At 41.1% G+C, this 61728-nt stretch overlaps 1 protein-coding gene and 1 pseudogene across 2 annotated transcripts; both read right to left on the reverse strand.

Moving 5' to 3' along the window:
• Positions 1–29070: 29070 nt before the first annotated feature.
• On the reverse strand, positions 29071–44286 carry RGN (regucalcin). Of its 2 annotated transcripts, none has more exons than XM_006058764.3 (7): positions 44133–44286; positions 43735–43912; positions 40636–40818; positions 32625–32840; positions 30914–31045; positions 30402–30556; positions 29071–29490 (listed from the first exon to the last, which is right to left on the reverse strand). In XM_006058764.3, exons 2-7 carry the CDS (start codon positions 43901–43903, stop codon positions 29440–29442), a joined length of 906 nt encoding a protein of 301 aa, XP_006058826.1. In that variant the 5' UTR covers positions 43904–43912; positions 44133–44286; the 3' UTR covers positions 29071–29439. The 2 variants fall into 2 exon arrangements, with proteins under 2 accessions (XP_006058826.1, XP_006058825.1); XM_006058763.2 differs by having other exon boundaries at positions 43735–43915.
• Positions 44287–51414: 7128 nt separating this feature from the next.
• LOC102416544 lies at positions 51415–52361 on the reverse strand (annotated as a pseudogene).
• Between the last annotated feature and the right edge of the window lie 9367 nt (positions 52362–61728).

Genomic DNA, 61728 nt, shown 5'->3' on the forward strand with positions numbered 1-61728 from the left:
GATATTGGATAGAATTTTTCTTAGATAATAGTTACCCTTTAGATTAAGACCCACCTGCATTTGGTACTTAGCTCTTAAAAGTGAAAGAAAGTGAAAGTGAAAGCCGCTCAGTTGTGTCCAACTCTTTGCAACCCCATGGACTATACAGTCCATGGAATTCTCCAGGCCAGAATACTGGAGTGTGTAGCCTTTCCCTTCTCCAGGGGATCTTCCCAACCCAGGGATCGAACCCAGGTCTCTTGCATTGCAGGCGGATTCTTTACCAGCTGAGCCACAAGGGAAGCTCACTTAGCTCTTAACCACTTACCACCTGTGTAGAAAAATCATCCAGCTCTCTCGCTTCTGTATAGGAAAAATAAAATCCTACTCTCTCCCTTCCCTCTCCGTCCCTTACTAACACTTTACTTCTGGCACGCTGGTCACCAAATGTGTGTGCAGGTTTTTCCCATATCAAGCAAAATTCTCTGCAACATCAGCTGGTATCCTACAATTTAACTCAATTCTAACACTACCTGGAGAGTGCATCAGATCCAAGAGTTTAAGGGATCAATCCCACAAAATTTTCCCATACCCCATTACAGATGCTAATTACAAGTAGTAGGTCCCCAGGTTACCCACAAATTCTGTCTGATTTGGTTGCAAATTGGAGGTTCCCATGACCCGCCTCTTCAAGTTAGATTAATTTGCTAGAGTAACTCACATAACTCAAGGAAATACTTATGTTTACCAGTTTATTAAAGGACATGATAAAGGATACAGATGAACAGTCAGATGAAGACATACATAGCATGAGATCTGGGAGGGTACCAAGTGCAGGAGCTTCTGTCCCTGTGGTGTTGGGGTACATCACCCTCCTGTTATGTGGATGGTCTGCCCATCCTGAAGCTCTTGGGACTCCACACTATTGGGATTTTATGGAGGCTTCCTCACATAGGCATGATCAATTATTAACTTCATTTCCAGCCCTCTCCCCTCTCTGGAGGATGGGGAGATGGGTCTGAAAATTTCAAGCTTCTAACTATGGTGTGGTCTTTCTGGTGACCAGCCTGCATCCAGGAGCCATCCAGACCCACCTAGAGTCACTTCAATGGAATAAAAGATGCTGCCGGTGCTCTTATCACATAGGAAATTACGAGAGTTTTAAGAGCTCTGCCAGGAACCGGGGGCAGAGACCAATGTATTTATTTTCTATTATCTCACACCAGCATAGTTTTACCTTGGTCAAATTCCTTATTCCTTCTGAGCCTCAGTTTCCTGATCTGTGAAATGGAGATAATATATAGTACAAATAGTATGTAAAATGTATAATAGACTATTGTGGAAAATGCTCAGCATGTCCATAGTATAAGACTATACACAATTTGGGGGAATAGGGACAGTAATACACCAGGGTAACTCCTATGGATTCAGGACTTGCAGGATGGGGGGACCTTGTGGATAGGGAGTGACTTACTTTACACTGTAAGATACATTTATTAGGATTTTGTTTTAAATTTTAGCAGTTACTTTTTAGACATCTATTAATTATTACATGTTATTTTCTTGTTTAACTTGATAGTATATTTAAAAATTTCTGATGTTGATCCTTGGATTTATTTTAAATATATTTTATTATAGCATAGTTGATTTACAATGTTCTGCTCATTTCTGCTGTACCTCAAACTGATTCAGTTATATATATATATATATATACACATATATATATATATACATTTTTTCATGTTCTTTTCCATTGTTGTTTATCATGCATATAGTTCCCTGTGCTCTACAATAGGACCTTGTTTATTCATTCTATATATATTAATTTGCATCTGCTAACTGTAAACTCTCAATCCTTGCCTCCCTTACTTCCCCTTGGCAGCCACAAGTCTGTTCTCTGTCTCTTGAGTTTGTTTCTGCTTTGTATATAAGTTCATTTGTGTCATATTTTAGATTTCACATATAAGTGGTATCATATGGCATTTGTCTTTGTCTGATTTACTTCACTTAGTATGATAATCTCTAAGTCCATCCATGTTGCTGCAAAAGGCATCATTTCATTCTTTTATATGGCAGAGTAGTATCCATTGTATATATATATTTATATGTGTGTGTGTGTGTAAGAGTCCCTGAAATCTACCCTTTTATTAATAGCAAATTTCTAGTATACAATACCATATTATTAACTATAATCATGTAGTACATTAGATCTCTAGAACCTATCCTACAAAACTGCAACTTTCTCCACTTTGACCAGCATCTTCCTATTTCCCATGACAATTGTTAACCACTGTATTTTTCTTTTTTCAAGATTGTTTTTGACTATTCAAATTTTAGAATTGTTTTTTCTATTTTTGTGAAAAATGTCATTGGAATTTTGATAGGGATTGTATTGAATCTGAATCTGTATAGCACAATATTGATTCTTCCAGTCAATGAATACAGGATAGCTTTCCATTTGTTTGTGGCTTCTTTAGTTTATTTCATCAGTGTTTTATACTTTTCAGTGTACAACTCTTTTACCTCCTTGGTTAAACTTATTTCTAAGTATTATATTCTTTTTGTTGCTATTATAGATGAGATTGTTTCCTTGATATCCTTTTCAAATAGATCATTGTTGGTGTAAAGAAACACTACTGGTGTTTTTTGTTTGTTTGTTTTTCCATGCCGAGAGGCATGTGGGATCCTACTTCCCTGACCAGGGATTGAACCTAGGCCCCCTAAATTAGGAGCTCGGAGTCTTAGCCACTGGACCACCAGGAAGTCTTCCTCTTTCATTTCTGACTTTGAGTCTTTTCTTTTCCCTAGTCAGTCTAGTTAAGGGTTTGTTGATATCCCACCTCCACAAACGCACTTAGTTTTTTATTTTTTACTGTGTTTCAAGAAAATTAGAGATACCAAGGGAACATTTCATGCAAAGATGGGCTCGATAAAGGACAGAAGTGGTATAGACCTAACAGAAGCAGAAGATATTAAGAAGAGGTGGCACGAATACACAGAAGAACTGTACAAAAAAGATCTTCAGGACCAAGATAATCACAATGGTGTAATCACTCACCTAGAGCCAGACATCCTGGAATGTGAAGTCAAGTGGGCCTTAGAAAGCATCACTATGAACAAAGCTAGTGGAGATGATGGAATTCCAGATGAGCTGTTTCAAATCCTGAAAGATGATGCTGTGAAAGTGCTGAACTCAATATGCCAGCAAATTTAGAAAACTCAGCAGTGGCCACAGGACTGGAAAAGGTCAGTTTTCATTCCAATCCCAAAGAAAGGCAATGCCAAAGAATGCTCAAACTACTGCACAAGTGCACTCATCTCACACACTAGTAAAGTAATGCTCAAAATTCTCCAAGCCAGACTTCAGCAATATGTGAACCATGAACTTCCAGATGTTCAAGCTGGTTTTAGAAAAGGCAGAGGAACCAGAGATCAAATTGCCAATATCCGCTGGATCAAGGAAAAAGCAAGAGAGTTCCAGAAAAACATCTATTTCTGCTTTATTGACTATGCCAAAGCCTTTGATTGTGTGGATCACAATAAACTGTGGAAAATTCTGAAAGAGACCACCTGACCTGCCTCTTGAGATACCTATATGCAGGTCAGGAAGCAACAGTTAGAACCAGACATGGGACAACAGACTGGTTCCAAATAGGAAAAGGAGTACGTCAAGGCTGTATATTGTCACCCTGCTTATTTAACTTATATGGAGAGTACATCATGAGAAATGCTGGGCTGGAAGAAGCACAAGCTGGAATCAAGATTGCCGGGAGAAATATCAATAACCTCAGATATGCAGATGACACCACCCTTATGGCAGAAAGTGAAGAGGAACTAAAGAACCTTTTGATGAAAGTGAAAGTGGAGAGTGAAAAAGTTGGCTTAAACCTCAACATTCAGAAAACGAAGATCATGGCATCTGGTCCCATCACTTCATGGCAAATAGATGGGTAAACAGTGTCAGACTTTATTTTTTGGGCTCCATAATCACTGCGGATGGTGATTGCAGCCATGAAATTAAAAGATGTTTACTCCTTGGAAGGAAAGTTATGACCAACCTAGATAGCATATTCAAAAGCAGAGACATTACTTTGCCAACAAAGGTCCGTCTAGTCAAGGCTATGGTTTTTTCAGTGGTCATGTATGGATGTGAGAATTGGACTGTGAAGAAGGCTGAGCACCGAAGAATTGATGCTTTTGAACTGTGGTGTTGGAGAAGACTCTTGAGAGTCCCTTGGACTGCAAGGAGATCCAACCAGTCCATTCTGAAGGAGATCAGTCCTGGGTGTTCTTTGGAAGTATTGATGCTAAAGCTGAAACTCCAATACTTTGGCCACCTCATGCGAAGAGTTGACTCATTGGAAAAGACTCTGATGCTGGGAGGGATTGGGGGCAGGAGGAGAAGGGGACGACAGAGGATGAGATGGCTGGATGGCATCACTGACTCGATGGACATGAGTCTCAGTGAACTCCGGGAGTTGGTGATGGACAGGGAGGCCTGGTGTGCTGCGATTCATGGGGTTGCAAAGAGTCGGACACGACTGCGTGACTGAACTGAACTGAACTGACTGTGTTTCTATTCTCTATTTGATTTATTTCTACTCTGATCTTTATTATTGTCTTCCTTCTGTAAATTTGAGTTTAGTTTGTTTCCCCTAGTTTCTTGAGATATCAAGTTAGGTCATTTAGTTGAGATCTTGTTTTTAATGTAGGCATTTACACCATAAACGTCCCTCTTAGTCTGATGTTGAGTCCCTCTATTGAATTTTTCAATTCAGTTATTGTATTCTTCAGCCCTATGATTTCTGTCTGGTATTTAAAAAAATATTTTCTCTTTATTGAAATTCCTACTTTGTTCATGCATTCCTCTCCTGACCTCAGTGAGAATCTTTATGACTGTTATTTTGAATTCCCTGTCAGGGGAGTCACTTATCTTCATTTCATTAGGGGGCAGTTTCTGGAGATGTATCTTCCTCTTTTGTTTGGAACTAAAACATTGGTTTCTTCATTTTCCTTGACTCCCTCTGTTGGCTTCTGTGCATTAGATAAAGCAGCTGCTTCTCCCTGTCTTAACAGACTTGCCTTGTGTAGAGATGAACCTCACCCAACTTACGCAGCCAAATATTCGGAGTGCCTCTCAAGCCTTTGTGCTTGTGCAAACCACCATCTTTGTTCTTAGTGGGGCCCCAGGAGACTAGGGTGTACCTAGTCCTTTCAGTGCGGTAGAAGCAAGGCAGATCCTCACATGCCTGTTCAGTCTCCCAAAAGACTACTACTTGCCTGCCCGTTCAGCTCCCAGTGGCAAGCTAATTTGTTTGTTTTGTTTCTTGTCTGTTTGCTGCACTGAGTCTTGTTTGCTGTGTGTGGGCTCTAGCGTGTAGGCTCAGTAATTGTGGCACAGGGCTTAGTTCCCCCATGGCATGTGGAATCTTCCCCAATCAGGAATCAAACCTGTGTCCTCTGCAATCGCAGGTGGATTCTTAACCACTGGACCACCAGGGAAGTCCAAGAAGGTGAATTTGAAGCTTGACATTATATCTACTACTGTGGGCAAGAATCCCTTAGAGGAAATGGAGTAAGCCTCACAGTCAGTGAAAGAGTCTGAAATGCAGTACTTGGATGCAATCTCAAAAACGACAGAATGATGTCTGTTTGTTTCCAAGGCAAACCATTCAATATAAGTCTATGCCCCAACCAGTAAAGCTGAAGAAGCTGAATTTGAATGGTAAGTAATGCTCAAAATTCTCCAAGCCAGGCTTCAGCAATACATGAACCGTGAACTTCCTGATGTTCAAGCTGGTTTTAGAAAAGGCAGAGGAACCAGAGATCAAATTGCCAACATCCGCTGGATCATGGAAAAAGCAAGAGAGTTCCAGAAAAACATCTATTTCTGCTTTATTGATTATGCCAAAGCCTTTGACTGTGTGGATCACAATAAACTGTGGAAAATTCTGAAAGAGATGGGAATACCAGACCACCTGACCTGCCTCTTGAGAAATTTGTACGCAGGTCAGGAAGCAACAGTTAGAACTGGACATGGAACAACAGACTGGTTCCAAATAGGAAAAAGAGTATGTCAAGGCTGTATATTGTCACCCTGTTTATTTAACTTATATGCAGAGTACCTCATGAGAAACACTGGACTGGAAGAAGCACAAGCTGGAATCAAGATTGCCGGGAGAAATATCAATAACCTCAGATATGCAGATGACACCACCCTTATGGCAGAAAGTGAAGAGGAACTAAAAAGCCTCTTGATGAAAGTGAAAGTGGAGAGTGAAAAAGTTGGCTTAAAGCTCAACATTCAAAAAACGAAGATCATGGCATCCGGTCCCATCACTCCATGGGAAACAGATGGGTAAACAGTGGAAACAGTGTCAGACTTTATTTTTCTGGGCTCCAAAATCACTGCAGATGGTGATTGCAGCCATGAAATTAAAAGATGCTTACTCCTTGGAAGGAAAGTTATGACCAACCTAGATAGCATATTCAAAAGCAGAGACATTACTTTGCCAACAAAGGTCCATCTAGTCAAGGCTATGGTTTTTCCAGTGGTCATGTATGGATGTGAGAGTTGGACTGTGAAGAAACCTGAGTGCCGAAGAATTGATGCTTTTGAACTGTGGTGTTGGAGAAGACTCTTGAGAGTCCCTTGGACTGCAAGGAGATCCAACCAGTCCATTCTGAAGGAGATCAGCCCTGGGATTTCTTTGGAAGGAATGATGCTAAAGCTGAAACTCCAGTCCTTTGGCCACCTCATGCGAAGAGTTGACTCATTGGAAAAGACTCTGATGCTGGGAGGGATTGGGGGCAGGAGGAGAAGGGGACCACAGAGGATGAGATGGCTGGATGGCATCACTGACTCGATGGGCATGAGTCTGAGTGAACTCCGGGAGTTGGTGATGGACAGGGAGGCCTGGCGTGCTGCGATTCTGGGGTTGCAAAGAGTCGGACACGACTGAGCGACTGAGCTGATCTGATCTGATGAAGACCTACAAGACCTTCTAAAACTAACACCCATAACAGATGTCTTTTTCATCATAGGGGACTGGAACGCAAAAGTAGGAAGTCAAGAGATATCTGGAGTAACGGGCAAATTTGGCCTTGGAATACAAAACGAAGCAGGGCAAAGGCTAACAGAGTTTTGTCAAGAGAATGCATTGGTCATAGCAAACACCCTCTTCCAACAACACAAGAGAAGACTATACACATGGACATCAACAGATGGTCAATACTGAAATCAGATTGATTATATTCTTTGCAGCCACAGATGGAGAAGCTCTACACAGTCAGCAAAAACAAAACCGGGAGCTGACTATGGGTCAGATGATGAACTCCTTATTGCCAAATTCAGACTTAAATTGAAGAAAGTAGGGAAAACCACTAGACCATTCAGGTACGACCTAAATGAAATGCATTACAATTATACAGTGGAAGTGAGAATTAGATTCAAGGGATTAGATCTGATAGAGTGCCTGAAGAACTATGGATGGAGGTTCATGACATTGTAGAGGAGGCAGTGATCAAACCATCCCCAAGAAAAAGAAAGGCAAAATGGTTGTCTGAAGAGGCCTTACAAATAGCTGAGAAAAAAAGAGAAGTGAAAGGCAAAGGAGAAAAAGAAAGATATAAACATCTGAATGTAGAGTTCCAAAGAATAGGAAGGAGAGATAAAAAAGCCTTCCTAAGTGATCAATGCAAAGAAATAGAGGAAAACAACAGAATGGGAAAGACTAGAGATCTCTTCAAGAAAATTAGAATTGGGGGCAGGAGGAGAAGGGGATGGCTGAAGAGAAAATGAGAGATACCAAGGGAACATTTAATGCAAAGATGGGCACAATAAAGGACAGAAGTGGTATGGACCTAGCAGAAGCAGAAGAGATTAAGAAGAGGTGGAAAGAATACACAGAAGAACTATACAAAACAGATCTTAATGACCCAGATAACAACAATGGTGTGATCACTCACCTAGAGCCAGACATCCTGTAATGTGAAGTCAAGTGGGCCTTAGGAAGCATCACTATGAACAAAGCTAGTGGAGATGATGAAATTCCAGTTGAGCTATTTCAAATCTTAAAGGATGATGTTCTTAAAGTGCTCAATATGCCAGCAAATTTGGAAAACTTAGCAGTGGCCACGGGACTAGAAAAGGTCAGTTTTCATTCCAATCCCCAAAAAGGGCAACGTCAAAGAATGTTCAAACTACTGTACAAGTACACTTTTCTCACACACTAGCAAAGTAATGCTCAAAATTCTCCAGGCCAGGCTTCAACAGTATGTGAAACATAGACTTCCAGATGTTCAAGCTGGATTTAGAAAAGGCAGAGGAACCAGAGATCAAATTGCCAACATCTGTTGGCTCATAGAAAAAGCAAGAGAGTTCCCAAAAAACATTTACTTCTGTTTTATTGACTACACCAAAGCCTTTGACTGTGCGCATCACAACAAACTGTGGAAAATTCTTCAAGAGGTGGGAATACCAGACTACCTTACCTGCCTCCTGAGAAATCTGTATGCAGATCAAAAAGCAACAGTTAGAACTGGACATGGAACAATGGACTGGTTTCAAATTGGGAAAGGAGTACGTCAAGGGTGTATGTTGTCACTCTGCTTATTTAACTTATATGTAGAGTTCATCATGCGAAATGCCGGGCTGGATGAAGCTCAAGCTGAAATCAAGATTGCCAGGAGAAATATCAATAACCTCAGATATGCAGATGACACCACCCTTATGACAGAAAGCAAACCAGAACTAAAGAGCCTCTTGATGAGAGTGAAAGAGGAGAGTGAAAAAGTTAGCTTAAATCTCAACATTCAGAAAACTAAGATCATGGCATCTGGTTCCATCACTTCATGGCAAATAGATGGGGAAACAATGGAAACAGTGAGAGACTTTATTTTTGGGGGGCTGCAAAATCAGTGCAGATGGTGACTGCAGCCATGAGATTAAAAGACACTTGCTCCTTGGAAGAAAAGCTATGACCAACCTAGACAGCATATTAAAAAGCAGAGACATTAGTTTGCCAACAAAGGTCCATCTAGTCAAAGATATTGTTTTTCCAGTAGTCATGTATGGATGTGAGAGTTGGGCTATGAAGAAAGCTGAGGACCGAAGAATTGATGCTTTTGAACTGTGGTGTTGGAGAAGACTCTTGAGAGTCCCGTGGACTGCAAGGAGATCCAATCAGTCCATCCTAAAGGAAATCAGTCCTGAATATTCATTGGAAGGACTGATGCTGAAGCTGAAACTCCAATATTTTGGCCACCTGATGGCAAGGACTGACTCATTGGAAAAGACCCTGATGCTGGGAAAGATTGAAGGCAGGAGGGGAAGGGGATGACAGAAGATGAGATGGTTGGATGGCATCACCAACTTGATGGACATGAGTTTGAGCAAACTCTGGAAGTTGGTGATGGACAGAGAAGCCTAGCGTGCTGCAGTCCATGAGGTCGCAGAGTTGGACATGACTGAGCAACTGAACTGGACTGAACTGATCTTTGGGCAGCAGGTGGGAAAGTCAGGTCATTAAATTTGCAGTCGATCCCCTTCAGGGAGGAACTACAATCTGGGTGTTTTTGCCTTTTTTTCTGTGCTGAACCAGCGGGAGTAGCCATAAGTAGTATTTGTGCACCCATTTAAAAAGAATGCTTTGTCCTCTGTGGTCATGGGAGACTTACAAATACTGAGCCCTGTTTGCTCTCAAAACTAGATGATTTAACCCTCAATTTTGAAGCTATTTTTTTTTTGCCAGGTATAGAATTCTAGACTTTTTTTTTTTCAATTTATTAAAGATGTAGGTTCAGTGGATCATTTTTATATTTTCCGTGTCTCTCATTGAGTTTTTGAACTTGTAGAATACCATTATAGTAACTTTTAATGTCTTTCTCTGCTAATTTTAATATCTGTGTCAAATCTGGGTTGGCTTTGATTGATTATTGTTTTCATATTTTCCTGCCTTTTCTGGTAAGCTTTGATTGGATGTCAGATATTGTGAATTTCATTTTGTTGGGTGCTGGATACTTTTGTATTACTATAAATGTTCTTGAGCTTTGTTTTGGAATGTAGTTAAGTTTCTTAGAAATATTTCTATCCTTTCAAGTCTTGCCCTTAGGATTTGTTAGATGGGGTCCTGACCAATGCTCAGTCTACGATTGATTATTCTCCTGAGACAGTTATTCTGAGGCAAGACCTTCCTGAGGACTTTACCCAATGTTTGATGAATTAGGTGTTTTTCCCAGTCTGACTGGTGGGAGCAGGACCTATTCTTGTTCCTGTGTGAGTCCCAGGCACTGTTCCCTCTAATCATTTCAGATGGTTCTTTCTGTGGCCTCAGGTGCTCTTTTCACATGCATGCACTGATTAGTACTCTTCTGAATACTCAGGGGTACTCTCTCCAGTTCTCCAGGGTTCTCTGTATTAGTCAGCATTCACGCAGAGAAACAGAACCAGCAGGAATAGTCTAAAACAATAGAAAACAATCTAGAATAATGTTTGACCACACCTCTGGATACTGTAACCTACTCAAGTGGACACATAAAAAATTAACTGTAACATTCTCTGCACATTTTTTTTTCACTCTTTGGTACTTTGTTCAATCATCTCTAGTTGATTCAATCTTCCAGGAGACTCAGCTCCAAATCCTCAACTCAGGGAGTCAGTTGGGCTCTGCCTCACTTCCTCCACCCTGTGCCATGGCCTGAACACTTTTTCAAGGCAGCCTGGGGGAATCCTAAGTACTCACCTCATTTGTTTCCCACCTCTCAGTGCTTGGTTGCCTGCTGTTCAGTGCTTAAAACCTGCTGCTTCAGGAATTCTCTGGGGGCACAGTGGATAAGAATCCACCTGCCAATTCAGGGGACATGGATTCGATCCCTGGTCCAGGAAGATTCCACATGCTGTGGAGCAACTAAAGCCCGTGCACCACAACTGTTGAGCCTGTGCTCTAGGACCTGAGAGCCACAACTTATGAGCCTCTGTGCCACAATTACTGAAGTCCACACACTCTAGAGCCAGCTGGTCACAACTACTGACCCTGTGTGCAGCTCCTGAAGCCTGTGTGCCTAGAGCCTGTGCTCAGCAATGAAAGGAGCCACCACAGTGAAGCCCATGTACCACAACTAGAGCACATCCCCCTCTCTCTGCAACTAGAGAAAACCTGCATGCAGCAATGAAGACCCAGTTCAGTTCAGTTCAGTTGCTCAGTCATGTCTGACTCTTTGCGACCTCATGGACTGCAGCATGCCAGGCTTCCCTGTCCATCACCAACTCCCAGAGTTTGCTCAAACTCATGTCCATCAAGTTGGTGATGCCATCCAACCATCTCATCTTCTGTCATCCCCTTCCCCTCCTGCCTTCAATCTTTCCCAGCATCAGGGTCTTTTCCAATGAGTCAGTCCTTGCCATCAGGTGGCCAAAATATTGGAGTTTCAGCTTCAGCATCAGTCCTTCCAATGAATATTCAGGACTGATTTCCTTTAGGATGGACTGATTGGATCTCCTTGCAGTCCACGGGACTCTCAAGAGTCTTCTCCAACACCACAGTTCAAAAGCATCAATTCTTCGGTCCTCAGCTTTCTTCATAGCCCAACTCTCACATCCATACATGACTACTGGAAAAACAATATCTTTGACTAGATGGACCTTTGTTGGCAAACTAATGTCTCTGCTTTTTAATATGCTGTCTAGGTTGGTCATAGCTTTTCTTCCAAGGAGCAAGTGTCTTTTAATCTCATGGCTGCAGTCACCATCTGCACTGATTTTGCAGCCCCCCAAAAATAAAGTCTCTCACTGTTTCCATTGTTTCCCCATCTATTTGCCATGAAGTGATGGAACCAGATGCCATGATCTTAGTTTTCTGAATGTTGAGATTTAAGCTAACTTTTTCACTCTCCTCTTTCACTCTCATCAAGAGGCTCTTTAGTTCTGGTTTGCTTTCTGTCATAAGGGTGGTGTCATCTGCATATCTGAGGTTATTGATATTTCTCCTGGCAATCTTGATTCCAGCTTGTGCTTCATCCACACTGGCATTTCGCATGATGTACCCTGCATATAAGTTAAATAAGCAGAGTGACAACATACACCCTTGACGTACTCCCTTCCCAATTTGGAACCAGTCCATTTTCCCCAGTCTTTTTCTTTTTTTTTTAAAGTTTATTTATTATTTTTTTTACTTTACAATATTGTGTTGGTTTTGCCATACATCAGCATGCATCCGCCATGGGTGTACACCCCAGTCTTTTTCTAACTGTTGCTTTTTGACCTGCATACAGATTTCTCAGGAGGCAGGTAAGGTGGTCTGGTATTCTCAGGTCTTGAAGAATTTTCCACAGTTTGTTGTGATCCACACAGTCAGAGGCTTTGATGTAATCAATAAAACAGAAGTAGATGTTTTTCTAGCATTCTTTTGCCTTTTCTATGAGCCAACGGATGTTGGCAATTTGATCTCTGGTTCCTCTGCTTTTTCTAAATCCAGCTTGAACATCTGGAAATTCACAGTTCATGTCCTTTTGAAGCCTGGCCTGGAGAATTTTGAGCATTACTTGGCTAGTGTGTGAGATGAGTGAAATTGTGCAGTAGACTGAACATTCTTTGGCATTGTCCTTTTTTGGGATTGGAATGAAAACTGACCTTTTCCAGTCCTATGGCCCAGCATAGCCAAAAATAAATAAATAAATAAGCAATGAATATAGCAGTGTGTACATGATAAAGAAGCCCCCTATTGTTTCATTCATTCTGTCAGGTTCCTTTGATTGTTTCGTGTGGGAGTACAAATCTGGTCCCTGTCTATATTTGATAGAAGCAGAACCAGAATCATACATTCTTCTCCAATATAACTGCTCAATATGACTTAGAAGAAATCTAGACAAAACCAAATAATTTACTTTCAAATAACTTGGGCCCTTCAAAAAAGTCTTAATTGGGTTTCAATAAATCTAAATGAAAGTAAGTACTTACATGAAAACAAGCTCAGGGACTTCCCTGGTGGTCCAGTGGTTAAGAATCCACCCTCTAATGCAGGGGACTCGAGTTCAGTCCCTGGTTAGAGAACTAAGATCCCACATGCTGTGGGGCAACTGAGCCCTTGTGCCACAGCCACTGAGGCTGCACTCTAGAGCCCACTTGTCACAACTAGAGAGAAGCCTGGGAGCTGCAACCAAGAGCCCCCAGCAAAGACCCTACGTGCCCCGACCAAGACCCAACACAGCCAAACGAATAAATAAATAAATATTTTTTAAGAAGATCAGCCTCTAAAGAAAAGAAAAGAAAAGAAAGAAAGCAAGCTCAGAATCTGCATTCTTCTTCAAAGTAATTTCTCAATACCAGTTAGAATAAAATCTAATGAAACTAGCAGTTTCTATGTAAATAGTTTAGAATCACATATTTCCTGTAAATAAACTCTTTACAGTGAGTTAAAGTAAATTTAAGTGAAACTAAGAGCTTTATTTTATTATTTACTTATGGCCATGCCACCTGGCTTGTCAGATCTAGTTCCCTGACAAGGGATTGAACCTGGGCCCTCAGTAGTGAAAGTGCAGAGTCCTAACCACTGGACCTCCAGGGAACTCCCAAGAGCTTTATTTTAAAACACATTCAGAATCAGAAATTTTTCTTAAAAGCACTACTTTTATGGATAGAGTAAATGAAGATGAAACTAAGCTGTATATGTTTAAATAAGCACAGAATCACACATAATTCTAAAAAATTATGCATGTGATGATTTAGTGCAACTTAAATGGAATTAAGCAATATAAATGAAAACAAGCTTAGAATCACACATTCTTCTTAGAAGTAAATCCCCAGTGCAAATTAGGGCAAACTTAGACGAAAAGAAGCAGCATGTTTTAAAACAAGCTCAGAATCTCAGTTTCTTTGCCAAGGAAACAAATTCTTGAAAGTTAGAGCAAATTTAGATTAATCTAAGTAGTATAAGTAAAAATGTGCCCACAATCACACATTCTTCTCCAAAGTAGCTACTTACTGTGATTTAGAGTAAACTTCGATGAAACTTAGCAATATTTGTGAGGACAAGGTCAGTGAAAACATTAAAATAACACATTTTTCTTAAAAGTAACTTCTTATGACTAATTAGAGAAAATCTTTTTATTATTAACAGTATATGTAAAAACAAGATCAGAATAACACATTTTCTTACAAAATAAGCATAGGATCAGGTTTAGAGATAATGTTAGTATCAGCGTTATGGCCAGATTTAGGATCAGGGTAAGGTACAGGATCAGGGAAACAGTTAATTTCATGATTAGTGTCAGGTTCATGGTCAGAGTTAGAGTGAGTGTCAGTTTCAGAATCACTATCAGGATGAATCAAGCTCATTGTCAGGGTCAGAATTAGGGTTTAGTATTAACTTCAGGGTCAAGATTAGAGTTAGATGTAAAGTTACATCAGGTTCTCAGTAAGGGTTAGTGTTCTGGTTAGGTTTCAGTCAGGGTCAGGTTCATGATTAGGGATAGGATTAGGGTAAAAATCAAGTTTAGGATTAGCCTAAGGGTTCGTTAGAGTCAGGGTCATGATCAGGTAATGTTTAGGCTCTAGTTTATGGTTAGTTTTAGGGTTAGGGTTTATAGTCAAGTTTAAAACTAGGTTTTGTTGTTGTTCAGTTGCTCAATTGTGTCTGACTCTTTGAGATCCCATGGACTGTAGTCCACCAGGCCTCCCTGTCCTTCACCATCTCCTGAAGCTTGTTCAAACCCATGTCCATTGAGACAGTGATGCCATCCAACCATCTCATCCTCTGTCATCCTCTTCTCCTCCCACCCTCAATCTTTCCCAGCATCAGGGCCTTTTCAAATGAGTCAGCGCTTCCCATCAGGTAACCAAAGCATTGGAGCATCAGCTTTGGCATCAGTCCTTCCAATGACAAGTCAGGACTGATTTCTTTAGGATTGACTGGTTTGATCTCCTTGCAGTCCAATGGATGCTCAAGAGTCTTCTCCAACACCACAGTTCAAAAGCATCAATTCTTTGGCACTTAACCTTCTTGAGTTGGTGATGGACAGGGAGGCCTGGCGTGCTGCGATTCATGGGGTCGCAAAGAGTCGGACACGACTGAGTGACTGATCTGATCTGATAACCTTCTTTATGGTCCAAATCTCACATCCATACATGACTGCTGGAAAAACGATAGCTTTGACTTTAGGGTTATGATTAATGTGAAGGTCGAGTTCATGGTCTGACAGTGTTTGGGATTAAGTTTATTTAATTGTTCGATTTTGGGGTCAGGGTTAGGTATGGCTGAGAAAGAGGGCCAAGAAGCTCCTTACTTGAGGTTGGTTAGATAGCTGGCTACAACTGGGATTGGGGGAGCATGTCTTGGGGATTAAGATCACCCCAGTTCCACAGTAGGCCTTTTCTAAAAGGTCTCTGAGTCCTCTGTGTTGAATTCCATGGACTTCCCACAGATATCCCCCACAGTCTCTACACCCCTTGCACAGGCTCTTGAGGCCTCTTGGTACTAGTCCGGCCCCTCTTAAACCTCCTCAGGTTGGGATTGGAGGTCAGAGGACAATCAGAACTATGCTAGGCAGCTAGCTATGTACAGGTCAGGGAGCATAGTGTTGGGCTTCAGATGGCCCTGTGGTCTGCTGAAATTCTACCTGATATGCTTCTTCCTGTACAAAAAAGATCTTCACGACCCAGATAATCACGATGGTATGATCACTGACCTAGAGCCAGACATCCTGGAATGTGAAGTCAAGTGGGCCTTAGAAAGCATCACTATGAACAAAGCTAGTGGAGGTGATGGAATTCCAGTGGAGCTCTTTCAAATCCTGAAAGATGATGCTGTGAAAGTGCTGCACTCAATATGCCAGCAAATTTGGAAAACTCAGCAGTGGCCACAGGACTGGAAAAGTCAGTTTTCATTCCAATCCCAAAGAAAGGCAATGCCAAAGAATGCTCAAACTACTGCACAATTGCACTCATCTCACACGCTAGTAAAGTAATGCTCAAAATTCTCCAAGCTGGGCTTCAGCAATACGTGAACTATGAACTTCCAGATGTTCAAGCTGGTTTTAGAAAAGGCAGAGGAACCAGAGATCAAATTGCCAACATCCACTGGATCATGGAAAAAGCAAGAGAGTTCCAGAAAAACATCTATTTCTGCTTTATTGACTATGCCAAAGCCTCTGGCTGTGTGGATCACAATAAACTGTGGAAAATTCTGAAAGAGATGGGAATACCAGACCACCTGACCTGCCTCTTGAGAAATTTGTATGCAGGTCAGGAAGCAACAGTTAGAACTGGACATGGAACAACAGACTGGTTCCAAATAGGAAAAGGAGTACGTCAAGGCTGTATATTGTCACCCTGCTTATTTAACTTATATGCAGAGTACATCATGAGAAATGCTGGACTGGAAGAAGCACAAGCTGGAATCAAGATTACCGGGAGAAATATCAATAACCTCAGATATGCAGATGACACCACCCTTATGGCAGAAAGTGAAGAGGAACTAAAAAGCCTCTTGATGAAAGTGAAAGTAGAGGGTGAAAAAGTTGGCTTAAAGCTCAACATTCAGAAAACGAAGATCATGGCATCTGGTCCCATCACTCCATGGGAAATAGATGGGTAAACAGTGGAAACAGTGTCAGACTTTATTTTTGGGGCTCCAAAATCACTGCAGATGGTGACTGCAGCCATGAAATTAAAAGACGCTTACTCCTTGGAAGGAAAGTTATGACCAACCTAGATAGCATATTCAAAAGCAGAGACATTACTTTGCCAACAAAGATCATCTAGTCAAGGCTATGGTTTTTCCAGTGGTCATGTATGGATGTGAGAGTTGGACTGTAAAGAAGGCTGAGCGCCGAAGAATTGATGCTTTTGAACTGTGGTGTTGGAGAAGACTCTTGAGAGTCCCTTGGACTGCAAGGAGATCCAACCAGTCCATTCTGAAGGAGATCAGCCCTGGGTGTTCTTTGGAAGGAATGATGCTAAAGCTGAAACTCCAGTCCTTTGGCCACCTCATGCGAAGAGTTGACTCATTGGAAAAGACTCTGATGCTGGGAGGGATTGGGGGCAGGAGGAGAAGGGGACCACAGAGGATGAGATGGCTGGATGGCATCACTGACTCGATGGACGTGAGTCTGAGTGAACTCTGGGAGTTGGTGATGGACAGGGAGGCCTGGCGTGCTGTGATTCATGGGGTTGCAAAGATTCGGACACGACTGAGCGACTGAACTGAACTGAACTGACTGATGCTTCTTCCTTCACTGCAGGGACTCTCAAGGACTCAAGTCTTTTCCAATGCAAATGACTTCTCCTAGATGATAACCAAAACCAAGATGTCACTGGGTTGCAGTAACCTCGTTAACTTGCTGCAGTTTGAGGAGGAGTTTGATCTGGAGGTAGGGACCAGCCTTGAATGTCAGAGCTTTCTTCAAAAAGGCCTCTTCTTCTCCTGAAGAGGCCCCCAGGGCTCCTGGCACTGGTCCTACTGATTGCAAAGGTAGGAACCCAGGGCCCCACAAGCTTATCCTGTGTGGAAGCCATCAAAGGGCCAGGAAGCCTGTCCTACTACTCTCTGACCTCACCTCTGAGAACTGGGGCTGGGAAGCAACAGGGTTGATGTGAAAGAGTTAGCCTCCTGAGGTGTGAGGAGCTTGATCTGAGGCTTTTCCTAGAGCTAGATGTCTGGAGGGGACCTCCTAAAAGGCCTCTGCACCCTGTGTGGTGGTCCAGGGGAGCTGAGAAAGTCAGTCAACTTTCCAGACTACAGCATGAGAGAGTGACAGTGTTAGGCTGGAGAGGATGGAGCTTAGATGAGGTTTCAAATGGTCCCTGTTCCATAGGAGGTTCCCCTGAAAGATTTCTTTATACTTCACATTGGCTCATGGGGTCATTGCATGAGATTCCTTTGCTCCTTCACATGATAAACTGGAGCACAGATCACTGGTAGTTATTGGAAGACTAGCTGGATACAGACAGGGGGGCTGCTTGGGGCCTCAGATCCATCCAGTTCCTACATTGCCCCTCCTGAAAGGCCACTCACTGCACCCACCAGGGAGAACCCCAGACTTGACTTGTGCTATTTTCATGAATTCTTTTCTCCCCTACATAAGAAATGAGGCCACAAAGTGTCCAGGTGCAGGTTGTGTGTCTAGCCAACTCTGTCGGGAGAACATGTGCTTATATTTGGGTTTACCCCTTTTTCCCAATGGGTCCATCCTAAAAGGCCTCTGTACCCTTGATGTTGGCCCCAGATGTTGTGCCACTGCTCCCCAACTTCCTCTACCCAAGAAAGGGGGCTTCTAGGTGCCTGGGTCATTATCAACAGACCAACCAGCCACAGAAGGTAGGAGGGGTCTGCTCAGAGTCTCTAATTGTTCCTGGTTTTTCTAGGATCAGTCCTGAAGGGACTCTGTACCTTCTCTGGAAGACTCCAGGGTCTACCTTTGCTAGTCTCTCCCTGTTCCTTTCTCCTCTGCCTGAGAAATGGTACCATGAAATGTTTGGTTAAGATCAGGTGGTTAAACCCGCTTTGGTGATCACTTGTGGAAGTTGGGACTTAGCCTCTTCACTGAAAATTGGAGCCTTCATCTCATGACTAAGAACAAGGACTTAGATCCTGGAGCTGAAATTGGGACTTAGCACTTGGATGGGGAGTGGAGATTTGGCCTCTGGTGGAGAAATTGGGGAACTTATTGATCATGGCACAGGATGGGAGGCAGAGAGCCTGACTTGATTTTTGGCAGGAGAGGTCAGAACTTGGCCTCTGTAGGGAGAGACTGGAATCTAGTCTCTGAAGCATAAAGTAGGAGATAGATTCTGGAGCTATATGTGTGGAATTAGCTTCTGGAGGGGGAATTGGGGCAGTAGTAGTTGGCAGCAGAGGTTGGGAGTTGGTATCTGGCAGGAGGGAGACAGGATCTAGTGCCTGGTATGAGGAGCTGGTGTTACTGCCTGGCCTGAGGACCCTGGACTCAGTGTCTGATGGGTGCAGGTCAATGTCCAGAACTGTAAAAGGTGGCTCAGATGGTAAAGAATCTGCCTCCAATGCAGGAGATCCAGGTTCTATCCCTGGGTCGGGAAGATCCCTTGGAGAAGGGGCTGGCAAACCACTCCAGTATTCTTGCCTGGAGAATTCCATGGACAGAGGAGCCTGGCAGGCTACAGTCCATGGGGTCACAAAAGAGTTGAACATGACTGAGAGCGACTAACAGTTTCACACTGAGATTTTACCCTACTTGCAAGCTAACATGCTATCCTGTTTCAAGCAGAAGACATGAGACTCCTGGGTCAGAGATAAAGGACTTTACTATTCACAGCAAAAGCAGTAGCCAAAGAGCTAGCATAGTGTTTGAACTGGTTCTCCAAGCGGGTAACACAGGTGAGCCTAGATACATGCCTGTGCACATAGTGGAAAGGAACACTAAATGTTGGGTATTAATTGCTCATTGGAAAAGACTCTGATGCTGGGAGGGATTGGGGGCAGGAGGAGAAGGGGACGACAGAGGATGAGATGGCTGGATGGCATCACTGACTCGATGGATGTGAGTCTGAGTGAACTCTGGGAGTTGGTGATGGACAGGGAGGCCTGGCGTGCTGCGATTCATGGGGTTGCAAAGAGTCGGACATGACTGAGCGACTGAACTGAACTGAATTGCTCCAAAAAGCAGCAACAAGCCTGCTTTTTGTCTGGAAGGAAATATTACCTCATTTCTCAAGGGAGCTTGCTGCAAACACAACTCTGAAAAATAAACTGAGTTAAGAGTAACTAGGGCCTTGCATTCTTGGCATGTCCAGCAAGAAATGTACAGGTACCCTCAGGGATAATAAAAGATTTCTCTTTGATAAGTCAAAGTGACCAGATGATCTGCTTTGGCATTTGACAAGATGTTTTGATTCAGGGGTTGATCTGAACTGTGCATTTGTGGGTTAAACAGATGTCTTGATTCACTGCCAAGTAGATGTTATTTTAGAAGTTTCGTTGACTAGATGGCCATCTGGGCAGCTAGCCAGAAAAGAATCAGATAGTGCAAGGGGGTTGTTTGTCATGGGAAAGACTTCCACTGCCAGGGGAGGGGGCTAGAGCCTGGGTCCCACTAGGTTGAGTTTCTGGGTCTAGGGGTCTTGGAGAGAGGAGAGTCACTCTGGAAGCTTGGGATCACCTGAAATTCTAGATTTGTTCCTCAAAGTCCTTAGACAAGCCACCTTGGTCCCTGGAGCTCCTCCGATATTTCACCACTCTCTGATCTACCTTGAATGATGTGCCTCCTCAGCCATTCCACTGCTGTCACTATTTGGAAGTGAATGGGTTAAGATCTGAGCCAGCTGAATTGGGGGAAGGAAAAGGTGCTCTATTTTGTGCTTCAGATCATCCCTGGTCTCCTGATGGTCTACAGTAAAGCTTTCCATATCCTTCTTGGAGTGCTGGGAGTCTCCTCACCCCAGCCTGGTTGCTCTCTGAACTCCCTTGAGAAATGGAGGTAGGACAGGACCAAGTGGAGATCAGACAACTAGAGGACTGCAGTGAAGACTGGGGCAGAAGGCTGGGTGAGGCTTCAGATCCACCATGTTTGCATGAGATCTCCAACGAAAAGGTCTTTGCAGATTGAGTTTGAGCCCAGGTATTCATAAACAACTTTATGGAGTTGCTTTCCCCAGCAACTGATCTGCATGTGCATGGATTGGATCTTGATTAAAGATCCAAAGATTTTGAGAACTGAGCTAATGCTGTACCTCTCCCCTGGTCTCAGACTCACCACTGGGGAATACACACACGAGACAGATCTGAATAGCACTGAAAAGCTTGTGAAAACTGAACTGACACTGGAACCACACTCGCAGAAGATAGGATGGAACCTGTGGACTGAGCTTAACCATGAAGATTGTCTGTTAAAACAAATGTATCAACATTCTTCTGGCTTCCCTGCTGGCTCAATGGTAAAAAATCTGCCCAATGCAGGAGATGTGGGTTCGATTCCTGGGTTGGGAAGATATTCTGGAGAAGGAAATGGCAACCCACTCCAGTCTTCTTGCCTGGGAAATCCCATGATAGAGGAGCCTGGTGGGCTACAGTCCATGGTGTCACAAAGAGTTGGACACAACTTAGTGACTAAAACAAAAACAGCAATCAACAGTCTTTATAGGATTTAAACAAGACCTAGAGTCTCAAAATGTAATATTCAAAATGTCCAGGATACAATCCAAAATTACTCAGCATATAAAGAACAATGAAATATTTGATTCAAGTGGGGAATGACAATCAACAGGTGCCAAGAATGAGATAATGCAGATGTTGGAATTATCTGCTAAGCACTTTATAAAAATGATTGAATGAGCAGTCATGAAAATTCTCAAAACAAATATGAAAATGGAAAGCATTGGAATATAAAAAAGACATAAAATTAACCATTTTCATTTGTTTCTATGCATTTTTAAATTTCTTCTGTTATTTATTGTTTATTCAGAAGCATGTTGTTTAGCCTCCATATGTTTGTACCTATGAGATTCAGTAAAAGCAGTGCTAAGGGGAAGATTCATAGCAATACAAGCTTACCTCAAGAAACAAGAGAAAAATCAAATAAATAATCTAAATTTACACCTAAAGCAACTAGAAAAAGAAGAAATGAAGAACCCCAGGGTTAATAGAAGGAAAGAAATCACAAAAATTAGGGCAGAAGTAAATGAAAAAGAAACAAAGGAAACTATAGCAAAAATCAACAAAACTAAAAGCTGGTTCTCTGAGAAGATAAATAAAATAGACAAACCATTAGCCAGACTCATCAAGAAAAAAGGGAGAAGAGTCAAATCAACAAAATTAGAAATTAAAATGGAGAAATCACAACAGACAACACAGAAATACAAAGGATCATAAGAGACTACTATCAGCAACTATATGCCAATAAAACGGAAAACTTGGAAGAAATGGACAAATTCTTAGAAAAGTATAACTTTCCAAAACTGAACCAGGAAGAAATAGAAAATCTTAACAGACCCATCACAAGCAAATTGAAACTGTAATCAGAAATCTTCCAACAAACAAAAGCCCAGGACCAGACAGTTTCACAGCTGAATTCTACCAAAAATTTAGAGAGGAGCTAACACCTATCCCACTCAAACCCTTCCAGAAAATTGCAGAGGAAGGTAAACTTCCAAACTCATTCTATGAGGCCACCATCACCCTAATACCAAAACCAGACAAAGATGCCACAAAAAAAGAAAACTACAGGTCAATATCACTGATGAACATAGATGCAAAAATCTTCAACAAAATTCTAGCAAACAGAATCCAACAACATAATAAAAAGATCATATATCATGACCAAGTGATGCAAAGATTCTTCAATATTTGCAAATCAATCAATGTGATACACCACATTAAGAAATTGAAAGATAAAAACCATATGATTCTCTCAATAGATGCAGAGAAAGCCTTTAACAAAATTCAACATCCATTTATGATAAAAAAAAAAAAACCTCCAAAAAGCAGGCATAGAAGGAACCTTCAATATAATAAAAGCCATATATGATAAACCCACAATAAACATTATATTCAATGGTGAAAAATTGAAAGCATTTCCCCTAAAAGCAGGAATAAGACGAGGGTGCCCACTCTCGTCACTACTATTCAACATAGTTTTGGAAGTTTTAGCCACAGCAATCAGAAGAAAAAGAAATAAAAGGAATCCATATTGGAAAAGAAGTAAAACTCTCACTGTTTGCAGATGACATGATCCTCTACATGGAAAATCCTAAAGACACCATCAGAAAATTGCTAGAGCTAATCAACGAATATAGTAAAGTTTCAGGATATAAAATTAATACACAGAAATCCCTTGAATTCTTATACACTAACAATGAGAAAACAGAAAGAGAAATCAAGGAAACAAGTCCTTTCACCATTGTGATGAAAAGAATAAAATACTTAGGAATAAATCTACCTAAAGAAACAAAAAAACTATATATAGAAAGCAATAAAACACTGATGAGAGAAATAAAAATGACACAAATAGATGGAGAAATAGACCATATTCATGATTCAGAAGAATCAATGTAGTGAAAATGAGTATACTACCCAAAGCAATCTATAGATTCAATGCAATCCCTATCAGGCTACCAATGGTATTTTTCAGAGAACTAGAACAAATAATTTCACAATTTGTATGGAAAAAGAAAAAACCTCAAATAGCCAAAGCAATCTTGAGAAAGAAAAATGGAACTGGAGAAATCAACCTGCCTGACTTCAGACTATACTACAAAGCTACAGTCATCAAGACAGTATGGTACGGGCACAAAAACAGACATATACACCACTGGAACAAGATATAAAGCCCAGAGATAAATCCATACATCTGTGGACACCTTATATTTGACAAAGGAGGCAAGAATATACAATGGAGAAAAGACAATCTCTTTAACAAGTGGTGCTGGGAAAACTGGTCAACCACTTGTAAAAGAATGAAATTAGAACACTTTCTAACACCATACACAAAAATAAACTAAAAATGGATTAAAGATCTAAATGTAAGACCAGAAACTATAAAACTCCTAGAGGAAAACATAGGCAAAACACTCTCTAACATAAATCACAGCAGGATCCTCTATGACCTACCTCCCAGAGTAATGGGAATAAAAACAAAAATAAACAAATGGGACCTAATTAAACTTAAAAGCTTTTTCACAACGAAGGAAACTATAAGCAAGGTGAAAAGACACCTTCAGAATGGGAGAAAATAATAGCAAATGAAGCAACTGACAAAGAATTAATCTTAAAAATATACAAGCAGCTCCTGCAGCTCAATTCCAGAAAAATAAACGACCCAATCAAAAAATGGGCCAAAGAACTAAACAGACATTTCTCCAAAGAAGACATACAGATGGCTAACAAACACATAAAAAGATGCTCAACATCATTCATTATCAGAGAAATGCAAATCGAAACCAGAATGAGGTACCATCTCATACCTGTCAGAATCACTATCAAAAAGTCGACAAACAATAAATGCTGGAGAGGGTGTGGAGAAAAGGGTACCCTCTTACAGTTTTGGTGGGAATGCAAACTAGTACAGTCACTATGGGGAACAGTGTGGCGATTCCTTTAAGAACTGGAAATAGAACTGCCATACGACCCAGCAATCCCACTGCTTGGCATGTACACAGAGGAAACCAGAATTGAAAGAGACACGTGTACCCCAGTGTTCATTGCAGCACTGTTTGCAATAGCCAGGACATGGAAGCAACCTAGATGTCCTTCAGCCGATGAATGGATAAGAAAGCCGTGGTACATATACCCAATGGAATATTACTCAACTATTAGAACACATGTGAATCAGTTCTAATGAGGTGGATGAAACTGGAGCCTATTATACAGAGTGAAGTAAGTCAGAAAAAAAAACACCAATACAGTATATTAATACATATATATGGAATTTAGAAAGATGGTTACGATGACCCTATATGTGAGACAGCAAAAGAGACACAGATGTATAGAACAGTCTTTTGGACTCTGTGGGAGAAGGCGAGGGTGGGATGATTTGAGAGAATAGCATTGAAGCATGTATATTACCATATGTGAAATAGATGACCAGTCCAAGTTTGATGCATGAAACAGGGCACTCAAAACCCAGTGGGACAACCCTGAGGGATGGGATGGGGAGGGAGGTGGGAGTGGGGTTCAGGATGGGGGACACATGTACACCCATGGCTGATTCATGTCAATGTATGGCAAAAACCAGCACAATATTGTAAAGTAATTAGAATCCAATTAAAATAAATAAGTTAACTTTTAAAATTAACCAAATGGATATTTTAGAACTGAAAAATAAAACAACAGCAAGAACAAAAAAAAATCACTGGATGGACTCAACAGCAGAATAGAGATAACAGAGAAATAAAAAGCTAGTGAATTTGAAGCTAGATCAGTAAAAATTATCCAACCTGAACAAGAAAGAAAGAATATTGAAAAAAATTAACTGAACTTCAGGAACTTGTGGTAAAACAATAAAAAGTCTAATATTCAGGTAATTGAAAGCCCAGAAAGAGGAATATGAGGCAGAAAAATATATTTTAAGAAATAGTGGATCCCCCAAACTTCTCAAGTTAGGTAAAACACATAAACCTATAGATTTAAGATGCTGAGCAAACCGTAAACAAGATCAACCCAAATAATTCATCTTCAGGCACATTATAACCAAATTGCTCAAAACTAAAGACAGATTGAATAATCTTGAAATCAGTGAGAGAAAAATGACTCTTTGCCTGTAGTGGAACAATGATTTCAACAACTGAAGATTTCTCATCAGAAACCATGAAAACCAGAAGGAGATGGCGCATTTTTAAACTGCTAGAAGGCTTAAAGAAAAGAACTATCAACCATGAAGTCCATATCCAGTGCAAATAGCCTTCAGGAGTGAGGGTGAAATAAAGACATTCTTCTACAAAGAAAAATTAAGAGAAATAATAGCCAGCATATCTACTCTAAAAGAATTGCTAAAGGAAGTTCTTCAGACAATAAAAATAATATAGGAAGGAAACTTGGAATATCAGAAATGAAGAACAACAAAAATGGTAAGTATCTTGGTAAACATAGCATTCTTCTCTTGAGGTCTTTCAAACATGCTTGAGAGTTCCCTGGTATCCCAGTGGTTAGGATTCTGGGCTTTCATCACTGTGGCCTGAGTTCAGTTCTTGACTGGGGAACTGTGATCTCACAAGCCACATGGCATGGCCAAAAAAAAAAAAAAAATAGAATATGCTTGATAGTTGAAAGCAAAAAATTTAACACTGATGATATAAATATGGTATGTAGATATAGTATGTATACAGATATAGTATACAATACACTTATAACATGAAGGAAGAAGGGTAAAGGGATGTCTATGGTGGTGAAGTTTGTACATTCCAATTAAAGTGACAAAACATTGATTCTAAATAAACTATGAAGACTATGTATTTTATAATCCCCAAAGTAGTCATAAAATTAACATAAATGGATATAGTCAAAATCATGATAGACACAAGAATAAGTTCAAATAACCCAAAAGAAGGCAGGGAGGAGTAAACAGAGGAGTGTTAAACAGGAAAAAAGAGAGAGAGAGAAAGCACATAATAAAATGACAGACTAAATTCCAACATATCAGAAACTATACCAAGCGTAAATAGTTTAAACACATCAATTAAAATATGAGATTATTAGAAGATTTTAAAAATGTCTCAACTTACACCTGAAACTAACACAATATTGTAAATTAATTATTCTTCATTTTTTAAAATACTCAATTATATGCTATCTAGAAGAAACTCATTTCAAATATGATATAGATACTTGAAAAGTAAAAGTTTGGAAAAAGATATACCATGCAAATATGAACCAAAGGAAACTGACAAAGTAGACTTTGGAACCAAGAAAATTACCAGGGATAAAGAGAGACCTTACATATTGAAGAAGAGTCAATTCACCAAGAAGACATACAATTCTAAAGGTATATGCACGTAACAACAGAGTTCCAAAATACACAAGGCCAAAACTGTCAGAACTGAATAGAGAAACAAATCCAAAATTATAGTTGGAGATTTCAACACTCCTATCTCATTAACAGAATTAGAAGATAAAAACTCAGGAAGGATGTAAAACTGAACAACACCATCAACTGAATCTAACTGACATCTGTAGAACACTCCACTCACAACAGCAGAATATCCATTTTCCTCAATGCACATATAATACTTAGCAAGGTCCTAAGGTCCTTACCTAGGTCCCAAATCAAACTTCAGTGAATTTCAAGACCTGAAATTATAGAACGTATGCTCTCTGACCATAATGAAATTAAACCTGACGTCACTGCCAAAAAGAATAATAAAGCTCTCCAATCATTTGGAAATTAAGCAGCACTCTTAAAGAAAGTCTCCAAGGAAATTAGAAAATATTTTGAACTTAAAGAAATGGAAATACAACATATCAATCTTTGTGGGCTTCAGAAAAAGCAGTGCTGAGGGAAAAATTATAGCATTAAATGCTTATTTTAGAAAAGAAGAAATGTCTCAAGTTCATAATCTAAGATTCTAACTTAAGAAGCTAGAAAAAGAAATAAACATATATACACATAAACATAAATAGAAATAAAGCAGAAGAAATAAAATAATGAAGACAGTATAAACCAATTAAATAAAAAAATGTTTCTTTTAAAAGATTAATAACCGGATAAGCTTCTGGAAAGATAAAGAATAAAGAGAAGATACAAATAATCAGTACCAGAGGAAAAGGGGGATGTTATTACAAACCTCATTGACATTATTAAAAAATATGGAAACACTGTGAACAACACACAAAAATTTGACAATTTATATGAAAATGAACAGTTCCTTGAAAGCCAGAAACTAGCAAACCTCACCAAGATTAAATAGATAACCTGAGTAACCTTATAATTACTTAAGAAAGTTTGAAAAACCTTCTGAAAAAGAAATTTCCAGGTCCAAATGGCTTCACTGGTGCATTTTGCTAAGTATTTATAGAATAAATAACCATAGATAAACACCATCTTTTCCAGAGAATAGAAGAGGAAAAACTACTTTCTAACTCATTTTCTGAGGCTATTATTATCTTGATATCAACACCAGACAAAGACAGTAGAAATAAACTAGAGACAAATATTCCTGATGAACACAGATGCAAAAATCCTAAACAAAATTTTAGAAGGTTGAATCTAGTAATATATAAAAAGAATAATCCAGGGCAAGGTTTATCCCAGGAATAAAAATCTATCATAGCAATGTCTAAAAAAGAAAAGCCATATGATCATATCAACAAATGCAGAAAAAATTGATAAAAATCCATCCATAATAATAATAATAATAATAACTCTCAGCAAACTAAACTAGAACAGAAATTCCTCAACCTGAGATAGGCCATCTACAAATTACTACAGCTAACATCATATTTAATGAACAAAGACTGCATGCTTTTTTCCTAAGACTGGGAATAAGGCAATGATATCCACTGTTACTATTCTTATTCAAAATAATACCAGCAGTTGTAGTCAGTGCAATAAGGCAAGAAAAAGAAGTTAAAATGTACATATTATAAAGGACAAAATAAGACTGCCTACTCACAGAAGACATGATTATATATTCAAAGAACCTCAGAAAACCTATAGAGATAGTCAAGGGAGTAATAACTAATAAGTGAGTTTAGTGAAGTCATCACATGCAGGGTGAACCTACAAACACCAATCATAATTCTATAAGTGAGCAATGAACAACTAGAAACAAAAAATTTAAATAATAATGATACTTATGATAGCTCCAGAAAATGAAATACTTGGCTATAAATCTAACAAAACATGTATAAGATTTGTATGCTGTAAACTACAAAATGCTGATGAAACAAGTCAGACAAGATTAAATAATTGGAAAGACATGTCATGTTCATGGATTGGAAGAATCAAAATAGTAAAAATGCCATTTCTCTTCAAATTGTTCTGCAGATTTAAAGCAATTTCAATTAAAATTGCTCCAGGATTTTTCTGTAGACATAGTCAAGTTGATTCTAAAATTTATATGGAAGGCCAAAGGAACTAAAAGAGCTAAAGCAATTTTGAAAAAAAAAAAGGAAGTTGAGAAATCACAGTATTCAATTTTAAGGCTAATTTATAGTGACAGAAATCAGATCAGTGGTTTCCTGGGGATGGGGGCAGGCATACAAAAGGAAAGACACAAAGGGACACAGGGAAGGTCTTGGAGTAGTGGATAGATTCATTATCTTATTTGAGGTATTGGTTCCATGAATACACACACACACACACACACACACATATATATGTCAAACTTATCAAACTGTACACTTTAAATATGTAATATGTGTAGGTCAATTATAACTCAATAAAGCTATTTTTTTTAAAAAGTATTCTTTCCAAAGTGATACATTACTTTTACATCTACATCTAGGTGGCAGTTGGAACCATGCATTTTGACAAAATGTTTGATTCTTATCTTCTAGCAATGTTTTAGTTTGTAAAATAACATATAGGAAGAGTAATATGAAGATAGGCTGGCTTTGCAGCATTTAAAACATTTTTCTGCAGCATTTTTTATACGATTATGATGAAAATAAAAAGGAACATAATCACAATAAGTCATTGCCAGACTACTATTTATTAGCGTTTTGAAGGTTTAGGTATAGTAAGTATGGAATGCAGAGTAAATAACAGATACAGTCTCTTCTCCCTCCCCCAACTCCACCAGCAATTTGCAAAGAATCAAGAAGCTTCGTTGATAGTTAAACACCCCTATATTTCTATAGTACCTTTGCAGAAGGCCTTATAGTAGGTTATCAAGACCACCTGTCACCCCTTGTTAGAAATGCTTTACCTTTTAAAAATTGTAAATAAAAATTTAATCCTGTTAATGTCATTGCTTCATGTTTTTGGTAACTAGATGGAAATTTTAGCTCCAGAATTTTCTAATTGTCTTCTACATCTCCTCCACTAGGAAGAGGATGTCACTCATCCTGTGTAAGGATAGGGAGGAATTCCTTTGACTCCTAGGCCAGTTATCTGTTAAAAAAAGAAAGAGAAACTCTGATACAATGTAATTCACAAGTATTCTCCAAAAGCATTTTTATGATTCACAATAGTATATTTAGCCAACTATTATCCTTGTTTTATTTCCTATAATAAAAAAGAATTATTTGATTAGGTATTTATGGTCCAATCAATTATTCACATGATAATAATTCAACTAGCAACCATTTACAACTAGGATTGAAAACTGAATTTATTACTATCTTCTTCCCATCTGTTTAGCAAGGGATTTCTACATTCCTTTTCAACTCAAGAGGTCTATAATTTTTACCAGTGTTTATTTCACTGCCAAAAAGTTAAGAACCTGAAAATATTCTTGTAACATCAAAGCAATCAACTAATCTTATCAGTGTGTTTTAAACACTGATTTTCTAAGTCTATTCTACTGATTTATAGAATTTAGACAAACACTACTGAAGCAAAAAATATTTTAAAGTACTGTCCAAAGTAAGCTAAACACATTGTCCTGGACTTAGATAACTTAAGGTCTGTGGTGGCGGTGGTTTAGTCTCTAAGTTGTGTCCGATTCTGTTGATCCCATGGACTGTAGCCCGCCAGACTCCTCTGTCCATGGGATTTCCTAGGCAAGAATACTGGAATAGGTTGCCATTTCCTTCTCCAGGGGATCTTTCCAACTCAGGGATCTAACAGGGATCTTGAACCCATGTCTCTTGCATTTCAGGCAGATTCTTTACCACTGAGCTACCAGGAAAGTCTAACTTAAAATCTAGAAAATCTAAATAAAATGTTTTTAAGTCTAGCTTGATAAGCTTAAAATGCCAAGTAGAATTGTGTTTGGAAAGTATGAAAAAGCACTAATCACTGAGTTACCTAACTGAAAATCTCCCACCTCACCCTCAAAATATAAGAGATAGCCAGATCACCTTGAAAATTCCACCAGCCTCAGGTTGCTGCAGAAGACCCTTGGAGTCCAACCCATCCCGGGCACAGGTCACGTACATTTCAGAGTAATCCTTCCCTCCGAAGCAGCATGAGGTTGTTTTATCAACAGTCAACTTCACAGTTTGGAGTCTTTTCCCTAGATCACCAAATATTTCATTCAGTCTAGCTCTAGCAAATCTCCAACTACATAACCTTTTGGGACCCCTTGTGGAGCAATAAGAAAGTTCAAAGAAGATTTGAAGGTCAATTCTCCCAGGAGTTTCACCTACCTTCCTTGACAATTTCTTTTGAGAAAAAAGATATACCTCTACAGATAAAGGAATTCTAACCATAACATTTTGGGCTTTATCTTTGGCCTTTATTTACAAAATCATCCAACTGAGACCTTTGAATATATTTCTCTATAACTTCATTAGTAAGGAAGCTTCTCTGGCCCCTAGTGTCCGGTGTTTTCTAGACATGGTGGGAATTTATCATTTTGCTGTGGGCCTACCTGTCTCAGGATCCAAACGGATCACTCTTCCCCCATTGTAACAGGCCACCCAGAGCTTCCCCTCAACATCAATACACATTCCATCTGGGATTTGTTCTTCCTTCTCCAGCTTGTAAACATTTCTGCGGTTGGCTATGGTAAAAAAGAAAACAAACAAAAACAACACCAAACCACACTCACACACACACACACACACACCCCAAAACCACAGGTCACTCATTAGTGAGCATCAAACAATGAGCAATCAAGTTGATTATAAATACTGATTACTTCTGCTTATCCAGGGTCTGACAAGTGGGTGCCACAGGCAGGATGATTCATGAGGATTCCTAACTCCAAAAAAGTTTAGAAACATGAGTGGGCATCCCTCAATGAAGGATTTTTCACTGCAGGATTTGCAGTGGATTTGCTCCCTTCAGTCTACATACAGACACAGCTCTCTTAAGCTTTCAGAGGAGGAGAGAAAAAGGAAAGCAGAATTCTTAATAAAATGCCAAAAGACCTTTTTGAGGCTTACCTGAACTGAAGCCCTGCCTGCCCACCTCAGACACACTTCAGTCTATGGTTAAACCTTTGCTGTTTTACTTCCAAAATTGCCTGTTTTGTGGAATTCCCTGGCTGTCCAGTGGTTAGGACTCCATGATCTCACTGCCGAGGGCCTGGGTCCGATTTGCAACTAGTTCATGCACAAAAACTGGCAAGACGTATAGGCTCTGTTTCTGCCCAATTAAATGCTCCAAAATCACCTTATTGAAACTAAATATTAAAAGGGCTTGTTTCTGAAAAAAGGGGGTATTTTGAAACCAGCTGGCTGGCCTTAAAGAAAATCATAATATACAAAATAAAACAAACATCAAAATTCATAGGAACTTTACACTATACAATCCAAGTCATTACAGTAATCAGATTGAGGTATAATGGAAGGAATGTTGAAACCATGTGTAAGTAAAATGGGTAAAAACAGTCATGAAATAGGGCACTACATATTTCAAAGCAAAACACCTATGCTGGAAATTTTCTGACTAAATCTGCATGAGACTCTTAGGATATTTTTCAAGTCATTTTTATGATTGGTTTTGCTCTTGTGGTCTGGCACCTTTCATGAAAGTTTCAAACATGCCCTTTTAAATTCCTCCCAATAATTCCTTCCCTCCCAGCTTCCAACTATGGCTCATTTAGAGCCCAGTGGTAGAGTTGAACAATCTGTAACTACCTTTTTAATTTTTCCATTTTGAATGGTTGTTAATTTGTCTTTGAGTATTTTCCTTTAGTTGACTAAAGTACAAATAAGAAATATCAACCCCAAACTCTAATTTTCTGTTCTTTTGTCCCATTCGGCTGTATATTATTTGACTTTAAACACTGGCCGGCAGAACAGGATCCATTTTACAGTGAGCCTCTTTCTAGTGATGGTTGCAAGAAAAAAGATTGAGGACCTAGCCACCTTATGGCAATGGTGGCCATACTTAGTTGAGCACTAAAGCCAGGCGAGCATGGCTGAGACCCAGGGATTGAGCCCAGGTCTCCTGCTGACAGCCATGGCTTGACTGGCAGCATAGTCAAGTCTGTGTAATCATTACAATATTGGAATTATAACATTGGGCAGTTCTTTGAAAAATAAGGACCTTTTCAAATGGATTAAGGGAGCAACAGCTGACTAGTCATATGCATGTGAAAAAGATACCACGAAAAATAATGAAAAGGCACATACAGATCTTTCCCGTCTGCAGGTCATAGTCAAAGGCATCCACGGAGTAGGACAGGCTATCTATGTAATAGAAGATTTTGTGGTCCATAGACCAATCCAAACCATTGGAGATGTCCACCTGGTCAAAGTACTTTTCCACATGGTGGTCAGGAAAGAGGGAGTACAGGGACCCTTGGCGGCGCTCCAAAACTGCCGGAGCTGTTTCCTCAGCCATGGTACCTACAAAATCCAAAGAGCATGGAGCTCAGCCACACAGCATCCTGCCTGTGCACGGTGTCATCTCTCACCAGGGCTCCTTCCCCATGATGAAATCAAGGAAATGATGATACAGTCCCAATCTGGGTCCTATGCTTTTTTTTTTTTTTTTTTTAATGGCAACTACCTTGCTTGCCATGCTAATTAAAACTACCTGGAGAGGTTTTAGTTCAAGACATCTGCATCAACTCATTTTCTCCCACTCAGCAAACGCTAGTATTAGTTGCTCAGTCATGTCCGACTCTTTGCGACCCCATGGACTATAGCCCACCAGGTTCCTCCATCCATGGGATTTTCCAGGCAAGAATACTGGAGTGGGTTGCCATTTTCTCCTCTAGGGGATCTTCCCAACCCAGGGTCAAACCTGGGTCTCCTGTGTTGCGGACAGACTCTTTACTGTCTGAACCACCTAAGCAAACTCTAAGACCTGGACAAAACACACAGTGTAGTTTTTTGAGAACTCTGTGATGTAAGTCGGCTCAGAGAAGAACACAGAATTTGAAGTATCACCTAACCAGCGGTGAGTTTTCAAGTTCTCCATTTTATCCTCCAGTTAGGGACTAAACACAGCACAGCACATGTCCTGGCCTGAACTCAACCCAGTCTGAGATGTGGAAGTGAGCGCTGTGGTGCAGGCAGAACGAGGTCCAAGAGAAACCTCCGAATCTGGCACAAGGAGCAGAAAACACTCCTGTGACTCAGAGAGAGAGAGAGAGTGGAAGAAAACCCCTGCTTATATTCCACTCCCTTTTTTCCATTTTCTCATGCACCAGCCCCCAGGCAATTTTGCAGCTAGAGCAGCAAAGGGAGAGAGCCGTTAGCAACAGGAAACTGCAGGAATCAAAGGTGCCATTCCTCTCCATTTAGTGAAGCTTCAGGGACAAACGGGCAGCTCAAATGCTGTTGCTTTCATGTTATCTCTCTCTCTCTGCCTGCCACTTGGCCCTGGAGGCAGAATAATCATAGAACTGGGTGGTTTCTGGCTGGAGGAATGAAAAGGAGAGCTCCAGGAAGCTGGAAAGTACTAGAAGCTAGTGAAGAGGGATGATGCTCAGGAATGCAGTCTCATAAAGTTGTTTGTGATCTGCTTGTCCATGCACGGATCTGATTCTAATTAGCATACTAAAAGACTTGGAGAATGGAGCTAATGGATAGAACTCTTTCTAATTCTCAGAGTGACCACTGAGTGGCACACTTAATGCCACCTAATAGAAAGCAGGTTGGAACTGGTGGGTGCATGTGTGCTCAGTCACTTCAGTTGTGTCTGACTCATTGCAACCCTATGGACTGTAGCCCGCCAGGCTCCTCTGTCCGTGGGATTCTCCAGGCAAGGATACCAGAATGGGTTGCCATGCCTTCCTCCAAGGGGTTTGATTGATTTCCTCCTCAAAGGAATTGATGCTTTTGAACTGTGGTGTTGGAGTAGACTCTTGAGAGTCCCTTGGACTGCAGGGAGATCAAACCAGTCCATCCTAAAGGATATCAGTCCTGAATATTCATTGGAAGGACTGATGCTGAAGCTGAAACTCCAATACTTTGGCCACCTGATGTGAAGAATTGATTCATTGGAAAAGACCCTGATGCTGGGAAAGATTGAGGGCAGGAGGAGAAGGAGATGACAGAGGATGAGATGGTTGGATGGCATGACTGACTCAATGGACATGAGTTTGAGCAAGTTCCAGGAGATGATGAAGGACAGGGAAGCCTGGAATGCTGCAGTCCATGGGGTTGCAAAGAGTTGGACACAACTGAGTGACTGAACTATGAACTGCCTCCAAGGGATCTTCCGGACCTAGGGATCGAACTCGCGTCTCTTAAGTCTCCTGCATTGGCAGGAGGGTTTTTAACCACTTGCGCCAACCTAGGAAGCCCTTTGAGAAGCTGAGTAAACCTCAACAGAATCAGTCCAAAGGAACCTATACTTAGACACATTGTAATCAAATTTCCAAAAACTTAGGTTAAATAGAAATCCTTAAGATTAATAAAAGAAAAATGACATACTACATATAGGAGAATAATGATTTCAATGACTGTTGATTTTTCATGAGAAACTGGAGGTCAGAAGGAAGTGATACATATTTAATTTGTAAACCTAGGTAGGATTCTATATTAAGTGAAAATACCCTTGAAGAATAGAGGAGAAATAAAGACATTCTCATGTGAAGTAAAACTAAGAGAATTCATAGCCAGCAGACTTGCTCTAAAAGAATCGCTAAAGGAAGTTCTTCAGGTAGAAAGGAAATACTGAAAGAAAAAATACCAAAAGGAATATCAGGAATGAAGAAAGAGCTATAGAAATAGTAAATGTGAGACACGTGTACCCCAATGTTCATCGCAGCATTGTTTATAATAGCCAGGACATGGAAGCAACCTAGATGTCCATCAGAAGATGAATGGATAAGAAAGCTGTGGTACATATACACAATGGAGTACTACTCAGCCATTAAAAAGAATACATTTGAATCAGCTCTAATGAGGTGGATGAAACTGGAGCTTATTATACAGAGTGAATATACAGAAAGAAAAACACCAATACAGTATACTAATGCACATATATGGAATTTAGAAAGATGGTAATGATAACCCTGTATGCGAGACAGCAAAAGAGACACAGATGTATAGAACAGTCTTTTGGACTCTGTGGGAGAGGGAGAGGGTGGGATGATTTGGGGGAATGGCATTGAAACATGTATAATATCATATAAGAAATGAATCGCCAGTCCAGGTTCGATACAGGATCCTTGGGGCTGGTGCACTGGGATGACCCAGAGGGATGGTATGGGGAGGGAGGTGGGAGGGGGGTTCAGGATGGGGAACATATGTATGCCCGTGGTGGATTCATGTTGATGTGTGGCAGAACCAATACAATATTGTAAAGTAATTAGCATCCAATTAAAATAAGTAAATTTAAATTAAAAAAAGAAATAGTAAATGTATGAGTAAATATAATAGAAACAAAAATTACATTTTTCTGATGGGATTTTTAATCTATGTATATAAAGACAACTATAACATAAGTGGGTGATTATCAACTGAAGTGGTAAAATATTGGTTCTAGATAGACTGAAAAATTAACTATATATTTGCAACCCCTTCAGGAGCCCTTAAAAATTACACAGAAAGATATGATGAAAATCACAATAAATAAATTGAATTCTATAAAATGCTCAAATAACCCAAAAGAAGGCAGGAAAAGGGAAACAGAATAACAAAAAAATACAGCAGGACAGAAGAGAAAATAACAAAATGGTAGCTCTAAGTCAAAGCGTGTGCTTGTGTACTTAGTCGCTCAGCTGTGTCTGACTCTTTTGTGACCCCATGGACTGTAGCCTGCCAGGCTCCTCTGTCCATAGGATTCTCCAAGCACGAATACTGGAGTGGGTTGCCATTTCCAACTCCAGGTGATTTCCTCACCCAAGGATTGAACCTGCGTCTCTTGCATCTCCAGCATCGGCAGGCAGGTTCTTTACCACTAGTGCCACTTGGGAAGCCCAAGATATATACTATGCAAATATTAACTTAAAAAACTGCAGAGGCTATGTTAATATCAGATAAGATATACTTAGAGCAAAGAAAGTTACCAGGGATAAATAGGAGTACTATATATTGTGAAAATGGTCACTTTACTAAGCCGACATAATAATCCTAAATGTTCATGCGCTTAACAACAGAGCTTTAAAATATACAAAGGAAAAGACAGAACTGAAGGGAGAAACAAATCCATAAATCTGGCTGGAGATGTCAGCATCCCTTTCTCAATAATAGATCCATGTAGATAGAAAATCAGCAAAGAAATAGAAGAACTGAACACCATCATCCAACTGGACCTAAGTGACATTTATAGAGAACACTCCATTAACTCAAGTGCCCATGGACAATTCACTTAGGTTTGAGTGTGATCTCTGGGGACAGAGTAGAATTTCACATAATGTAGAAACTGGAAAGCTCATTTATTGTGACATACTCCATCTGAAAGAAGAGTGACTTAGAGCAAAATGGACTGAAACTGGCAAGCCTGAATAGGAAGCTGGACAGGGTAAATCCTTCCTCCCTATTTTCTTGCTATAAGACAATTGGGCTTGTTTCGTTACTATTCCACTGTGCCCCCTCCCCAACTCATCTCTTTCTCCCACTACCTGCCTCACAGAAAGAGATGTCTGTAACATGAAAGGGAATCCCCCACTGCTTGGAAAGGGCTCTTCTTTAGTGGGAAAGAACAACCTGGAGCCCTGGTTTATGCATCACTGTCTAGTAGTGAGACCCGACAGGTGAGAACATGGGTGTTGGGACACCTTCAGGGTACTACCCACCACTAAGAGACACCATCCAGATTATCAGATGATCTCACCCTTTTCTGGGCCAGGGACAGCTCTCAACACCTGCCGAAAGCTATGAGCTCTCTGTAGAAAAAAGTTCTTCGATGCTACTGACAGATGCACACGACCGGTGTGCATACTCACACTGATGCCTACAACTTTATGGGGTCTCCAGAAGGCAAAGGTTAAGAACTGGGGACTGGGGACTCCAGGCTAAGAAATCGGGCCTCTGAGGACATTATAATTTTGTCTCACCAAATTCCACAGAGCTATACACTTATAGCTAAGAGGGAGAGAGAAAATCAATTTCAACAGAAGGCAGGATATCTGATCATATTTCTTCATCCCACAGTACTGGCTGAAGGGCTTCCAATGGATTATCAGCTTTAATCTTTCAACCTGTCTTGGACTAAATCTGTGGTTGTATAAAGTCCAGGTAGATGGGAAACTATTCACACCACCTGCTCAGATCTTACCTCCCTTCAGTGTTGAAAGTGAACGAAGCCAGACAGCATGGCTGATGATGTGAGGGGCTGAGCAGGGAGTGGAAACAGCAGGCATTTAGAATCAATTTTGGCTAATTATTGGGCTTCCCTAGTAACTTAGACATAAAGAATCTGCCTGCAATGCAGGAGACCTGGGTTCAATCCCTGGGTCTGGAAGATCTCCTGGAAGAGGAAATAGCTACCCACTCTAGTATTCTTTCCTGGAGAATCCCATGGATGGAGGAGCCTGGTGGGCTACAGTTCAGGGGTTTGCAAGGAGTCTGACACAACTGAGCACCTAACACTTGGTTAACTATAGGGTTGTTATGTTGGGATGAAAATGAGAACTAAATATGAAATGCATTATTAATTTCAACACAGACTTAAAATTCATTTTAAGCTGTGTATAAGTCATTCTGCAGCCATCTTCTTAAAGATGGCTTCAAGCACAAATCATCAAGTAATGTAAAACCTAAGGGAGAAATTTTGATGAGGACCAGGATATTTGCTTGGACTTAAAGTGTCTCCTCATGTTGTAGCCAGTCTCTAGGATGGCCCTGAATGATCCCTGCCTCCCATTATTCACACCCTTGTCTAGTCCCCTCCATAATTATGTGGCCAATAGCACCTGGCAGAAGTGATGCTATGTTATTTCTGAGATTGCTTATAATAGGACTGTAGCTTCCATCTTGAGTGTTTTCCCTCTTTCTCTCTCTCCCTCCCTCCCTCTCATCACCAGATCTAGGGAAGCCAGGTCCTGAGCAATCTTATGGAGAGGCCCATGTAGTAAGAAACTGAAACCTCTTGCCAACTGCCATGTGAGTGAGCTTTGAAGCAGATCCTCCAGACCCCTTTAGAGACTCTAGCCTCCTCCAAAGCTATAGACCCAAACAACAACTTGACTGCAGTTTCATGACATAGCCTTGAACCATCCAGCTAAGCCAGACTCAGGTTTTTGACCTTCAGAAGATAATAGATGTTTGTTATTTTAATGACTAAATTTCAGGGTAATTTGTTACATGGTAATATATCACTAACAAACCCTACAAGCTGCTTATAAATCTCAATTAAAAATAGTAACTATGCAGTAGAGAAATCTAAGACCTCAACTGGGTGATCAAAACTAATATCACTTATGGGGGACAGATGTTACCCAGATGGGAACCCTGAGAAGGACAGAACTGTGCAGTGATTCCAGCCATGAATGTATATATAGCATCAATCTAATCACAGGGAAGCATTAGACAAATGCAACAACATGAGGAATGTTCTATAAAAAAAAGAGGAGAGTTGGGTAGGACTGTAGTCTTCAAAAATGGCAATGTCATAAAAAAAAAGAAAGGCTATGTTCTGTTCTAGATGAAAAAAGATGAAAGAGAAATGACAACTAAATGCAGTACATAATCCTAGACTGAATTCTGTACTAGAAGGAAAAATACTACTCTTAAAAACATTTTTATATAAAATGTTTATATAAACTATATAAATATTATATTATATAATTATATATTTTAATATATATAAATATACTATACATTTTATACAATATATTATATATTTAATAATAAACTATATTATATATAAATAATATATATGTAAAAAGGCTGGTGAATTTGGTGAATTGATAGAACTGGAATGTAGGCAGTGCATCAGATAAAATTGTTGTATAATGTTAAACTTCTTTGAATTGATTACTGTACTGTGGTTATATAAGAATATGTCATTTTTTTCTTGGGAAATTCACAGGGAAATATTTTAGAAGTAAAGATACATGATATATACAACTTACTTTCAAATGATCCTGGAGAAAAATGTTTATATGTACTAAGAACAGACAGAACAAAATGCCGTTAATAGGTGAGTCTAGGTAAGGGCTATCGGAGAAGGCAATGGCACCCCACTCCAATACTCTTGCCTGGAAAATCCCATGGACGGAGGAGCCTGGTAGGCTGCAGTCCATGGGGTTGCTACAAGTCGGATACGACTGAGCAACTTCACTTTCACTTTTCACTTTCATGCATTGGAGAAGGAAATGGCAACTCACTCCAGTGTTCTTGCCTTGAGAATCCCAGGGACGGGGGAGCCTGGTGGGCTGCCGTCTGTGGGGTCCCACAGAGTTGGACACAACTGAAGTGACTTAGCAGCAGCAGCAGCAGGTAAAGGCTATACGGGTGTTGTTTGTGTTGTTCTTACTTTTTTTCCTGTAAATTTGAAATTATTTCCAATTTAAACAGCAATCACAGTTTGCTGCTACTGCTGCTAAGTCGCTTCAGTCGTGTCTGACTCTGTGCGACCCCATAAACGGCAGCCCACCAGGCTCCCCCGTCCCTGGGTTTCTCAAGGCAAGAACACTGGAGTGGGTTGCCATTTCCTTCTCCAATGCATGAGAGTGAAAAGTGAAAGTGAAGTCGCTCAGTCGTGTCCGACTCTGTGCGACCCCATCGACAGCAGCCCACCAGGCTCCTCCGCCCATGAGATTTTCCAGGCAATAACCTTGTCTTAAAACTTATTTAAACTACAAAATACCATACAAATTTAGGCTGCCTCAGACAGCAATTGAAAGAAATATCTATGAAGTTTTTCTCATGGGATTTTTTTTTTTTTTGATACAAGTGACTTAAGTAATAAGAAAAGAAGAACCCAAGACCTATTATGGATACTTCTTTTACCACTGCAGCTGTGAGACTTTTATAAGTCATATTCTTCTGTTATTTTAAGTCACTCAGTCATGTCTGACTCTGTTACCCCATGGACTGTAACCCTCCAGTCCCTTTTGTCCATGGGATTTTCCAGGCAAGAACACTGGAGTGGGTTGCCACGCCCTCCTCCAGATCTTCTCAACCCAGGGATCGAACCCTCAATCTCTTGCATCTCCTGCTTTGGCAGGGGGATTCTTTACCACTGAGCCACCTGGGAAGCTCCAAATCTCAGTAAGTAGGTGCTAAAAATAAACCATACCGGCAAAGTATCTCCCAGCGGGATCCACCTTCCCGTCATTGAATCGATTGTTTTTCTTCTCTTTATCTACTGTGGCCAAGACAACTGCTGACTGATCTTCCCAGTTCAAAGCACAGAACTTTGTTCCAACTGTGGCAACATAGCCTCCCGACTGGCGAAGGGCCACAGAGCTGACAGGGGCATCTGCAGAGGCAAAAGCAGCAGTCAGAAGGTAGCCAGCAGTCACACTGCAGCCATCGCACTACCCCGCATCTCTAGGTGTGTGCAGCTCTTTGACAATAGGAGTGCTCCCCCCCTTTCTGTTGAACAGTGAAGGCTACATAACCGAGCATATTTGTTGAGCATGAACTCTGTGTGCTGTTCTGGGCAGCAGGGATGGAAAAATGGATGAAATCCAGCTCCCAGCCTAGTGGGCGAAGCAGAGAAGTCAAACCACAGCAGCACCATACACTGGGGCAGGCACCAAAGCAAGTTCAGAGGAGAGGTTCCTAAGGATGTGTGGTGTGTGTGTGTGTGTACCAGGACAGTTGATACAGAAGTGATACTCAATTTGCCTGATCTTCAAGAAATTCAGAGACAAAAATTGTGTTTTGTTCTAGCAACAGGGTTTTGCACCCTCTCTCTCTCCAAAAAAGGGCTTGTCTTGTTTTTCTTTTTAATTAGGACTTATCTTTTTTTAAGGGACATATTTTGTATACATTTAACTGAAATTTTCTTTTCAAATCCTTTTTGGTAGTTAAGCATAGTAAAAAAAAAAAAGAAATGTAGATGCAGTGATTTAAAACTCACATTGTCCTTATAGTACTCTATTTTGTATATTTAAATTTTAGGTTTCCTGGGTTTAATATTTTTCCATGGAAACTTTTTTTTTTAAGTGGATAGATTGATTACTGTGGTGACTGCTCAAGGGAAACAAAATGACAGAATTTATGGTGAAAACATTTTGCAAGCAGCTATTCTGTACAAGACGGTGCTTGGGAGCAGCTGGGTGTTTGGGAAAGGCTCTTAGCTAAAAGCCCTGCAAAGAAGTGGATTCCAGCCGTGAATTGTCCCAGGGAATGTGTGTGCCTGCTCAGTCATGTCCGACTCTTTGTGACCCCATGGACTGTAGCCCGCCAGGCTCCTCTGTCCACGGGATTCTCCAGGAAAGAATACTGGACTGGTTTGCCATTTCCTCTGCCAGGGGATCTTCCCAACTCAGGGATCGAACCTGCGTCTCTTACATCTTCTGCATTGGCAGGTGGATTCTTTACCACCTGGTGGCGCTAGCGGATTCTTTACCATCTGGTGGTGCTAGCGAATTCTTTACCACCTGGTGGCGCTAGTGGTAAAGAATCTGCCTGCTAATGCAGGAGATGCAAGAGACTCGGGTTTGATCACTATGTTGGGAAGATTCAACATAGGGATGTTGGCGGAGGAAATGGCAAGTCACTCCAGTATTCTTGCCTGGAGAATCCCATGGACAGAGGAACCTGGCAGGCTACAGTCCATGGGGTCACCAAGAGTTGGGCACGACTGAGCTCTCGCACACACATTCCACCTGGGAAGACTCTCAGGGAATGTGCAGGACACTATTAGGAGCGTCACATCCTCATCAGGGATCCCAACCTGTGGCCTGTGCTGTATTCTGTGCTTAGTCGCCCAGTCTGCTCAGTCCCAACCCAGGAATCGAACCGGGGTCTCCCGCATTGCGGGCGGATTCTTTATCAGTTGAGCTACCCGGTTAGCGTTTAAGCCCTTCGGGGGGTTTGAGTTTTTGTCTTTGTTTTGCAGATTAGGGGTAGGAATATATCCCTGGGCTTCCCTGATAGCTCAGGTGGTAAAGAATCCGCCTGCAATGCAGGAGACTGTTCAATTCCTGGGTCGGGAAGATCCGCTGGAGAAGGGATAGGCTACCCACTACAGGATTCTTGGGCTTCCCTTGTGGCTCAGCTGGTAAAGAATCCACCTGCAATGCAGGAGACCTGGCTTCGATCCCTGGGTTGGGAAGATCCCCTGGAGAAGGGAAAGGCTACCCTCTCCAATATTCTGGCCTGGAAAATTCCATGGACTGTATAGTCCATGGGGTTGCAAAGAGTCGGACACGACTGAGTGACTTTCACAATTCACATATATCCTTAATATATGCACCCTAGGAAAGGGAGACTAGAGAAGGTCGTGGGTCCCTCCCCGGACTCTGATCATAGCAGGTCATAGTCATTTTTGCCTTTAGCCACAGTCATGTCCCTGAGTGTATTAAAAGCTGTTCCCTCTCATTAAAAAGGAAAAAAGTCCCCAGTTTTGAATTGAGAGAGTGTCCTAAGGTCACAGGACCCTGGTATCTCTTTCCCACCAGCACAATAAGGAAAAGAAACTTATTACTTCTGAAGCCCATACCCTTGGGCCATAGAAGGTGATAAACCCCTCCTTGGGAAATCACAGGGCCATTAACAGGCACTTGAAACTCTCTTGTGAATCCCATTTAGAACAAGGAACAGATGGGGAGGGAAGTGGGAGGGGGGGTTCAGGATTGGGAACACATGTACACCCGTGGCAGATTCATGTTGATATATGGCAAAACCAATACAATATTGTCAAGTAATTAGCCTCTAATTAAAATAAATAAATTTAAATTAAAAAATAAAAATAAAACCTTAAAAAAAAAACCAAAAATGAACAGAAAGTCCCGGTTTATGCTAAATCCAAAAGCTCTTCTTTGCACATTCAAAGAGAGGATATATCTGTTGTTTATTTGTTTGCAAACTAAGGCTTTGGACTGACCCAAGGTAGATAACCTTTGCTGTGCCACAAACCGGGTCTCCAACTTTCAATGCTGGTGTTTGAAGGTATTAAGGAAAGAGCCTACTTTCTTGGACTGCGACTCACCATCCCAAACAAGACAGGGAATGTGGCACAGCACCCACAGGGGAAGAAGAAAGTATCGACTATCCAGATTTTACTCTTGGGTCAAAGTGGGGGATCCAGAAAGGGTGACAATACAATAGTTTTCAAGCATAAGCTTTAACAATCAAGTCCCAGAGGAAAAACACACTAAGTGACCGCCCCTCCCCAGGGAAGATCTGCTGTCTGGGCAGATCCAGGCCCATCCTTCATCCTTACCCACGGTCACTCGCTGCACTTGCTTGCTGAGAGAATCCCACCGGCAAACCTTTTTGGCAGGAATATCTACGAAGAGCAGAGAGTTGGACGCCTCCTCCCACACTGGAGACTCACCACAGCGGCAGTTCTCCCGCAAAACACACTCAATCTTAATGGAAGACATTGTCATGGGGGAGACCTACTGAAGGCAACAGAGACATGTCATCACATAGAGCAAATTCAGCAAAACACCTGACTTAAGACCCTGGTAAGATCCCAGTAGAGGCTGTTTTTAAAATCGGAACTGGAAAGGCTGGACACACTTTCTCCAGGTAAGAACAAAATATGCAATGTGGCAGGAGGAGATGCATAAAAAAGAAAAAAGAAGCCATAACACAAGACATCTTCAATCAACTTACCAGTGTTTTTTTTCAAGGTTTCTGTAAAAAAGAGAACAAAAACAACACTCCAACATCCACACCTTGGCTCTAGCTGACCCCCAGAGAGAGCTGGCTAGTTGGACTAGGCAAGGCTGCTTTTATGCCAGCACCCAAGCCCCCAAGGCTGGTCAGGGGGCGGACAGTTCCCTCATTGGGCGTCTGAAGGTCACCTTCTTCTCTGCCCTTCAGATCCGCCCATGGTGTCGATTGCCTTCTTTCACTGCCCAAAGGCCAATCTTCCTTCTCTGCATTTTTAAAAATGCACTAAATACACTAAATTAGAATTAACATCCATTTTCTTTTTTTAAAATTGAAATACAGTTGACTTACAATGTTGTGTTAATTACTGCTGTACAGAAAAGTGATTCAGTTATACATATATATGTACATTCTTTTTTAATATATTATTTTCCATTATGGTTAATCTTAGGATATTGAATACAGTTCTCTGTGCTGTGCAGTAGGGCCTTGTCTATCTATTCTATATATAAAAACTTACATCTGCTAACTCCAATGTCCCACTTCATCCCTCCTCCAAACCGTCCCCCTTGGTAACCACCAGTCTTTTCTCTATAACATTCATTTTCAAATTCAGACACCAGAAAAGGGGGAGAAAAGAACCTTTCTGGGTACCCTTGTAGGAAATGACAGGCCCTTAGCTATTCCTTGCTATCTAGGAAGGCACCCTGCCAGTTTGGCAAGGATTCTTGAACTCCACAGGCAGGAACATTCTATGCTGGGACTTTTAGGCCAGAGGCTGTGACTGGTGAACTGGTAGAAGAAAAAGAAAAATTATTGGAAAAGAAAAAAATCCTTACTTAAGCAACTCACGTGGGAGAGGAAAGACAACTTTCCAGAGCCTTCTCTCTTTCCCAAGCTCTGTCCTAATGATAATCAAAATTGCCTGCATCTTTATCCTTTTTCCTGACAGCTATCTGATTTGAAGTCAGTGGTTCCACACACAGATGGGCAAATTAATTACAGGGAAAAAAAAAAGAAAAGTAATCTTTGGTTTAATATTTCCATCCATAAACAGTTTTTTTTTTTTTTAAAAAAGAAACATACAGCTCAAATCGTTCTCACATACGGCCTGCCAGCGCCGTAGCATCTCACTGGTTGTTCAAAATTGGCAGAGGTTCCAAAGGCCTTCCTGCTATCAATTTGAGATAAGGCCCAAGATCAGACGCGGGACTTTTGCAATCGCAACTTTCAGCCCCATGCTCCGTGGCGCAAGCTGGGTGATGCCAATGACCCCTTTCCGCTCGGGCTTCGGAGAGCAGGGTGTGAGAGGAGGCCATGGCCGTGAATGGGTGGCCCGCCCAGCGGGGACACGACGTCAAATGGCCGCGCTGCACGGGGCCATCTGTGCGGGCTAGGGGGCCTCGCCCCCGCGCACCCGCTGGCGGCGGGGCTGCGGCCTCGCGTGACCGCGGGAACGCTGAAGGTTGCGCCTGCCTAGTCCCCAGCCCCCGTCGGCCCCGTGGGGTGCGCGCGGGGCGCGGGGGTCTTCTTCCCCCGCGATCGGTCTTCTTCCGGCCGCGCGGGTTTGTGGGTGGGGGTGGCTGTTGCCAAATGGTACCGCTCCAGGGAGGGGACCGGGAGGCCGGCTCGACCCGGGGAACTCACCAGGCTGATGACTAGCAGGAGGCTGGAGGTCAGGTGGACAGTCGCCTGGCCGGGGCTGCGGTTGGGGGTGGGGATCCTCCACGCCGTCCTCTACTCTTCGGCTGCAAGAATCTGGCAGAGCCGCAGGGGCAGGGAGGTGGGGCAAAGGCTTGGGGCCCAGTGAACCCAAGCTTTGGAGTTTGGACGGATAGCTAAAGGTTATCTCTGACTTAACTGAAAAAAAGTTATTGAAATGCCTCGATGAGAGATTGGGTCGAGGGTCTGATTAAACACAAACAGGTTCAAAAGGAAAGTTCAAAGCGGTTAAACAAATCTTCAGTTTTCCTAGTGGAGAAGAGTCGGCAGGCTGGAGGCCAACTCTTGCAAAAACGGTTTTTTTTTGGTTGGGGAAGAGGAGAGGCTTTAGTTGATGTGAAGTGAAATAAGCCAGACAGAGAAAGACAGATTCTGTGGGATCTCATTTATAGATGGAATCTAAAAAAATACAACAAACTAGTAACAAAAAGAAGCAGACTCAGATATAGAGAACAAGCTAGTGGTTATCAGTGAGGAGAGGGAAGGGGAATGGGGTAAGAGACGGGGGTAGGGGATAAAGAGGCACAAACTATTATACTATATTTATATGTATAATAGTAGCTCAGAGGTTAAAGAGACCTGGGTTCCATCCATGGGTTGGGAAGATCCCCTGGAGAAGGAAATGGCAATCCACTCCAGTATTCTTGCTTGGAGAATACCATGGATGGAGGAGCTTGGTAGGCTACAGTCCATGGGGTTGCAAAGAGTCGGACATGACTGAGCGACTTCACTTTCACAAACTTTTCATGTATAAAATAAATAAGATACAAAAAATATTGTACAGCACAGAATATAGCCAATATTTTATAATAGCTATAAGTGGAATATAACCTTTAAAAATTGTGAATCATTGTGCTGTACACCTCTCCAGATGTTGAAGTTCTCTTGTGTCTTCTTTCTATTCAGCAGCTTCCTCTAACTCCTCACTGCTGATGACTCCCCCACATATATCTCAGCTCAGATGCCTCCCCTAAACTACAGTCCTTTATTTCAAACCCTCTACTTAACAGCATCATTGAGCTGTCCAAAATCAAGCCCTTCCTCTGCACAAACCGCCTGGGCACTCTCTTGGTGACTGCGACCATGGTCCAACCAATGGTCTGTTTAAGAAACTCGGACACCTCACTAGACCTCGCTTGTTCCCTGCCTCAAGTCCAGTTAGTCACCGGGTCATAAATATTGTCCCTTCAGTGTCCTTCTAATTATGTTGGCACTGTCCTAGTTCATTCAGGCCTTCCCTGCTTCTTGCCCAAATTGTTGTCATCTTCTTGGAGATCCTGTCTCATACCTTTGGATCTGCTGCCAAGATGGCCTCCTAGACTGTGAGTCCAGTAGGGTATGGGAGCATCTTATTCACTTTCACCTCCCCAGGTCCCACCACAGTGCTAACACATAAAACTTTTCAACTACATGCTTTTATTTATTTATTTTTGATAGGGAAGGGGTAATTGTATTTTGACAAAGTTGCAGTCTTACAGAATAGTTACAGAAATAATATAAGGAATTCATGACTATCCTTCACCTAGATTCCCCAAATATTAACAGTTTACCACATTTGCTTTATGCTTCTTTCATTTACATATATATATATATTTTTTTTTTTTCCTGAGCAGTTTTCTAAACAGTTTGAGAGTTAGTTATGGACATGATCTTCCTTTACCTAAATGTGGTGCACCTTTCCAGAAGACAAGGACATTCTCTTATATAACCGCAGTACAATTATCAAGATCAGGCAATTTTTTTGGGGGGGAGGTGCCACATGGCTCCTGGGAAGCTCTCTCCAAGAGAGCTCCTGGCTCTCTTGACCAGGGATTGAATCTGAGCCCTCAGCAGCAGTGAAAATGCAGAGTCCTAACCACTGGAACACCAGGGAATTCCCAAGATGAGGCAATTAACATGGACATAGTATTATCTAGCTGAGTTACATCAGTTGTCCCGTTGACATCCTCTCTAGCAAAAGAAAAAAAAGTATTTCATTCCCAAATCCAGTCCAGGGCAAAGCATGGTGTTTAGTCATGTTTACTTTCCTTGAACCTAGAACAGCTTCTCAGCCATTTTTGTTTGTTTCATGACATTGATATTTTTGGAGTTCAAAATGTAGAATGTTCCTTAATTTGTGATCATTTAATTTTTCCTCAAGGTTAATTCAATTTATGTCTTTTTTGCAATACAACAAAAGTGATGCTGGATTTACCTCCATCTTAATATCTGGAGGTAAATGATTTTTTAACTTTGATCACAGTATGTGGTTATTGAATCTTCATAAAATACAATCTAATCCTACCACCCTTCAGTGGACCTAAAAGCATATAAGGCCCAGAAGACTTGATGGTAGTCCCTTCTTGACCTCAGTCATGATCTAGTTATATACTGTCTCTGCTTCTTGCCTTTGAACTTATTACTGTCTCTGACTAAAACATTATTTTCCTCCCACTAAATCCAACCCCTGCCTCTGTACTGGGCTAACTTCTACCTAAAATTCACCCTAGTTTCCCCTCTCCCAGGAAGCCTTCACTGACATCCCTGGCTCTGACATGTCACTTGTACAGCATCCTGTCTTTATGTTTTATTATGATATTCATCACACTGACAGAACTGTTTCTTTGTCTCTCTTGCTATATCATGAGCTCTTAGGGGGTAAGTCCTGGATCTTTTATTATGAGGTAAGTCCTTTCATTCATTAATTTGTTCATCCAGTCATGCAAATCTGAGTTCATTGATTCCTTGTCATGAGGGAGAACATACATTCCACGGGATGTCTCAATAAGAAGGTGTTAGATTCTTTTATGGGGCTTCCCTGGTGGCTCAGAGGTTAAAGCGTCTGCATGCAATATGGGAGACCCCGGTTCGAACCCTGGGTCGGGAAGATTCTTTTATGGGATGTGGCCTCATATAAGGCGATTTGTGGGGGAGATTCCAAGGATTGGAGGTTGTTAGAAAGTGAGAGTGATTTTATGATTGGATATATTAATTATTATCTAGAAAGGTGAGGTGAAGGGAGTGATTGACAAAGAAGCGGCACCCATTTATTTATATGAGCTAGGAGAGGGTAATGTTTAGTCATTTTGGGAATTTGGACAATGTTTATTAGTCTAGTTTTGGTCTTGATCCATTAGTCACAGTGGCTTTGTCTGATGTTGGGAATCTGTGAAACTGGGCATGTTCAACAGGAGAGCACCAAGGCCTTGCTGTGAGTGCCAGGCCAGCTCCTGCATGTCAGGGGCTGCATGTCTTTCTTGCTCCTCCCTTTCATCCAAGGGCAGATGAGGTCAGGCCACAGGACATGAATCTATGTATTCTAGTCACCACCATTACTGAGATTTTGCTGATCTGGAGGTAGCACTGAGAAAGCTGTCTGCAGAAGGACTTGGGCAAGTCTCTCTTGCTCCTTTTATTGCAGGATGAAGTGCTGAATCTTGTGATGTGACAAGGGCTGCTCAGTGGCATTTAGGGCTCTGGACAAGCTCTGCCCCAAAGCACCACAGGCAGTTACCAGAAACAAAATGATGATCATTCATCCTTGTAATAGACCCTGGACATAGGAGCTTAGGTGACCCAACCCAGGCCATGGAAACATGTCCTATGGTTCAGCTGGTCTATTGTAGACAGCCTGGTGCCTTTTTCTTTTAGTGTCATCAGAAATTGTTCTATTGACCTGTAGTATTTATGTAAGTGCATCAAGAGGTGTTTGCTAAAGGAGAACCCTTTCCTCTGCTAGCCAAGGAAATCAAGGGCTATAAGACTGCTAGTGACAATATGGCTAATAAATTTAGACATTTTTGGGGGGGTGGGGTGGGGGAGTCTTCTTGAGTAAAAGTTGTGTCATTTATGGCATCTGTTAAGATCAGAGACAGGTTTGGGGCCACCTTTTCACCACTGTGGGAACTGCAGCTCACAGAGAATGCATGAAGAGTCAGTTACCTTTCTGGGAGCTGTCCAGATTCTGCAGTTTCCCTTTACTTTACATGAAAATTTGATCCATTGGAAGAGAGGTAGTTTTAAATATCTGAAAATCTCTAACAATTACCTCAGTATATTGGATAAGTTAGTGTGTGGCGGGTGGGCGTAAGTCTGATGTCCACATAAGAAATGGTATTCTAATGGAGCACAGACCTTATTGGAAGTATAAGTATCATTTTGCATAAGTTAATTATATGTCCCTTAAAATGGGCGGATAATGTGAGTGGAAGTAAACAGTTCCCCAAAAGAACGTCTCTGAAGAGAACAAGTATTTGTACCACCAGGGACTTCCCTGGCGGTCCAATGGTTAGAATGCCATGCTTCCACTGCAGGGGGCCTGGGTTTGATACCTGGTTGGGGAACTCAGATCCTGCAAGCCTTGTGGAGAGATTAAAAAAAAAAGGGAAGCCTGGTGTGCTGCAGTCCATGGGGTCACAAAGAGTCGGACATGACTGAGCAACTGAACAGCAAGCCTCAGTAGAAGTATTTTGTTGATGTGAGGTCAGTTTTTTTTTTTTTAGTGGCCTTGATTCTTATTTTTCTTTATCTAGAATTCTATAGATTCTAACATTTATCAATTGATGCATCTTTTAAATAACACCAGTCTTGCCCATTGATCAATTAAAATTTGACTTTCTCAGTTCTTAGTTCACAAGTTTATTATGAAAAAACACTGCAGTGTTCTTGTGCAGTAACATCATTTTATAGGAGGGAGAAAAAAAAAAACAAAACAACTCTGTTCAAAACAACTCACCAGGTTCTGACAGTAACAAAGAACAATATGAGGCCAAGATTTTAGAAATGGAGATAAATCGAGTGCAGACAAATCATACAGTTAAATTAAATGGTATCCCTAAAAATAAACAAAATGATTTCAAAACTCACAAATAGAAGGGAGGCTTTGGTACTTATTTTTAAAAATGTTCACTAAGCTCCAATGATTGCTGCTATTCTTATCTACAGTCATACTGAGTAAAGCTATAGCTAAATGGAAGTTAAATTGTATTCACAAGGTGTTAATGTTTACATCTTATTATCTGCAGTTTCTCAGAGAAAGCAAAGTAACTACAAACAGCGCTAGGACAGAAACTGGTTTCTTGACCAACAGTGTCGCTTCAGCATGCAATGAATTGGTTCATTCTAAAGTGATCATGGCTGTTGATGACAGGTTCAGTTCAGCCTCTCAGTCGTGTCCAACTCTTTGTGACCCCATGGGCTGCAGCACACCAGGCTTCCCTGTCCTTCATCTCCCGGAGCTTGCTCAAACTCATGTCCATTGAATCAGTGATACCATCCAACCATCTCATCCTCTGTTGCCTCCTTCTTCTCCTGCCTTCAGTCTTTCCCAGCATCATGGTCTTTTCCAATGAGTTGGCTCTTTGCATCAGGTGGCCAAAGTATTGGAGCTTCAGCTTCAGCATCAGTCCTTCAGCTGAGTCCTTCATCAGTCCTTCCAAGAGACTTTGTATTTTTATATGGCACATCTTTTTGGTCCATGTGAAAACAAATTTTTTTGAGTGTTAACTGTTCTCTGACACTTGTGGAGTTGCTCTTCCCATATGACATGGGAAGACCAAAACTGTACAAGTTTAAAATTTCATTACAGGAAGCAGTCTAGGGTACCATGAGTAACATGTGGCTCACTTCTGCAAGGTGCTGGGAGTATTTTCAAACTGCAAGAAAGAGTATTTTAGAATATCAAGTTCCATGATTGCAGCTTGGTTACCACAAGGATAACAACAGTCTGGAGCACTGAAAATCGTTACTCCATTTAGGTCATGGCACCAGTTATATTCCTCCATCACCAGCTGATGAGGTCTAGACGCCAACGTGAGGCCATCAACATGATTAAATGTCTCAGAAATATCTTGCCCCAAGGTGTAACCAGCTCCTCGAGGAGATATAATCCAACCTCCACCTTTCATCTGGATCTGACCACAGCAAGTCACACACTGGACCCTAATGGAGAACTTCTTGTAGACGATCGAGTGCTCTGATGTGATCCAGTGTATCTATGGCTTCTGAGTGGCCACCATGTTGACAGATCTGCCCATCCAGTAATAGGAATTGATATCCTATCCAGTGATAGGAAGATAGTCAAAAAGATCTGTAAAATATTTCTAAACATTTGCATCTCCGTAGTTCCTTAAACACTCATCATAGAAACCATGTACTTGTGTGATCTGTCTGCTCTCATGATTTCCCTGAAGAAAGGTGATACATTCATGGTAATGAACCTTAAGAGCTACAAGCAGATTAACTGTTTTCACTGAATGATATCCTCTGTCTAAATAATTGCCCATAAACAAGTAATTCGTATCTGGTGATGTGCCACCAATTCTAAACAATTCCATGAGATCGTGAAATTTCCCATGCACATCTCTACAGACGAGACTAGACATCGAACGACTTGCACATTGGATTCTTTTGTCAGGATTTCATTAGCCTTCTCACGGAGGCTCTTGACCTGGGGCTGGGACAGCTGCTTGCACTTGTTCAGCTGCTTGGTCCACTGGTCAGCTCCTTGGTGAACACCTTCTCATCCATGATGCCACCCGCCCGAACCGTGCTCCTTCCAGGCCACCACCCGCACATGGGCCACAAGTACCCGCCGTCGCCAGTTCCCAGGGTACTTGTGCAGGTACTGGCAGTTGCTTGGTGCTAGCGCTGGGCCCTCTAGCTCGCCCCTCTGTGCTTGGCCACCAGCCGCTGCCCTCCTCCACTTGTTCTAGCTCCAGAGCTCTGCTCTCTGTAACTGCGGCTGCCTGTGTGGTGACGCCACGCCCAGCGTCAGGAGGTGGTGGGATGTGGAGGAGTAGAAGGGCCGGAACTGGAGCTGCAGAACTGGAGGTCAGTTATTATATGACCAAAGTTTGGGATTAATGATGTAAGGGAAACTTAAGAACCAGACAAGTGTGTTAGTGGCTCAGTCGTGTCCGACTCTTTGTGACCCATGGACTGTAGCCCACAAGGCTCCTCTGTCCATGGGATTCTCCAGGCAAGAATACTGGAGTGGGTAGCCATTTCCTTCTACAGGGGATCTTCCCAACCCAGGGATCAAACCCAGGTCTCCTGCATTGCAGGCAAATTCTTTACCGTCTGAGCCACCAGGGAAGCCCAGAAGAACCAGAATGGGCCTTAATAGGAAATGCATCTTCTTAAGTGTTTAAAAGAAAAATGATTAAATTTTTGTCAGCAAACGGTTAAGTTCAGAGCAGTAGTTATGGTTTGAGAAAGACCTGTCAGGACGTTTTATTTTTTAAGTGGCAGAAGGTCATATAGGGTCAAAAGTCGCAGGATGAAGGTAAGGGAGAACATATTGAGAAGATTTACTGGGGAGTGTAAAGTACAATAACAGGCATGATGAGTGGTAAAGGGAAAGAAAAAGGCCGCTCGCTGAAGAATGAGATTAACCTTGGGCAGAAGCTATCCACTTCTGCAGTCAGCAGTTCCTGGAGGGATCCTAAGACTAGTGTTAAATTGTGCCAATGGAATGGCTGTCCAGTATTCAGGATGAAGTGATATATGTCTTTTAAGTCAGAAAACATAAACTTCAGTACTTTGGAGTTTTGTTGTGTCAGTTGCTAACAGTACCTGAAAATCTCTTTTCCACTGAGGCTCAAGGGCGGTTTTTCTCTGATGCCTCTTCAGGAAGCCAAGCCTTCAGGTTTGGTATCATGCAGAGGCTGCTTAGGTGGGTGTTTCAAAAAAAACAGCTGTACTTGTTGGTGATAAAACTGGAGGTATGCGTCCCCTGCTGTAATTAGTGATATCAGCATGTCATAGGGTAGAGTCTAAGATGGAGAATACTTTCCAAATCCATGGGGGCAACCTGATATTTACTCAGAAGGAGGTAACTTGTGGATCCTAGAGGAGACAGCTTACTGCTATTAAGTATAATGGCAAGACTTTAGGCTATGGACATTCAAGGAGTTTCTGAGAGCTTTAAATTTTTTGGTTTTGAAATCTCATTAGTTCTCTTCACTTTTCCTGAATTTATGGAAGATAAGGACAGTGTCATTCCAGGAGATAAGAATAAAAGATTGTGTTCAATGACCAGTGTTTTGTATCTGTTTCTTACATAGAAACTGTCCCGATAGCCAAAGATTATTTATTAATTAACTTAACCTTTTATCTAAGGCCTTAAAGTAGTCAGGATGTGGAAATTTCAATTTTAGCTAATATGTTAAATTTTTGTGATTTGTAGCAACTTAAGAATTTAATAAAATTAAACTCTATAAAAAGACATTTGTTTGTATATATATTTTCTCATAAAATTATGGAGACAATGGTAACTTACTTAACTCATAAAACCAGTGTAAGAAATTTAGAAAGTTTAAATAATTTAACCCTGCTTTTGTACAAACCAAAATATTGTGGTGACATTATTTTTAAATGGTAAACTAATTTATAAAGACTCTCAATTGTATCAAAATTTCTCCTTCATCTTGGAATTAAGTTCTTTTCTCATAATTAGAATAACAAAGGCTATTATGTAAGTACACTTTTCAGTGTCGACAAAAAGAAGCATCATTAATAACAGTTTCTTTTCTTGTTTTTAGACTTTTTGATGGCTTAGTTTGGACTAGAAAAGTGTACATACACATAACAACTTAATGTTTTTTTGATCAGTTAATCTTTAAAAGTTTCCTAAAGAGGTAAAATGGAGAGAGAGGGACAAAAAAAATTTAGGAGGACCCAGCTTCAGACAAGATTTCCCAGGTGGTGCAGTGGTAAAGAATATGCCTGTCAATGCAGGAGAAGCAAGAGATTCAGGTTCAATCCCTGGGTCAGGAAGATCCTCTGCAGTAGGAAATGGCAACCCACTCCAGTGTTCTTACCCTGAAAATTCCACGGGCAGAGGAGCCTGGTGGGCTACAGCACTTGGGGTTGCAAAGTGTTGGACATGACTGAGACAGCACGCACAGCTTCAGACAAATGTGAACTTTTACTTTTTAAAGGCTATTTATGTTGCTTTTTGAAGGAGAAGGAAGAATGTATTGATAAAGAAACCACATTTTGAAAAACACAAGAAAGAGAAAGAAATAAACAGATATATAGATATTGAGATTACAGCTGGTTGGACAATAACTCAGGCCACTGACAATTTTACCAATCTAAACAAATCTAAAGCTACCATTCATTAATCCTTGAAGTATAGAAACAAAGCTAATATAGTCTCTTATGTTAAAAATATTCTCTTTTTAAACAATTTCCTCATAAGAGTTTCTTCCCTTTTTGTTCTAACGTCCTTTTTTTTGGGCCATGCCACAAAGCTTGTGGGATCTTAGTTCCCTGACCAGGGATTGAACCTGGGGCCCTCTTAAGTGAACAGTCTTCATGTCAAAAATTCCCCAATGTAGCCATGGTAATTTCAAATTGACCCTAGAGGAATTATGCCAGGTAGAGAGTATTCTAGTAGGAAAATATGAAGGAGTGGGTGTGTAGCATGGAAGAGTTGCAGTTTTAGATTCAGAAGACCCCCATGAGAACTTCATGAGCCGTCAGGTCCGTGCTTGTGCAATCTTGTGTCTTTAGAGCCTGGCTGAAGCCCAACCATTACTCATCAGAAGCTAAATAAAACCTCCTGATCCCAGGCCAATGAAACAAAGTTCTTAGGGGCACAGAGACATAATTTAAGAAGTCTTTTTTTTTTTTTAAAGAAGTCTTTCTAAGGTTTTATTTTAATAGCTTTATTGATGTATAAGAGACATATAATAAACTGACATATACAAAGAGTATAATTTGGTTAGTTTCAACATATGCCCGAAGCCATTACCACCATCAAGATAATGAATATATCCATCACTCTCCAGAGTTTCTTCTTGCCCCTTTATTATCTCTCTGTCCTGCCTCCCTGTGCTCCTAACTCCCAGGTGACCACTGATCCACTGTTACTCTAGATCGGTTTTCATTTTCTAGGTTTATATATATATAGGGAATTATACAGTATGTTTTCTGTTTTGTATGGCTTCTTTAACTCAGTATAATTATTTTGAGAATCAAACTATCCACCCTGCTGTGTGTGTAGTTCATTTCATTTTGTTACTAAGAGATATTTCACTGTATGTAAATACTACAATTGTTTATCCATTAAAGTGTTGATGGACATTTGTGTTGTTTCTAGTTTGGGCAATCATAAACAAAGCTACTATGAACATTTGTGTACTAATTTTTGTATGAACATTTGCTTTCATTTCTTTTGAGTAAATATTTATGAGCAGAATGGCTGAATCTTACGGTAGATGTATGTTTAACTTTGTAAGAAGCTTCCAAAGTGGCTGTGCCATTTTACATTCCCTTCTCCCATTGTATGAGAGTTTCAGTTCATGGGGTATGGTGAGTCTTTTCAATTTTAGCCATTCTATTAGAGGTGTAATGGTATCTCATTGTGGTTTTAATTTTCATTTCCCTAATGACTAATGGGGTTGAGCATCTTATTATGTGAGTATTTGCCATTTATTGTCTTCACTAAAGTGCCTATTGAGATGGCTTGCTCATTTTCTAAAATTTATTTTTAATTGAGGGATAATTGCTTTACAATATTGTGTTAGTTTCTGCCATATATCAGCATGAATCAGCCATAGGTATACATATATCCCCTCCCTCTTGAATCCCCCTCCAACATCCCACCCTATCCCACCCCTCTAGGCTGTCACTGAGCACTGGGTTTGAGTTCCCTACATCATATAGCAAATTCCTGTTTGTTTTTTAAATTTTTTGTAAGTCTTTATTGAATTTGTAACAGTATTGTTTCTGTTGTTTTCTATGTTCTGTTTTTTTGGCCACAAGGCATGTGGGGTTTAGCTCTCTGACCAGTGATCAAACACACACACCCTGCACTGGAAAGGCAAAATCTTAACCACTGGATTGCCAGGGAAGTCTCCTTGCTCATTTTTTAATTAGGTTATTTTCTTTTCCTTTTTTGGCTGTTCCAGGTCTTCTTTGCTTTCTGAGGGCATTCTCTAGTTGTGGCGAGTGGGGGCTACTCTCCATTGCGGTGCACAGGCTTCTCATTGTGGTGGCTTCTCTTGTTGTGGAACACAAGTTCTAGGAGCTTGGGCTTCAGTAGTTGCAGCATGTGGTCTCAGTAGTTGCAGTGGAGGAGCGTAGTTGTTCTGTGGCATGTGGAATCTTCTCAGACCAGGGATCAAACCTGTGTCTCCTGCATTGGCAGGAGGATTCTTACCCACTGTGCCACCAGGGAAGTCCACAGTTAGGTTATTTTCCTGTTATTAAGTTGTAAGGATCCTTGACACATTCTGGATACCACTCCTTTATCAGATAAATGATTTGCAAACCTTTTTTCCCCCCAGTCTGACTTCATTTTTCATACTTATAACAGTGTCTTTCAAAAAGTAGTTTTAATTTTGATGAAGTGTAATATAAGTATGTTCTTTTAAGGAAAGCATTTTTGGTGTCCTGGTATGAGTTTTAAAAATTTATTTATTTTAAATGGAGGATAATTACTTTACAATATTGTAGTGGTTTTTGCCATACATCGACATGAATCAGCCATGGGTGCACATGTGTCCCCTCATCCTGAACCCCCTCCCACCTCCCTCCTCACCCCATCCCTCTGGGTTGTCCCAGAGCACCAGCTTTGAGTGCCCTGCTTCATGCATCGAACTTACACTGGTTATCTATTTTACATATGGTAATATACATGTTTCAGTGCTGTTCTCTCAAGTCATACCACCCTCGCCTTCTCCCACAGAGTCCAAAAGTCTGTTCTTTACATCTGTGTGTCTTTTTCTGCTTTGCATATATGATTGTTGTTGCTGCTGCTAAGTCACTTCAGTCGTGTCCGACTCTGTGTGACCCCATAGACTGCAGCCCACCAGGCTCCCCCGTCCCTGGGATTCTCAAGGCAAGAACACTGGAGTGGGTTGCCATTTCCTTCTCCAATGCATGAAAGTGAAAAGTGAAAGTGAAGTCGCTCAGCCGTGTCCGACACTTAGCGACCCCATGGACTGTAGCCCACCAGGCTCCTCCATCCATGGGATTTTACAGGCAAGAGTACTGGAGTGGGGTGCCATTGCCTTCTCCATGATTGTTGTTACTGTCTTTCTAAATTCCATATATATGTGTTAATATACTATATTGGTGTTTCTCTTTTTGACTTACTTCACTCTGTATAAGAGGCTCCAGTTACATCCACCTCATTAGAACTGACTCAAATGTGTTCATTTTTATAGCTGAGTAATATTGCATTGTGTATATGTACCATAACTTCCTTATCCATTCATCTGCTGATGGATATCTAGGTTGCTTCCATGTCCTGGCTAAACAGTGCTGCAATGAACATTGGGGTACATATGTCTCTTTCAATTCTGGTTTCCTTGGTGTATATGCCCAGCAGTGGGATTGCTGGGTCGTATGGCAGTTCTATTTCCAGTTTTTAAGGAATCTTCATATTGGTCTCCATAGTGGCTGTACTAGTTTGCATTCCCACCAACAGTGTAAGAGCGTTCCCTTTTCTCCACACCCTTTCCAGCATTTAACGTTTGTGGACTTTTTGATGGTGGCCATTTTGACTGGTGTGAGATGATACCTCATTGTGGTTTTGATTTGCATTTCTCTAATAATGAGTGATTTTGAGCATCTTTTGCATGTGTTTATTAGCCATCTGTATGTCTTCTTTGGAGAGATGTCTGTTTAGTTTTTTGGCCAACTTTCTGATTGGGCTGTTCATTTTTCTGGAATTTAGCTGCTTGTATATTTTTGAGATTGTCAGTTGTTTCATTTGCTGTCATTTTCTCCCATTCTAAAGCCTGTCTTTTCACCTTGCTTATAGTTTCCTTTCGGAGAAGGCGATGGCACCCCACTCCAGGACTCTTGCCTGGAAAATCCCATGGATGGAGGAGCTTGGTGGGCTGCAGTCCATGGGGTTGCTACAAGTCCGATACAACTGAGCAACTTCCCTTTCACTTTTCACTTTCATGCATTGGAGAAGGAAATGGCAACCCACTCCAGTGTTCTTACCTGGAGAATCCCAGGGATGGGGAAGCTTAGTGGGCTGCTGTCTATGGGGTCACACAGAGTCAGACATGACTGAAGTGACTTAGCAGCAGCAGCATAGTTTCCTTTGTTGTGCAGCAACTTTTAATTTTAATTTTAATTAGGTCCCATTTGTTTATTTTTGTTTTTATTTCCATTTCTCTGGGAGATGGGTCATGAGGATCTTGCTGTGATTTGTCAGAGAGTGTTCTGCCTATGTTTTCCTCCAAGAGTTTTATAGTTTCTGGTCTTACATTTAGATCTTTAATCCATTTTGAGTTTATTTTTGTGTATGGTGTTACAAAGTGTTCTAGTTTTGTTCTTTTACAAGTGGTTGACCAGTTTTACCATCACCACTTGTTAAAGAGATTGTCTTTTCTCCATTGTATATTCTTGCCTCCTTTGTCAAAGATAAGGTATCCATAGGTGCATAGATTTATCTCTGGGCTTTCTATTTTGTTCCATTGATCTATATGTCTTTGTGCCAGTATCATACTGTCTTGATGACTGTAGCTTTGTAGTATAGTCTGAAGTCAGGCAGGTTGATTTCTTCAGTTCCATTCTTCTTTCTTTGCTTTGGCTATTCGAGTTTTTTTTGTGTTTCCATACAAATTGTGAAAGTATTTGTTCTAGTTCTCTGAAAAATACCATTGGTAGCTTGATAGGGATTACATTGAATCTATAGATTGTTTTGGGTTCAGTTCAGTTCAGTCACTCAGTCGTGTCTGACACTTTGCGACCCCATGATTGCAGCACACCAGGCCTGCCTGTCCATCGCCAACTCCCGGAGTTCATTCAAACTCATGTCCATCGAGTCAATGATGCCATCCAGCCGTCTCATCTACTGTCGTCCCCTTCTCCTCCTGCCTCCAGTCCATCCCAGCATCAGAGTCTTTTCCAATGAGTCAACTCTTCGCATGAGGTGGCCAAAGTACTAAGTTTCAGCTTCAGCATCAGTCCTTCCAATGAACACCCAAGACTGATCTCCTTTAGAATGGACTGGTTGGATCTCCTCGCAGTCCAAAGGACTCTCAAGAGTCTTCTCCAACATCACAGTTGAAAAGCATCAATTCTTCGGCGCTCAGCCTTCTTCACAGTCCAACTCTCACATCCATACATGACCACAGGAAAAACCATAGCCTTGACTAGACGGACCTTTGTTGGCAAAGTAATGTCTCTGCTTTTCAATATGCTATCTAAGTTGGTCATAACTTTCCTTCCAAGGAGTAAGCATCTTTTAATTTCATGGCTGCAATCACCATCTGCAGTGATTTTGGAGCCCAAAAAAATAAAGTCAGCCACTGTTTCCACTGTTTCCCCATCTATTTCCCATGAAGTGATGGGACCAGATGCCATGATCTTCGTTTTCTGAATGTTGAGCTTTAAGCCAACTTTTTCATTCTCCTCTTTCACTTTCATCAAGAGGCCTTTTAGTGCTTCATTTTCTGCCATAAGGGTGGTGTCATCTGCATATCTGAGGTTATTGATATTTCTCCCTGCAATCTTGATTCCAGCTTGTGCTTCTTCCAGCCCAGCATTTCTCATGATGTACTCTGCATATAAGTTAAATAAGCAGGGTGACAATATACAGCCTTGACATACTTCTTTTCCTATTTGGAACCAGTCTGTTCCATGTCCAGTTCTAACTGTTGCTTCCTGACCTGCATATAGGTTTCTCAAGAGGCAGGTCTGGTGGTCTGGTATTCCCATCTCTTTCAGAATTTTCCACAGTTGATTGTGATCCACACAGTCAAAGGCTTTGGCATAGTCAATAAAGCAGAAATAGATGTTTTTCTGGAACTCTCTTGCATTTTCCATGATCCGGCGGATGTTGGCAATTTGATCTCTGGTTCCTCTGCCTTTTCTAAAACCAGCTTGAACATCTGGAAGTTCACGGCTCACACATTGCTGAAGCCTGGCTTGGAGAATTTTGAGCATTACTTTACTAGTGTGTCAGATGAGTGCAATTGTGTGGTAGTTTGAGCATTCAATTCAGCAAAGAACTCATCAGTGACTGGACAAGGTAGAAGGTACCAGTCTGGGGTGTGACAACCCCCTTCATATTGGCTCACTTCAAAGATAACTATCCTCATGGTAGGTCATGCAATTCATTCCAATCCATGAAGTAAAATGAACTGAATTCACAGAAGCCTCCCTCAAAAGTGGTGAACTGAGTATTACAGAGCTCCATGTGTAGGAGCCTGGCTTGGAGAATTTTGAGCATTACTTTACTAGTGTGTGAGATGAGTGCAATTGTGCGGTAGTTCGAGCATTCTTTGGCATTGCCTTTCTTTGGGATTGGGATGAAAACTGACCTTTTCCAGTCCTGTGGCCAATGCTGAGTTTTCCAAATTTGCTGGCATATTGAGTGCAGCACTTTCACAGCATCATCTTTCAGGATTTGAAAGAGCTCCACTGGAATTCCATCACCTCCACTAGCTTTGTTCATAGTGATGCTTTCTAAGGCCCACTTTACTTCACATTCCAGGATGTCTGGCTCTAGGTCAGTGATCACACCGTGATTATCTGGGTCGTGAAGATCTTTTTTGTACAGTTCTTCTGTGTATTCTTGCCACCTCTTCTTAATATCTTCTGCTTCTGTTAGGTCCATACCATTTCTGTCCTTTATCGAGCCCATCTTTGCATGAAATGTTCCCTTGGTATCTCTCATTTTCTTGAAGAGATCTCTAGTCTTTGCCATTCTGTTGTTTTCCTCTATTTCTTTGCATTGATTGCTGAGGAAGGCTTATCTCTTCTTGCTATTCTTTGGAACTCTGCATTCAGATGCTTATATCTTTCCTTTTCTCCTTTGCTTTTCACTTCTCTTCTTTTCACAGCTATTTGTAAGGCCTCCTCAGACAGCCATTTTGCTTTTTTGCTTTTCCATGGGGATGGTCTTGATCCCTGTCTCCTG

This window comes from Bubalus bubalis, chromosome X, assembly GCF_019923935.1.
Source record: "Bubalus bubalis isolate 160015118507 breed Murrah chromosome X, NDDB_SH_1, whole genome shotgun sequence".
NCBI lineage: Eukaryota > Metazoa > Chordata > Mammalia > Artiodactyla > Bovidae > Bubalus > Bubalus bubalis.

Coding starts and splice junctions, on each gene's coding strand:
- RGN (XM_006058764.3), bottom strand. CDS start 43,903: ATGACAATGTCTTCCATTAAGATTGAGTGTGTTTTGCGGGAGAACTGC. Junction 32,841..40,635: donor CGCTGGGAGATACTTTGCCG/GTATGGTTTATT, acceptor TGGATTTTGTAG/GTACCATGGCTGAGGAAACA. Junction 29,491..30,401: donor AGGCTGGTGGAATTTTCAAG/GTGATCTGGCTA, acceptor TTTTTTTAACAG/ATAACTGGCCTAGGAGTCAA.